We start from the raw sequence: 72,089 nt of genomic DNA on the forward strand, positions 1-72,089 counted from the left end.
CTTAAGGAAAAGGATTCCTTGTGGGTCAAGATTCTCACTTCCAAATATTTCCCTAAGCGGTCCATCTTTCACAAGGATACGCTAAAAAAGAAAGGATCCATGTCATGAAAGAGCTTTGTAAGTATTCTCCCAACTCTTCAAAAGTTGGTTTTCATTAAAATTGGAAATAGTAAGAATACTCTCTTTTGGACTAATACTTGGATACCTACCATAGCTAATTTATCTCGTAATGATTATCTTATTTAAAGACCAGCACCTCCTCCCTAACCTAAGTGAGTGATTTATCTTTAATTATACCTGAAATACTAGCTTATTATCTGTTGTGCTTCCACCTCATGTAAACACCCGCATTCAGAAAATTCCAATTTCCTTACAATAAGACGTTTGGTACTGTAAGCTCTCTAAAACAAGGATCTTTATAGCCAAGTTGGCTGCTAAATTCTTATTTTCTAATTAGCTACTAACAGATCTGAATTATCAAACAGGTGTGCTTGTTTATCTCTTTGCTCTCACTGGTGGCGATTTCTATGGAAACTCAAGCTTTGCCCAAAATTTAAGATTTTTCCTGGAGGTTGGCTCATGAAGGGGTTCCTACAAAGGATATTCTAGGGAAATGAAAGAAATTGATACAATTTGTGGGTTGTCTCATGACAAGTAGGAATCTATAGCTCTATTTTTTATTTTTTTTTTATTCTAATTTCACTAAAAGTATTTGGGCTACGTTCTCACTGTTCTGAGACCTGAAGCTTTCTTTGAAGCTTCATTTTCATTTGTTACCATGTACTTCCTACAATCTGTTCCTCATGACATTTTATCAGAGTTTTTTTTATATTTCATTATCATATATGGAACCATAGGAACAATGTGCTTTTCAAATAGGATAAGCCTAATCCCCTTGTTATTCTTCACTCGATGAAGCAATGGACTGCTCAAGCAATCAATGTCAATAAACCTCCCTAGGTGATCTCAATCCATGAGACTCCCTCCTCCCCCCCCCCCCCCCCCCCTCCTCTTAACTCTCGCTATGACCACATCGACCATCATATGTGTGTGTATCACCAACCAAAATAATACTACTTCTGCTTGGGCTTATTGTATAAGTAATGAAAATAATTTTCTTTTTTTTTAAAGTTGATTATTTCATGACAATAAGTATTGATGAAGCATGACTTCGAGGGCTTCTCATGGGAGTGAAACATGCGAAATAGAAGGGATGGCAACATGGGGATATTCAGCAAATTTTTTTGACTAACCATAGGATGTGTAAATAGCCTATGAGAGAAACACCTCTTTTTTTGGATATTCAGAAATTTTTACTAAACTTAACTTCCTTCCAAAACAACAGATGATGATGTAATTATTTTCTTAAAAGACTTGGCTTTTTGAGTTCTCACAAAGAGAACCTCCCTTCCCTCCCACTTTCTTATAGTGATGTACATTCTCTTCTATGGTATTAATGATATTTTTACTTTCATAAAAAATAAAAATAAAAAAAGAAGAAGAAGGATACTACTATAAACGGTGTGTATTTTTGTTCATAATTTCTTTCAAACTCAAACCCCTCCTTTTGAACTTTATTTTGTATGAAAATCAAGGACTACTCAAGTCAATAGAAAAAATCTCGAGTGTGGATCCCACTCAACTGAAATTGAATCTTCTCCCGATTAATGGGGCAAATGAAGTCATTTTCATAGAAAACTTGATTGTGAAAAATAACATATTGTTGGGGCATACCAACAAACTTCTAGGTCAAGTATCCACAATTCATCAAAACTTACCCTCCAAGGGTATGTTTGTCATTTTATCTTGAATGGCCATTAGACGTGTCCGAGAATGTGAGAAAATCCCTAAATCTTTAGATAAAACATCCCTCGGTACTTGAGAGATAGTCATCGTCATCAAAGCACCCTCCAAGTTGACAAATTTTCAAAAAAAGATCACACTTTTTTCTATTGTTGTGATGATGGCTCATAAATCAAAATCAAGTTGTTTTCCTCAATACCCCTCTTAACCCAACAGCAATTACATAATATTAGCTAGCAATGACTTTATTGTTGGTGTATGACGTCTTGTATTCCGTCACAGTTTAATCCAGAGAGTACTAGTGCAGCACCCAGACAGCCAGGACGGCGGTGCCGCTAGCCGGTTAGCGGGCCGTGGGGGTTGCAAGGGGGTGTAGGGGGGCGCAGCCCCCCGCTCGAATTTTTTATTTGAGGGCAATTGTAGTTTAATCCGGATTAGGGTTTTTTCGCTATATATTTGTAGCGATGGTTTCTTTCTTTGTAATGCAAGCAATACTGAGAGGTGTGAGGACGAGCGCTGTAACCCTATTCTCCATTGATAGTGAAGCAGGATCTCATCTCACCGGGGACGTAGGCAACCTTGCCGAACCTCGTAAAATCCGTGTGCATTGTTTGTTTTTTGTTTTTCCATTATCTTCTGCATCGTTTTAGGGTTGTGTTTCTACATTTATGTAGGGTCCATAGTGGCAAATTGTCAAGGGTAGCAATTTCCGATTTTGGATTTCAACTGGGAACATGTCACACTTTAGCTTCGAATGAAAATAGAATTGATAACTCAATACCGTTCTCAACATATTTTGCCATGGTTCCTTACTTAAACTAAATCTATTGATAATTTAAAGCAACAATGATACAAGGCTTTTAATGTATGAAACCGTTCTGATGCAACTCATTGGTGCGCTCCCTCCCTCCCTTGTGCAACTTCACAAGAGAACCCAGGTCCTTTTTCTTTGATGATGGGAAATGATATAATTATATCAAAGACTTTTTTTTTTTGGTAAGAATACAAAACACAAATTCATTATCTCCTTTCTTTAATGTAAAATTGGACTTTTATTTTCAGTTTAAGATGCATTTATTTGTAACCAAGAAGGTTAATAACAAAATTTGTAACCGTACGTTATTACCCATCATATGATGATGTGCCATTAAGGGACAAGGTCTAATGCAGTAATTTTGTACCCCGACCACCCATCGCCCCTGCCTTCCACCCCTCATCTCCGGCACCCATCTCTAGCCCTCAACCTTGCTTTCCTCCATATGGTTCTCTCGAAACAGAGTGGCGTGGCCGTCGTCTTGGGAAAGAGAGGTAATCTCCACCCATGAAACCTCCGTCTGTCTACAGAGTCCAGACCGAAGGAAAGAGCGGTAATATATAGATCCTAGCATCCAACGACCCTTTGCGAATGGATTCATATGGAACCAGGAACTCTAACTTGAGGTGTAGATATTGTTGGATAGTCTAAGAAACACAGACAAGAACAAGATGACCGAATTCAAGGTAAGGACTATGGCTGCGTAGAACCTGGGAATCAATAGAGAAAATGCAAATGTCCCACTTCGATCAGTAACTGGGCTCAACTTTGTGTTGGCGGGAACCCAATCTCGCAGTGGAATGAATCGAATTGAGATCTCTTGCATTAGAAATCATCGTACAAAAAATTAAATACTTGGGAATGAAATGGTTTATCTTAGAACTGCAAGTGAAGTTCTTCCTCGTGATAATAGCTTTTTAACAATCGAGCAATGCAAGGAATCGATCTTTCAACTCCTTGAATGAATTGGAACCTCCAATACTTAAACACACTTTCTCTCTCTGCTTAGGGTTAGAGTTTCATAAACCCTTTCTCGTGTGGTGTCTCCCGTTTTGCTTGCTTTCATAAAATAATCTGATCGGTTGCCTTGTTTGACTACGACTCAATTTTTCTTGTGTAAGCTAGTGCGGACAATTTGGTTAAAAAAAAAAAACTTGTATATGTATTTGATGTCCAATATTAAGCTTGCTACTAAATAGTGAAAGGTAGAATCATAAAGAGATTCCTATTATGGGTAACAATATAACCCAATTATATCTTATCCACTTTCATTGAAAAAATAATTTTAATTTGCATATAAGACCTTTCATTTTTCCACTAACATAATGAGCTACAGGCATGTAATTTAATATTGCCTAACTCCAACCCATTGTACATGTCTGTTTCAGAGATTCTACAATCGTTACCAGATATCAAAAATAAATAAATAAAAATTATTTTTCATATCAGAAAATAATCTCATAAACAATTTACCAAATAACACTGGTACCATATCTTTATCCGCTCAGTCATTGTTATTCTAAGGCAGTAGATCCAATGTTGACAATCTCTTTCATTAACAACATGGGACCACGTATCCAGTGCACCAATATATGGTCCGTTGGACATCAATTATTGATTTACCAAAACACATGATACAACAATGCAACGAATAGGATCTCTCAAGTCTAAGGTCAAGTGACTGTTACGAATCTCGCTCTTACACAACTAGCAGTAATACATATGAAATTCTTAACAGATTTTTTTTATACACACACAACATGTGTACTTACATTTATGTACCGGAATCACATCCCTGGTAATATTCAATGTAACGACCATATTAACAGGATGTCCGATCCTATCCCTAGCCGATGACGGTTTTGAATTAATAACTTGCAAGCCCAATAAATTTTTTCCATAGATAAAAAATAAATAATTTAATTAACGATCCGAGTTTGATGGACATATATATCCAACACTTTATCAACTTAAAGAGACGAAAAGCATCAAAATTTACCCGTCCCTTGTCCCAGGACGCCCTAAATATCGTGAAAACTAATAAAACTTCCAGTTTGTTTCATTTCAAGTGGAGAAACATTTAATCAAAGTGTGTTCAAACACAATTTTTTCATTTCTTAAACATGGAGGAAGGGTAAGACAGAACCGACGAAGGAGAAGGAGATGGAGACGACAGACGCTAGAGAGTGAGAAGGGAGGATGAAATTACCAACAAATCCCTCATTTAAAACGTTAATAAGTGCGATGGCGTGGGTAAAAATGTCTGGTTACTACACGTTGGTAACCGTCAAAGTGACAAACCCTTTAGCTAAAATGTAAAATTGGATTCAATGGCATATACCGGAATAGTAGCATGCCCACTTGGTTTTCATGGTGGCATTGTTGGGAGATACTGTTCATTCATCAAATCGATTCATGTTGTCGCAGAGGCCCCACGGTCAAGACGATGATCTCTTGTAATCACTTTCTATAGGGGATGGAGGTTGGTGATCCCAATTCCCAGTCTCCCACGGGCCACAGTGAAAGAAAAACAAGGAAAACGAAAAGCCAAAGAGGAAAGGAGGAAAGGAGGGAAAAAGAAGAAAAGAAAAGACAAAGCAAAGGATGGGAATGGTAGGCTCTCTCTCTCTCTCTCTCTCTCTCTCTCTCTCTGGCGGATGGTAAGAATGATACGTTACTTTGCTTCCAAACCCACCACCAAGCATTGGCCTTTTGCATTCTGTTCTACAGAAATTGTCTATGTCCTGCATCCCCTCATTAAATTGGAACTATTCTGTTAAAGGCTTTAATGTTTAATATTAAATTCAAAAAACAGTTGTTATACGAGCCAATACATTGATTTCTAAAGGAAGAAAAGTATTATATAGCAATCTACAACTGAGCATCTGTAAATTTTCTTACAAGCCATTGCAAGCATCTATGCTAACAAATTAAAGGACCTTGAAATCAAAAAGGAAATTAAAGAAAAAAAAAATGGTGTGATTCGTTTCCTTTGAAGTGCTTTACAAGTAAATGAAAAAGTCCAACGAAAAGAGCATCATCTCAGAAATAATCATCATCCATCCGCCGAGAAGCACTACCATCATCTCCTCTTTTGGTCATACTTGAGCGCTGAACTAACCTCACAAGTGCCTGAACCACCTCTGACATAGGTGGCCGAAATTCCGGCTCCGACTAGAAAAAGATTAAACAAATAAGCAAGAGAGAGAGCTGAGAAAACCGATACATCCACGTAACTGTTCAGGAAGTTTCTGAACCCCCCCCCCCCTCTCCACAAAGGGAGCAGGTCCTCAACTACCCAAGGACATTAAGAAGATGCACTCAAGGTGGTGGTAGCATGAGAAGGGTTTATCAAGGGTATCTAGGTAAATAAACTTGTACACGCATTGCCAAAATGTTCTAGAGATGCTTTTTGTCTCCCATTTAGAAGTGTGCTTCCAACCCGAGCCCAAAAACATACCAGGTTGGGTGGTGTGTAGGTTGTGAAAATCCTCATCATTCAACTCTTCACACAAATAGAGCATGTTCATGCGATGATTAAAACAATAGTATCTAAAGAAGCAATGATATCTACCCAGAAAAGCAGTTGGCAAATGGACATCATGAACATTAATTAAACAAGGTTTATACATAAAGAAAACAAGAAAATTAGATGGAAATGAATAAAAGCAGAACTTGCATAACAATTCCTACCTGAACGCACAGAGCAATGACATCAGCAAATCGAGATAGTGACTTAGGAGGGTAGAGCCCATGCAGACCTGGGTCCACCATCTTGGCCAATGCATCAATATCATGAAGTTGTGGTGAGGCCCATCTGACCAGAGACTGTTCCATTCTTGGTTTCGAACTGAAAAAATAGTTAATAAGTGTTAAAATTGATAAGTACAATGGTGGCTAGGACTTTAGGATCAGAACAATAACAAAAGAAGCTGTGTCTCATTGGACACATCATACCTGTCATATGGCATCCGACCTGTCAAAAGCTCTAACATGACCACTCCAAAGCTGTACACGTCACTTTTCAGTGTATATGCAGATGGCTTTGTGCACTCTGGAGCATTGTATCCAACTCCCAGGTTTATGCTCGTACGCTGATGAAAGGAGTCCTCGTAAGTTGCTTGTAAGTTCAATAATTATATACACTCATAGACACATTAGACTGCTACGATGCAGTGGGCATGCATCTGTATAGGGTGGATCCAACCATGTCTCTGCCCTCATGTGCTTGTGAGGAATAGTGCTCTTACCCTTGGCATTTTCTAGTGTACATATATACACATTATCCCCATTTAGATTGGGACAAGCTTAGTTGAGTTGAGTTGTATGCACATATGCATACACATTTACATAGGTAGAAATTACTTCATTATATTGTTTCTGAAAATCAATAGTAGGTCCAGATCCCTTTAGATTAAGATTCCATAATTTCAAAAGAAAAAGATGTCCAAATCACTACCATAGTGCCATAGCATGGGTTCAGACCCATATTTTTCACCCATGATCCAAAAACAAGACTTATTTCGGGAAATCAGAATAAGTCCTCAAAAATACTGTCAAAACATGTGGTACATATGCAATGTGTGTCTACGACTAATAGTCAATCTGTTCAACGTCCAGGACCCAATGTGTTAGTTGTAGCTAATTGGTTCTTACTAGTTGAAATCACTCATACAAGTTGATCCTCTTGCATGAGTTCCACAATTACGGGATAAAGTAGAACGGAGGACTTCCTGCAGCACCTGCAGTTATCCTTGCTCAAATCAAGTGAAGAAGCTAGGAATTATCATGCACATTTAAGGACCAGTAACCTGGAAGAAATTTGCCAAACCACAGTCCATGAGGCGGGGATTGAGTTCTGCATCAAGCAAAATGTTGGCTGACTTAATGTTCTTGTGGATGCAGGATGGGGAACAGATCTCATGTAGATACCTGAAAACAGAAAATCCAGTGATGAAGGGCAAAACTATCATTTGCAGGCCAAACAAAAGTAAATTCCAAACAAAAATAAATAAAAAATTATAGAATTCCTACTGTGATGGTATACTGCCAATATTAGATTGTGATGAGCTGATCCATCCATGCACCCACCGGAAATACAATATACATATGTATGTCCATATAGATGTGCATGCATACTTGCATACCAAAAGCATGCACAAATGAGAATTTTGCTTTTGGACATTCTAAATTCAATTGAGTTGGGTGCAACTGGAAAGACTTGTGTCCATGTTAGGAGGAAAACTAGCTACATATTGCTACAAGAGGATTTTGTCCAAGTTATATCAAATTAAATATAAATTTGAGAAAAATACACTTCCCTCCTTTGTACTTCACCCTAATACCACCACCCTCTCAAAAATTTGGGAAAATTACATATGTCCCCATGGAGGCTGACAGTGTTAGATCTTAAACACAAAAGTTTACCTGGATTATCCTGAACCAAAAATCAAACCAAACCAAATGAAAGGGAGGGAATCGTCTCCTTCAATCTCTCGCATATAAGACCTGAACCCATTAAAGGTTCCTGGTTCATGTTTCAACATTTGGTGGCGGCCAAAACAACAGCTGACGGCTTCCAAAACGCCACTATTGTCACTTGAACTATAATTCTCTCCGGTGCGTTGCAATGGGAGGAATTAGAAAACAGGATTCAAAAATTCCCTCTAAATGGGTTTGAGTTTACAGCACTATCCAGGCAATGTTTACTCCAAAGAATCATCTCTTTTTCCCAACTACCTAGGCAATGTTTACTCCATCGAATCTTCTCTTTTTCGCCTAAGTTATCTCTCAAATCAAATATGTTAATGCAAATTTTTGGTATATCTGAAAATCCAAATTACCCAAAGGAGGGCGTAAAAGGGGAGGAGATGATGATTTGCAGAAAATTTAGGGTGGAAGAGATGAGAGAAATAAGTTCTGCAAAAATTGGAGAGATGCTAACTTGGGATTCCTAATGTTGGTGAAATGGAGGGGAGCCAGCGACTACCATTAATAGGATGAACAGAGTTGATTCTCGATATCTCCCATAGTAATACTCTTTAAAAATCAGCATTAATCCAAGAGAAATTAGCCACAGGGTTACCAGGAAGTGTCTAAGGGTAACGATCTACTTGGATATGAATATCCTTGTTAATCTTCTCTCTTCTGCTTGTTCATATCCATAAATTCAAATCCAGGGTGAGTCTTGAGTGAACTTGAGGCAAGGATTGAAGTATCAGTATCGGTCGCCGTATCGGTCGGCCAAAATTAAGATACGTATCAGAGGGTATCGTATCGTTTCGGAGATACTCTAAGATACGCTAAAAATACACACATAAATGGATAAGAAACACTTTTTTATATACTTTTGCATAAAAAATTTGTTAAAAAAAGCTATTAATAACATGTATTATGCATAACACTAAATTGGGGGTATCGCACTAAGAATTCAAGCTTTGCAGTTGTCCCATAAATGTAAAATCCTTGTTCCCAACCTTGATTTCCACTTTAGTTAGAGAGAAATACGACTGGCAGCAACTTTGGAACAAAAACCCCTCAAAAAATCGTGTTTTTTCTGAAAAATGACCCAACTTGGCCATTATGTGACTGTAGCGCACTGTATCGGTACGTATCATACCGTATCGGTATGTATCAGTCGATACATACCGACACGCACCGATACATACCGAGACGTACATTTCACTTGATTTTTTTTCCATAGAGTATCGGTACGTATCAGTGCATATCAATGTGTATCATATTGTATCGGTGGGTATCAATGGTGTATCGGTGTGTATCGGTATGTATCGTAGGATACATATTGATACAAAAGGGTTTTAAAAATTCCATATATCTTATCGGTGTGTATCGTATCGGTAAGGGCCGATATAGATACATATCGGCCGATATGATACGATACGTACCGATACTTAAAACCATGACTTGAGGTTTGAGTTTGGGCTTTTCATTCTCTCAAGTCTTCCTCTTCGAAATCTCATATGAATGGAATATATTTAATTTATTAATGCAATAAGGAATGAAAGTGTTCATAGATAAATCGATTGAACTTATTTTGTTACCTAATTTTTTTTCTCTATTCTTTGAATGGGCTTATTCCCAATAGAACCCCTAGGTCTATGTACTCACCATGTATGCCACTTTTGCTGTAGTTGATTTAATGGCCTGCTAGCAACAAGGTTGAAGATTCTATGAACATTGTAAACTTTCCTACCGGTTGTAGTGATGAATCTTCCTTGAAATCCTCTGATAACCATCACAAGGGTGCTTCCATGGAACACTTTCTTCTTAGAGGTGTGGAAGCGCGCCAGAGTGAGATAAAGAGTACAATGTCACCCATGAATCGGTGATGGCCTAGTGTGTGCAATGGAGAAATGAGCGACCATGGTTGGGACTTGGGAGGAAGAAGATGTGATTAAGCAGAAGATTAGGGTTTAATCATAAACAGTTTCAGGAACCTCAATAAAGGGTAATAATATAAATTCACATCCTATAAGGGAATTCAGGCATTTAATAAAATTTAGACATGTGATGTCATCACTTAAAAATATTCTACTAACGGACTGGGCATGGTTGTTAGCATCTTTAAATGTAGGGGAGGGGAGTGCAAGTTTCTCAATCGTGGAATGGAGGGTGATATAAGGACTAAATAAAGGGGAGGGGAGTGTAATTTTCTCTATAAATTTTCCTCCACCATGGCATAGTAAGACTTGCCTAGGTGCTGCTTAATCATTCAAGCTCTGTTTCTGACTAAGAGATAGCAACCATAAATCATTAGTTGATAGATAATAAGTTAACCTATGCAGTCAATGACCTTAATCGTGAAGTAAAAGCAACAAATAGGATGCAGTCAATGACCTTAATTGGAAGTAAAAGCAACAAATAAGAATTGCGATTTCAAGAACACTTAAATTGCGCTACCTAGGGAATCTCCAATGCCAAAAACCCAATCATATAAACCAAGCTTATGCTCTTTCTTTCTTTTGGGCAAGATAACACTGCCGGTCTGGCGTAGGAAACACCAGATTGGGGAGCAATGGGAGGAGCAGTGTGAGCATCTTCAACACACAGCAGGGAGAGGCAGCACGGTATTTTCGCACCCACACCAGCTGGGTGTTTCCTAAGCCAGACTGGCAGGGTTCTTTTTCCCCTTTCTTTTATACAGGCAGAAAAATGTGGCAATTAATTACGAAGAATTTAGCAAATATATTCACTTACTCAACTGCACGGGCTGTGCCTAGAGCGATTCTGATTCTCGTGTTCCATGTAAGAGGTCTGCTATAGTCGTCTGAGAGGTGTAGGAACTCATGAAGTGATCCATTCCTGAAGTACTCATGGACAAGCAGATTATGACCCTGCTCTGAACAATAACCAACAAGTTCGGCAATGTTTGGGTGGTGCAGTTTTGAGATGTTTGAAACTATTCCTGAAAATTCATCAGGGCCAGCACTTTGAAGAAGTGCAGAGTCTATCTTCTTCACAGCCAGAACCTGATTTAAAAATTAAAATAAAATAAAATAAAAGAACGAAAAATGTGGTCATTAAACAGCATCTATGAGGCAAAAGACATAAACCAGTAAGAACTATTTGAATACACATCCATCCATCTGAATAGAGAAAGGGAAGTGGAGACCTCCAGAAGAAAAAAAAAAATTGATTAATTAATTAAACCAAGAGAAAGAACCAGCTGATAGTTAATAAAAACAATTACAGACAAATGCATAGATATCATTGAGAATAGAACTATATTTAAATTAGACAAAAGCATATCAAAGCTGAAATTAATCTGGTATGAGTTAATGCAAGCCGACGACATATATGAAATCCATCTAGTGTTTCAGTGGTGTATCAGACCATCAGACAAATGAAAATAGCTTGCAGCCCTCACAGAACTAGGTCTTGGTTATGTGTAGTTGCACTTTAAGGCTACCACCCAGTCCTGGAATGGCAATGTCCATCAGACTAGACTCCTGAGTGCTATAGAGTAACACGTTAGACCTAGACCTTACTTTATAAATGCATGGCAGTACAATTATCAACAATGTCATAGTTTAATTCATTTGGATGTTTCATCAAGGAGATGTCCAGCTTAAGAAAAATAGAGAATCAAAAGAAAATTAAGTAATACCCATAAAAAAATTAACTCCAAATTTTATTTTTTAGGAGAACCATTAGTGGGGGGAGGTGTTGAACATTGAAGGATGTTTCTCATTAAATAAAAACAGGTGGATAAAATGGATACTGCATCTAAAGTTTCATGACCATTGTATGTAAACAAAACTCAAGGGGATATTCTATCAGCCAGAACAAGTGTACTCATGACGCACGTATATCAGTATGTATATTATATCTGTTGATGACTAGCAAATGCTTCTTTGTTACGCAGTTTTAAGATAAAGCGCTCTGACAATGGTATAGAAACCATAATAAGAAGCTACTCCTTAAACTTCAGCAAAGCTCAAAACTGTAGCTTCTTATTAAGAGAGTGGGTCCTAAACCCTTCAACCTACGCCTCATTTTTTAATTCTCTCCACTCAGGTGTGCATTAATCTATATCAATAAAGAGTATTGAATGTTTCAAATGTTAAAAGAACCTCCATAGCCAAGCCGAACATTGATATGGATGAGTGTGTGTTACGTAATACCAAGCAAATACGCATTGCGATAATATAATAATTTAATTTCACAAATCCCAAGAAAATGCTTCTTAAAAAAAATCACGATCAAAGTTGTCTTAGATTTCACACAAGATGTTATATACGCTTTTCTTTACTTTTATATTTTTTTCCAATTATTTCTTCCTAAAAATTCTTAGAATTGATTACGCAATTAATAGAACCAGATTTCTATTTCAAACCTTTAACTGACCTTCTTGAACTGAAGGGGAGAAAAACCCACATAGTAATCAGCCATCAGTTCCACAAACCTTGCATGGCGTGCTTGATCTTTTGACTGCCAAACACCAGATCATGGAAACTTTTCACCTAAGACTGTGCTGGTTGCATTCCCAGCAACCTGTGTGGGAACGAAAAGTTGAGAGAAGGAAAAATGAAGGGGTTTTTCTCGCAACATTATTTGGTTGACTTGGACAGACAAGTGAAAAGTGATAAATGAGTTCCCTTCACAATGTTTCACACCTCTTTTTAGGGACAGCCTTCTGCAAGCACTGATGCGATCCCAGGGTTTAAAAAAACCAAAATTTGGTTGCTATGGGCCCACAAGAATGCAAAATAACTCGAGCTAAGAGCATAATGGCAATTTTGTATTTTCTAGAACAATTTAGGACCCCTTTTGAAAGCCCAACAGACCTTAGGGCTGAAACATAATTAAAACTGAAAAGAAACGCTAATCTGGAATTACGGATTAGGAGTTGGGACAAAACATATAGAATACAAAATTTGGAGGGGATTTGGTAAATAACAAAAGTTGGGTCATTAGTAACAAAATAAGAGAATGTCATCTTCTACAATGCGTTATAGCTACAGGTTACAATAACCAGCGCGCATATGAATTGAGAGAACTCTCTCATCCAAGTTCGGATTATCCTCAAATTCTTAGGTAAGATTGCCAAATTAAAGTTCCTCTTGAATGCAAAAAACCACCACTCCAAACAGTACACGAATAAAGAGGATTTAAAGTCAGAAACTGGACCTAGTGAAAGAGGGGTACCAGGTCTGAAACTGACCATGTATGATGTAAAGACTAGATCACATAGGACCTAATCCCAGGCAGGATCTGAAATTCTGGCTGAATAAGGAGAAATTCGAGAACTCACAAACCGGGGCTCTGATGAGCCTACTCTTTGGATTAAATGGAGCTCCTGTATGCTCCAACAAACCCACAAAGTTTGGTCAATTTCTGATGACCGAACTGGGAGATATGCTGGTTGCAAGAAAAAGTAAAGTTTTGGACAACCTTTAAGAACTGTAGGTAGGGACTTCTGATGAAGCTCAAAACTGGAGTGAATAACATTTGTATGAGTTTAATTATCCTTCAAAAGATGAGCCTGAACTGCTGGTTGGTTGAAGATATCTGACCTCACAAAGGTTAGGTCAAGTTTAGGGCTGAAACTGGAGATTTCACTGAACTCTCAGCCCAGGTGATCAGGCCTTGCTCTCACACACTCAAAGGCTTAATAGAAAATAAAGAAACAAAAGGGAAGAAAACAGAATTGCCAGAGGGTTGTGAAAGAGGAAGAAGAATAGTGATCTAGGGTGAGGCCTCTCACCTTCACCTGGGCATCTCACCCTCTCATGTTGGAGGCATCTCACCTCTCAAGTTTTAGCTCTCACAGCCATGGAGTTAAACTCATAATTTTATTAATCTTCAAAAATCTTTCTTTCATTATAATTGATGGGCTTTAAATAGTCTTACATTGCTTGGACACAAAGAAATAACAAAAGGAAACTCCCAAATTTACTAACTTCTTGAAAATAGAAACTAAACTAAAATTTCCTAAAAACAAACTACTTGTTTACTAAGAAACATAAAAATAGAAACTAAACGCCTAAAATTTGGAGGTTAAGAAACAAATAAACTGACTGCAAATAAAAGGAACCAAATAGGAAACTGAATTTCCTCACAAAAACCTAACAAAAGGGAACTAAAATAGGAGACATGGACCCAAATTACTGTTTGTGTGAACAGTAATTCGTGAACAGTATTTTCTGACTGTTATTTTTATGTCCTCTTCTTTAAGCTTTGATTTGCCTCAATGTAACCCACTACCCATATAAAGCTTTGGGAACCAAGCTGTACGGTTAGAGTCGCCCTCGGGTGAGAAATGAACCCACACATTTCAGGGAAGAAGGAACTGAGACGATAGAGATCAATCAAATATTCCTCAATCCTATAGGGAAAGGGTGTAGAACAGAAAATAATGGAAGAAATGGAGGAAGAAAAGTAACAGTGGGGTAGCATGAGGAAGTCATACCTGTTAGGAAGGATCCAACTCAAAAAGGAGAGAGAGAGAGAGAGAGAGAGGGAGGTAGGAACCATTCATGCAGTCTTTAACTCAAATAACTTCATTGAAGACTCCCTATTTGTCCAATGATGGACTACATGCACCTCTTTAAATATTTTTACACAAAAAACCAAACCTATTCAAACTCTAGAAATACAGTTTGAATCAACCTCCACCTTTATCCTATGACTCTATTAACATGAACAAAGGGGGGAAAATTACAAATCTGGTGTGTAACTATATCAACATGGTTCGAGAACTTGATCAAAACCTGCGAAATTCCATAGGTTTCGACCGTATCCCCAGGGGTCGAAACGATATATCCTGTGATTTTTAAAAGTCACAAGTCTCGACCATATTTTGATCAAATTCGACGAAATTTCCCATGTTTCAACCAAAACATGGGAAATTTTGACCAAACCAACTAGTTCAACTCTTTGAGTTGAACCAGGAATTCAACCCTCTTCTTAGTTTTTTCTCATAGGAGTGGAAAACTTAGGGAAATAGTGCAGATTTCCATTTTTTGCCAAACAAAGTTGAATCTAAGGGTGATTCTTGCTTCATCGACATAAGAAAGACAACTTGGACCAAAAAGGTAAGTCGTCTCAACTTCCTCAAAAACCATTTTGTTTTATAGAATATACCTGTAAATAGAGTAGAATTATGTAAATTTTTTATATGTTACTTAGGAGGATCCGATCTACACATTCACAGTGGCCGAATTTTTTTTTTGCATGTTAATGCTTTTTTTTTTTTTTAAATGCATTTACCTACAACATATTTCAGTCAACAACTCAGCATAATGATTACCGAACCTTTGGTTCATCACACAAGTATGACTTTTTTTTTTTCTTTTCTTTTTTTTTTCTTTTCTTTTTTTTTTCTTTTTTTTCTTTTTATGAAACTAATGATGTGAATGTGTTAGAAATGTCTAAAAATAGGATGTACACAAAAAATAGGCAAAAAGAACACTTTCTGGGGGTCGAAACCTAAGTTTCCACCAAACCGGAAAAAATTCCCTTGTTTCCTCGAAATTTCCCAGGTTTCGACCAAAATTTCAATCTCCCCAAGGGTCGAACCCGATAACTTGAACCTTGGTATCAAGAACCCTCCCGAATTGTCCCTAAGACGGCTTTTCCTTTCCTTGGGACAGAAACCCAAAGCAGCATAAGGTATTCAAACACCCTGAGCATGCCCAACATTAGCCAACTACCATATTAATGGTCTGTAAGACTAACCTAAAAATTGACTTAATATGGTAGTATCATAGAGACAAATACTCCTCTAACCTATTAAAGTCCTAAATACCACCATTCGTCCCTGGTCTGGGTCTAAGATCACACGTCATTGAATGACCTTGTGGTAATCAAGTCAATATCTAGTCCATTCTAATATATATATGCTCAGTTCTAAATAACTATACTACAATCCTCAGCACAGCTTTAATTCCCGCACCATATATTCATATTTTCAGAGAAACCCAATGTACGAGGCTCCTGCTATTGCAGGGTCTGGGGGGGCAAATGTAAGCAGCCTTACCCCCTGCTTCACAGAAGAGGCAGTTTTCAAGTTCCGAAACAATGACCAACATGTTGCAATACTGCAACTTAACCATTATGCCACAGGCTCGCCCACCTCTAGAAAAATAAACCCTAGAACTCAATCTTAGCTTCTTTTGAACCCAGACAATAAGAAAAAGGACATTTAGCTCTTAAGCTTCTGTCCTACATCATCATATTCATCTAGATGAAATCATAAGAAGTCATCTTCGAATGGGTACTCCCTAGCAGATTTTTCATGTCAATAATTAGATCCATATGTTCATAATCATATTGAGTTACAAATTCTATAGGAACACAGTTTGATCCAATTGGGCAGTTATAAAATAATGAGGGAGCAAGTGAAGAAAACAAAGTGCACCCCTGAAGATTTGTTGCTCTTCCCCCAGCCCACATCAACCGCAAGCAAGACATTAAAATAAATTAAATATATAAATTCTGGTGAACCAATATGGAAACCAATAGATAGTCAATAGGAAAAAAAACTATAAGAAATATCATCAACTCGATAAAATAACTAATCAGTAAAAAGCACGAGAGAGAACCAGAACCTTCCCATCTGCATATTTTGCCCTATAAACACGTCCTATGGTTCCTTCACCCAGAAAGCGGCCTGTAGCGAAGTTACCAGTTGCAGCCTGCAAATCTGCCAAGGTAAAAACTGTAGTGCGAATAGATGTGCTTCTTCTGCCAAGTCTGTTCGCAAATTCGGTTTCATTAAATGATTTCATTCGATCAGAAGGTGGTGGCTTAAGATGAATTGAAGGAGAAGTTTGCAAAGACTTCATGTCCATTGAAGATGTTGAATCCCAGGACCTGCGTTCTGTAGAAGATATAGCACTTGATTAGTTGAAACACATAGAGTTCACAGAACGTAGTAATCACCACAACATGGTTTAGGCAGAGAGGGGGGGAGATCAAAATTCTAGAGCACCTCAAAACACTTCTGCTAAAGTTAGTTTTGGTAATACAGAACTGAAACATACATAATAGACCCAACAAACTGAAACAGCCCACACCAGAACAATTGGTCAATTATAAAATAAATTGAAACATATGCCTGACCCAACTCCCGCACCTCATAAACAATCATATTCATAGCATCTGGATATTCGACCATTCGACAGCCATTATCAGAAATTCAAATTTTAGAAGGAACTCCCCAGATTGTGGATATTGTAGCTCATCTCTAAAGAAATCTGAGGTTTATGATATATCAGAGATGTCTACTTAAGTTTCAAATGTTTATTCCCCAGATGTCCTGTAAATTCTCTATTTATGGGCAGTTTCAAATGTTTGCATTAAGATTAAGGATCTACGTAAAAAATTGCATTGATTGCAAAGAAGTTTTGCACTTGAAGATGTATACCTTTGAAGCTCTTCGGATCAGGGGGATAAAGCCTTGAGTTAGATACTTCATGCAATACCAAGGGGGTAAACGTTCTGTGCTGGCTAAGATTCACATCATCAAGATAATGTGAAGATGAAGAAGATTTTCGTGAAAATAAAGCGATCATAATAACAAGTGCCACCAATACGCCCATCACTATCCCCCCTATAGCAACTCCACGCAAACTTGATTTATTGTCGCCACTTTCAGATGAATGCTTACGTTTGGGAATTGCAGGTGTACCTGGAGGAGGTGGAGGAGCAGACCCCGAAGACCACGAGTTCCCTCCCGTTCTTGAAAAAATACAATTGCAATTCAAAGCAAAGAAAAATTGAAACCTCACTCAATCTGAATGAATAAAGAAACACATAGAACTCACTCAATGTTGTTTATGTCCTTCAATTCAGTAGGGATCCAGCCACTAAACTTGTTATTTGCAACATTCCTGTGCAGCCAACAGGGAGAATTCTATGGTTAATGTTTCTCAGGATGTTAAACAACTCCAGCTGGTATAGCAAAAACTAATAAACAATGAGAAAATAGTGGCTGGAGAATAACGTATACAAGAATAGAATAAGAAAAAAATAACTGTCAATGTCAACATTAATAGATCTGCTCCATGTTTTTTTATTCAGACAAATTATTTAAAAAGAAAACCTCTGACAACGGGTGTTAAGATATTGAAAATCACCTCAATCTCATTGTTATTTAAGTACCACAAAAATAGTTAGGGAAAAGGGAAGCTAATTTGGTCTTTTTCACTCCCCCAAGACAAGAACAAGTGCCATATTTTTTGAAGTTCATATTTTTAGGTCTTAAAGCATGTTAAGCAATTAGTAATTGTGGAGCTACAATTGTACAGAAAACTTACAGGTCATCAAGGGGAGTTCTTGCAAGCACAGTTATTGGACCAGTAAATTGATTGTTCTGCAAATATCTGTACAAATATATAAACATTGTTAGCTATAAGGAGATCAGCAGATCTCACAGTTGAGCTTCGCTCCTTACAATGTACTGAGACTAGAGAGGGATCCAAAACTCTGAGGTAGCTTTCCAGACATGCTGTTGAATGAGAGATCCCTGAGTTTCAAAAGCAAATCAAGAAATATAATTTCCAAAATCAGAAAAGTTCTTCCAATCAAATTTAGGTCATTAAAAGAAAAGGAAAGAAGCCAATACAATACCACTACATGACAACCAAAATTGTCACAAGTCCTATTCTCATTATATCTCAATAAATAAATTTTTTCCACTGATACGGGCCTGGAAGAACTCAACCCTATAAACTGGCTTACAAGTTGAGGGGACCCAAGACCATACATATCAACCAACCCACATCAATTCCCTTTGGAAACCGATGTGGGATCAGCCCCCCATATGGCTGATATGGGACCATAAAATACCACCACACTTATACACCCGACATCCATGGCGGCCCACTCCAGATCAGGTAGCCCTTTCTAAACAGCTCTCACTCTATTCTAGGGTTTCTGCCTGGCGGCAGGTAGCCCTTTCCTAGCTTCTCTCACTTTGGCACAAGGTCGCCACTTCCGCGCGCGAGTTGGGTTGAGGATCGACTGCTCTGATACCACTTATAAGGTCTTAAAAGGACTTAACCCCATAAACCGGCTTACAAGGTGAGGGGACCCAAGATCATATCAACCCACATCAATTCCCTTTGGAAACCGATGAGGGATCAGCCTCCCATATGGCTGATATGGGACCATAACATACCACCACGCTTATGAACCCGACGCCCACAACAGCCCACTTCGGATCAGAGGCTCTCACTCTGCTTCAGGGTTTCTTCCTCCACCATATCAACCCACATCAATTCCCTTTGGAAACCGATGTGGGATCAGCCCTTCATTTGGCTGACATGGGACCGTAACATATAATATTTCCAGCTTTAAATTTCTCCAAGTTTCTTCAAAGACCTCTCTCTCTCTCTCTCTCTCTCTCTCTCTCTCTCTCTCTCTCTCTCTCTCTCTCTCTAATATAGGTAGGGCTGCCAAGAGGAGAGCTCGAGCTGACCAGATTATAGTCCATCTATGCCCTACATCTGGCCTTGGTTCTACCATCAAACCAAACAGGTGGCATGCTTTTCTGGCCTTCCTATGGCCTCATCGATCTCAGAAATTAGTGTGGGAAGACATCCATTAACAGCAAGCTTTGTTCTCCAGTTCTTGTCCTCAAAAGATGCTTCTAGAAAACCCTCCAGCTTAATGTTGAAGAATGAAGCTTCAAGGAGGAGTCCAGCAGCCATCTAATTGCACAAGTAGATTAGGATTAGTTTCATTTTTCATTGTTGTTTCCTTTTGTCTCTTGACAAGTTATTTTCTTAGTTAGTTTATTGGTTAGTTTCCTTTTAGGAGTCTCTTGTTAGACAAAATAGTTAGTTAATTTCCTATCTAATCTCTATTTGTTAGAAGTTTCCTTTTTTAACACTGAACTTTGTAATCAATTTCAAAAGCCTATAAAGAGGCCATCAATGGTAATGAAAGACAAGTTCAATTAAGTAAAATTGAGTGTTAACTCTTGGCTGAGAGAGCTGTTATTTGAGAGGGTGGGATGCCTAAAATATAGAGGTGAGATACCCAACCCAACCACTTCTTCTTCCCCACCTTCCAATCCTCCAACGATTCTCTTTTTGCTTTTGTTTTTTTTTTTTTAATGCTACTTTATTAGACCATTGTAAGGCTGTTAAGGTTTTTACAAGACACAACCAAAGCTGTAAGAGAAACAGTGAAAAGCTGCCCAAATCAGAATCGATTGAAGCAAGAAAGCTAGGGTTTTGAAGTTCCAATCAAAGTGGCCATATCTCACAAGTCTGAAACCTGATCAGCAAACCCTTTTGGGGTTTTGTTTGTGACATAAAATTGGTTGGTTATATATATATATATATATATATGTGGGATTTTCTTATGGACACCCCTTAAAGTGTCAAATAATTTGTAACCTTTTTTACCCTTTAGTATGACACTTTTTCTTTCAATGAGGATAAAATTTTCTACTGATGTAGATCGCAGGAGCAAGGCCAAAACCATTCCAGACTGGTCCAAATTTCTGTGTCTTCATCAATCCAGCTAAGAAGGCCATCAACCAGCAGTAATATGAGTCATAACTGACAGCCTTCCTGGCCCCACTGCCAGCTCGTATTGTGGAGAGATTGGTGAATAATCAGGGAAAATTATTGCCATTAAAGTGGGGAAGTTATTAGTCATGGACCAGCTTTATACAGAGGAGATATTTTGAAGATCTAATGGGGCCTATGGCCAGCTGTATGGATGCAAGATTGAAGGTCAGTTGCCATTGCATGGAGGACTTTTACAGCTGCCATAAATCAGCTTTCTTTAGATAGGTTTCTATCAGTTTGTTTCTATTTATGATTTCAGTAATGCAAGGCAATCTAGGATAGTTTCTTTTATCAGTTTTAATGGTTTTCGAAAGTAGGATTTCTTTATTTTAATAGAGATCTAGGAAATTCCTTTACTGTTTGGCAATCCCACGCGTGGGAGTTTCACTTTGTAATTGCTTTTTTTGGTAGAATTCACTTTGTAATTGCTATTTTATTATAAATATAAGAAAGGGGTCTAGTCCTCAACAGAACTTAGTTTGATTAAAAAAAAAAAAATGGCTTATGCTATTGTGCTGTGGGATGCAGTTGGGTGAGAGGCCCTAGGTAAGATGTCTATGAGTGGGTCTGACAGGAGAGAGTGGGAGGCTTGATCCAAGCCTATCTTTCTATCTTCTTCTTATTTTTTCCTTTGTTTCTTTTTATCATTCCTGCAAATCTTCAACATCCGAGAAGCATTCATGGTATTGTTCTTGCTGCAAGACATTGTTACTTGGCTTTATAACATTGACCTGTTACTACCCCATCAAGGTACTGCCTGAAACTAAAAGACTTACCCCGTGGCATCAATTGTTGGAGTTTTCCCTGTTGATATCTTCAGTTCCAAAAGTGCAAATCCATTTATTTCTTGTGGACCATCTTTCGAGGCTGTATCATTGTATCAAAGTTCTTGTTATAGCCTGCTGGTTAGACAGTATATCGATCCTAACGTAGGGTCGGTTCTTAGTTGAACTAGCTCCTACATTATGTACTTTCACGTGTGTACTTGAAAAGTGTGTGAGACAACGATAATGCTTAAGAATGGCACGATGGTAAGTCACTTTTAAATCATTTTGAAAACTCTTTTTTTTTTTTTTTTTTTACCCTAACTTAAAGAACATTTGGGAATAAGAAAGGGGCCAATCAAAAGAAGGTTACATGTTCTAAGTACATCTTTAAAGGTGTCATCCAGATAGTCCATAAATATATATGCACCTAATATGAGTATTACTTACAGCAGAGTGAGTTTAGAGAGTTTCCCGAACATATCACTCAACTGGCCATTGAGCTGATTGTGACCAAGATTTCTGCATGCACTCAAAAAGGTCACTGATGAAAAGAAACAACTAAAAGGAAAGACACATATGCCACAGAAACAAATGCCACTTACAGTTCTTTAAGATCCGCCATTTGAGAAATGGAATAAGGCACACTACCAGTAAAGCCATTTCCAGCAAGGTTTCTGCACATCAAGCTCATTTTATCACAGTTGAGTTCATAGAATTATTGAAATGGAATTTCTCTGAAACATAAACCCATTTGAATACATTTATTGAAGATCAATGTAGCATTGCGATAAGCTGACTGTAGGTTCACTTCGTAAAAACTGTTGTCAATATTTTCATATGTTTAACATATCTAATGAAGGACATGATTATAAAATTCCCCCCAAGAAAAAAGATGAAACAATATATCAATACATTTTTTTAAATTGTATATGAGATGCATTTATTATCCTAGCAAAAAAATATGATGCATTTATTTGGTGCTGACTTACATGCGAACGGCATTGGGTGGAAGCTGATATGGTATATCACCTTTGAGGTTGTTCTTGCTCATATCACTGTACTATGACAAATAAATGCACAGCCATCAGTTGAAATCCTTTCAGGAGAGGTTTTAAAAAAAAAAAAAAAAAAGGCATAAGTGCTTGTGTACAAAGCTGGGCCTCACAAGTCTGTTACAGATGTCAAGCTCGACAGCTGGTAGCCCATGGATCCAGTCAATCCAAGACCAGATAGCTGTCTGCACAGTTCAATGGAACGAGGGTTAATTGTTTACCATCAGTAATGCCTTTATTAGTACTAAATGCAACTGTCAGTGAGATTTATTTATTTAATCTTAAAAGGAGAAACATAGATGTAATACGTTATTGTTTTTGTCGAGTAAATCAAATTATATAAGTATTGTTGAGGTGGACAACTCTAAAAGTAAATGAATAAGGACCGTAGCACAAACATCTTGGTCACAGAAGAGCCTGAGCACTTGATTCCTTCCCAAGATAGGCTGCAAGGATCACCTCCATTTGATTTCCAACCAGTCAATTGTTGAGGAGAATTTAAGCTTTTATACATCACATTGAGAGCAGAGACTGCAGAGACAATTGCAAAATAAAAGCCTAAAACACATGAAGGTCTCAAAATACAATGTCAGGCACAAAGAAATGCAAGTGCTAACATCTTCCCTCGAAAGAACATCTATGAATTGGATCTCTTTGAAGTATTGAATAGAAATTTCTTTCCAAGAAAACTTTACCTTATCTGGTGAAATATTTCTTAGACTTTTTTTTTTTTTTTGGGTGATAGAAGTATTTCTTAAACATTAAGTTGAGACAAAAGGATAACCCTATGTAAACAATTACAAACATGACAAATAGAAATTTTGTTCAGGTGGGAGACCAGGGCACATTTAAAAAGAAGAAGATAGAACCTCCAATTACAGGGGGTAAAAAAACATCTCTCAGCCATTGCTACGTCTGTTATAAATGAAGCATGACAACATTCACACGTTTTAGCAATTTCTCCAGCTAAACTGAGGGTGTGTCCATTTCGCTGAAATATTGGACACATAGGACCCGTTTGATAACGTTTCAAGAAACGCATTTCTGCCGTTTCTAGACAAACGGAACAAAAAGCGTTTGATAAAACTGTTTCGTTTCACTTGTTTTCATAAATAAAAATTGAAATTTCTACCTATTTATGGTTCAAGAAACGACCCAGGCGAAACAAGTTCTGCCGTTTCTGGAAACGACTCGTGGTCATTCTTTCACTGGTTACTATCGACTTCCAGAAACATGACTTATCAAACACCTTCAATTCCGTTTCTGTTTCTAGAAATGGAAATTTATGTTTCTGCCGTTTCTTGAAACAGAAACGGCAGAAACGTTATCAAACCGGCCCATAAATTTCATCTAGCTGTTTGGATTGCTATATCAGTAGAATGAAATGGTTTACATTCTCAACAACTCATCGAAGACTTATCTAAACTTCTTGGTGTCAGCTGTATCCAGCCCACCCTTCAAATCTATTTAGAGGTCATATCTTCCAACTTCCATTTAATAATAGGATGTCCCTCTTCTCCCTGTCCAATGCACCACCTTGTTAGCCTTCCCCTAGTGCTTTTTAGTGTTTTCAAGTTGCATAAAATCACTCCACTGATATTATGGTCCTCTTTTGCTCATAGAAAACCAACTCAGTCAACTTAACCCCCCCCCTCCCATCTTGCCACCTTATGGTGGTGCATTATTTATTTTCATCTAGTTCTTTCTAGACTTGCTAGTAACCCATAGCATACAGTGTAATGCACATTTTGTTTCTTTCATCGCCAAGCATTAACTTCCATAAGGATTTTTGTTGTTAAAGCAGTCTATTAAAGATTACATTTCAGTTGTTATGCATCTATTATAGGACTCCATAAGAACTACTCGAAACCTATTGTCAAAATCTTCTTGGAATGGGTGAAAAAGAGGACAAAACTAGCATGGGAATTCATTTCAAATCATAATATGCATAGATCGTCAAAGCCCATTTTATGTCTTCAAACCCAGCCTATCAGTCCACCCTATAATGCAAATGGCTAATGCAGATAACTGAAAATGATATAAATCTACTTACAATTCCAGTACAAGATTACCCAGTAAAGAAAGAAAAAAAAAAATGCCAGCACATTTATCCCTTAAACATAACTTTTCCTAGAGGGAGCAAAAACACAAAATAAAAATAAAATAAATAAAAAAAGAAGATCAACTAATGCAATCGAGAGCAAAAAATGAAGCCTTTTATGATGATGTATGGATGCAGGCTTGTATTTTTTTGGGTGAAACGGGCTTTATAAGGCCCAAATATTAGGTGAAGGATAAGAAATCAAGAACTCTTATCCTTCCCCTTTGTCCTTTAAAACTAGTATTTGGGCCTACAATTTTAGAGGTTGAAGTGAAATAACTTTTTAACTCTCTTCTTATCCTTCCCATTGTCCCTACAAACACTGGAAACTACGCCTTATCTTAAAATATTCTTCAGTTTCTATCTTCACTCACATTCCACATAATTGCATAAGATATCCTTTTCTATGGTGTGCAACCTGATAACCAAAAGTCTTCGTATTCAACTAATAAAGTGCCAGAGAATTTAAAGGAATGGTCGACAAAACTCCAAATAGACTAAGATACTAGCTCCAGACTACCATAGATACCTCACAATGGGGAAAGAGGTCTGAAGATTCAGACATGCTACACACACTCATCAACCTAAAGCCCTGTACTTGGGTGAACTAATTAAAAGATCCTGTCAAGTGCAGCCACCTAGCCAAGTATCTCAAGTAGTGGGGACTAGACTGCCCTAAATCTTCACCACATGATAAACACAAGTATTAATTTTAGTAGGACTTCAGTAACCAAACCTTTTGAACCATCCTTCCATGATCTTATAAAAAAAAAATGTTGAATTCTTTTCATTGTCAGAAAGGGGGAAAAAATGCATGAATTGGAATGACATGTTCCTGTTTTTTGGATAAGATAAATGCAGCTCCAATCCTACTAATAATGTTCATATCCAGCACAAAATGACTGCATTTGATTCACTTTGGCATAGTAAAAGAAGTTCTTTAGGGGAAAATATCATATTGCCAAGTTCCAACAAAAATCAGTTGGACATTTAAAGAAAGACTAGTGAAATATACAGATAATGGGCATACCATCTGGCGCATCGGTTTTTCCATTGACAGGGATTAAGATCCCGAAAACAAAAGCCCATAACCCTAGAAAGATCGGCGGGTCCATCTTCCCACGCAAGAAGACCATGCATGCAAAATTAGCGTTTTCTCTTCATCAAATAACCGGATTCTGAAGGTCCAGTGATGACGATGATGGAGGAAAAGGATAAGAATGACTAGATTCTGTCATGAATGCCAAGAGGAAGAGAACCCCTCCAATGATCCAACCCCCTCGATTTCTCGGATACTCAGTTGCTTTCAATTTTAGCAAATCTCCGCTAAATCTGGAGGGAACACAGCTAAAGTTGGAGGAGCTTGGCAGCGCCATGAGAGTCGAGCGAGAAAATCGCCCCAAGTGATGGGGAGCCTCTGAAATTTTATTCGAACACTATGAAACTGGCAGCAGTTGGCAATGTCAAACTCTATCCATTTGTCTTTCCAGTTGACCGTCCGTCGTAGAGTATATGACTGCGGTTGTGACATGTGAAAGGGTGATGTGCCACAGAGGGCCAGATCACCTCACATTGACATAAGCAAGGAAGGAAACTCTCAGACCTTCTCCAAATTCACAAAAGAAAATAATAAGAAAAATACGGCTGCGTTTGGTATTCATTCGAAAAAATCTTTTTGACCTTTTTTTGTTTCATGGAAATAGAAAAAATGGAATCCCTACCCTTTAATGGGAAAGAAGCTTTGATTTTCTTTTGCAGAGTTGGTCTCTATCCTCACTCTATATATAATCAACATTAGCTCGTTAAGTGTATAACAATAAACCTTAAAATTGAGTGGAAAAGATGGTAGATAAGACCGACTACATCGTGTAGAATATACGACAAGAGAAATCATTGTAGATTTTCTCTAACCATGGATTCAGGTACATCGTCATCACCTAGTGGGTGTAACTATACATCATTGTGGATTTGCCCTAACAATGGATTCAGGTACGTCGTCATCACTCAATGGTTGTAATTGTATGCTCATTCTTTTCCATGAATGTATTTCGCATTAGTTTTATGTCAATAGTATAAGAGCATATCATGAAGATGATAGGTTGCAATACACACACACACGTGTGTGTGTGTGTGTGTGTGTGAGAGAGAGAGAGAGAGAGAGAGAGTGTGTAATGTAGGCTCATACTACTTGTATTTTATCTTTAAAAACTAACCCTACCTAGTGATATGAACAAAAAACTATTGGAAGACTAAGAATGAGGTAAAAAGTCAAAACTCAAGAGGATCTGCGTAGAACAAATCATAAGCTAATTCCCACATAATGGTGGCAGTAATGAAATCATTAACAGAACACCATTACTATCGCAAATGCAGTTCTATGGTGGATTATTTTTGGGCATCATTTTGAGTTATTTCATTCAAATAAATTCTGGCTTGATTGTTCCCACAATATATGACTGTGGAGAATTATATTGAGACCGATTTTCAACAATTGGCCTTGGGAGATTCCGAGGCACTTAAATATATAAGAACAATCAAAATCAACTTGGTGCATCATATAAGTATATTCATGTCTTTGTATTGGTCAGAAACTTAATAACAATGTAGGAGTTGAGTAATTAATAAGTTAAAATATATTTGAAAACAGAAAATGTGAACTCAATTTGACAAAGAAAGAGTTATGGACCAGATAAAGAAGAAACCAAGATTTTCAAAACTAAGGGACATATCTTAAAAAGAAACCAATATTACACCAAAACAATCATCTTCTAATTAATGAAAACACAAAAGTTTGTTAACACTAACAATTAATTGTCATCATAGTTACAATTGAGATCAATCATGTTCATAAAAATTTATAGAGTGGAACATTCATAACAACACTTGCTCCAAACCAGATCTTGCAGCCAATAAACCAGGGCTATGAGTCTCCAACCACTCAAATTCTTTCACCCTTCGAAAGTAGATACATAACCAAGTCATTGTAAATACATAACAAATTTTCAACAAGGGAGAAGAAAATGATTTTCTCGACGTCTAAGTTAGCAAGACAACCAACGTTGGAGGTCAAGATGTAGGATTAAGCCGATTATGACCAGTGATTCTCATTCAAAAAGATCTAACATTACTTACTCATTCCTTATTTAGTCAATTTGGTAACTATTTTATTGACGATATAACTCCCTACCAAGGGTTAGAAGTTAAGATGATACATCAATAGGTCAATCCAAATAAGTAATTAATGAACATATCAAAGCAAACACCGACTCCAATATGATAAATGGGAAAATTCAATCATTAAGAAATTACCATGAACATAAACACAAAGAATTTCTTTACCAGGACAAAAAACATAAAGAATTCAGAAGGAGTAAATAACTCTTTTTTTTGTTTTCCTGGCATTAATGGCACTTCCAAGTATATTGAAACCATTATATTTTGTGGTAACAAGAAGAATTTTTTCTTTCTCAATGGATCTCAAATGAGATAGACTCTGAAGCAATCAAAGCAATGAGTACGGATCTAATTTGAATGAAGTGCTTTACAAGTGGATAAAAAATCAAATTATGATCATATATAGAAGGTCTCCAACCTTAAAATTTGTGCTTGTGAGAATGTTGACATTGTTCACATACTGAAACTTTATCTCATGATCCTAGGGATGTAAATGGATAGTCAAAAATCCGTATTCGATATTGGTTCATATTCTTTTAGGGGTATCCGTATTCGGAAAATGCATATCCAGAAACTATCCGAACCGGTCCGAAAACTAATCGGATACGAATATAATAATCCTAGTTTACAACCTATTATTATTCAATTCATTTATCTATCCAATGGTAAAGGATATCCATATAATCCGTTGCTTTCATTATAATATTAAGTAAACATATTAATTTTTATTACATAATAATAGTGTAGAAATATCATAAGTGATTCCAAATACTAATATATGTTAATTTGTTTTTTTAAGAATGATATATACAAATCAAAGGCTTGATTTAAGGATTTATTGTGGACCATAGGATGAAAGTAAGCCTAAAAAGGAAAAAACCCTAAAAGAGACTCATTCTCTCCATCAGCCATCAGACATCAATCCTCTCCAAGACTCCAAAGCCGCCACGACTCAAAGCTTCAGCCTTCAGGTAAGCTTCAAGAGTACAAGACTGTCGACTCTCACTCTCATTCTTGTAGTTCAAAGTGGCAAAGCCGCTTCGGATCACCTACCTCGCGGTCTCAGCTCGCGGCTCCAGCGTCGGCTTCAATGCTTCAGGTACAAAAGTAAGCAAAGCCTTACTCTGTTCTTTCCAATTACTTTAGTGGAGAAATTTGTAAATGAAAGGCAGTCACCTCCATTTAATAATGAAAACAGGCCCCTATAATGGACCAAAATAAAACATTGAGTCATTGGAGTCACGAGAGATGGTATCTTTGAATTGTCTCTTTTTATAATTCAAAATGTCACATTTTATAATTCCAATACTCACACAAAAGCTTAGGTTGGCTCCTTTCAGAAAAGCTAGGAACAGGAGATCCACCAGCATTTACTTGGGAAATTAAAATTAGTAATATTAAACAAGAATTATGACAAAAGGAATCAATCGAAGTAAATCAATTTAATTTAATATTACTATTTAGAGAATAAGGGTTTTTTTTTTCTAATGAAGATGTAAAAAGTTGATCCGAACATCTCTAAAATAGGGCCTAGATAGAATATGAAATGAATTAAAAAAAATAAAGAATCGAATTGATCCGAATCAGGTCAGTTTTGATTTTGCTAATGCATGTGTGAAATGTTCTTATTCTTAGTTTGGTTCGAGTTGATTTTTACATTTTGTATCTTGAACCAAATCAAAATTGAACCGATTGACACCCTTAGAGTAGAGATATTGAACTACTATTCTAGTCATAAAGTGGGTGGTTTCAAAACTCGAATTGTATATACCATTTTCTTAGAGAAGATTCGCCATTGGAAAAGAAATTTTAACTTTTTTATTTACTTATTTGCATTGCTAAAATAAAACAAATAAAAAAAGAGTAGTCGTCATTATTCTGATTAGTTTGTCCATAGTTACAGATTATACCAAGGCAGCATATTTAGAACTTCATGCCCTTTTTTGCCACATGCTTGGGGTTTTTCCTTTTATTTATTTATTTTAGAGAACTTTAGTCAGTTCCAATTATGAGGTGGTATTATGTGAAAGAAACTTGATGCATGCTTATAGTATATTTGTTCTTTCATTTACTAATCATAGGCAATCTTTTGATGCTGGAATATTTGAAGAGGAATCCATTGTGCAACCAGACAACTGAATCAATATTTAATATTGTCATGCTTTATTGCTTTCGTTATTATATGCATTATTACATACACCTTACCTTAAGAACAAGCTAAAAATAAAATAAAAAAGATTCCATTTCTAACCATTCTTCTTTCTTTCCTCACTTTCGAAACCTTTTCTTATGTTTCATTAAATAATTCTTTTATTTATAATCTTTACCTTGTTTTTTTGCATTGGTCATATCTTTTTTTTTTTTTGAATGAATGATCACAATGTTGTGCTTGATTTATATTGTAGAGATGGAAGAAAATCTTCGTTGTAGTACTGCATCAGCTCCTACTCCTAGGACAACTGATTTTTTCACTCGAATCACTCCTACTAATGAGGATTACCCATGTATGCCAGCTAGTTTGTGGAAAAAGAGAAGGAAAAAGATAAGGAAGAGAAAAAGAAACAGAAAGAAATTGAGAAACGGGATAAAAAAGATGGTTGTGTGGATGTAGGACCTTCTCAACCTAAGTGTCGGAAAACTACATCCGTAGTTTGGAATGATTTTGAAAGGGTAGTTCATGCTGATAATAGGGTGACAGCCACATGCAAATATTGTAAAAGGGTTTTTAATAGTGCAAGTACCATAGGCACAACTCATTTGAATATCCATAGAAAAACTTATTATAGAAGGACTCTGAGAGACATTGGCCAGCAACTTTTATCACTAACAATGAGTCCTTTTGAGTCACCTAAGTTGGCAAACTACAAGTGTGATGCTGAGCTTACCAGAAAGAGTTTTGCTCAGATGATTGCCAAGCATGGCTATCCGTTCAACATGGCTGAGCATGAATATTTTTAGATGTATGCAAGTAGTTTGAATCACTTGGATAAATTCTATTCAAGAAATACAGTGAGGAAGGATGTAATAGATGTATTTTAAGAGGAGAAAGAGAAATTATATGCAACTTTGGATAAATTGTCTTCTAGTGTCAGTTTTACTACAGATTTGTGGACAGCAGATCATCAGAACCTTGGGTATTGTGTTCTTACATGCCATTACATAGATGGGGAATGGAACTTGAAGAAGAAGATTCTTTCTTATAAGATGCTTCCATCACCCCATACTGAAGAGGCTGTTAGTGAGCACATCAAAACCCAACTTTTGGAATGAAATGTAGATAAGAAAGTTTGTTCCATTGCAGTGGATAATGCATCCACCAATGATGTTATGACCAATCATCTAAAGCAATGGATAGGTCGTAAAGGAGCTTTGTTACATAGGGGTCAGTTTTTTCATGTACGTTGTATGGCACATATTTTAAATCTTATTATTCAAGATGGATTGGTGGAACTAAGAGATGCATTAGGAAAGATTCGGAAAATGGTTAAGTGGGTGAATTCATCACCGTCCAGATTTGAAAGATGGGGGAATGCATTGTCTTAGTGTAGATTGTCCATTAAAAAAAATCTCTTTAGATGTTCCAATAATGTGGAATTCTACTTATGAAATGCTCCAAAATGCTTTGGAGTTGAGAGAAGCATTTGAACGTTTGGCTGAACTGGATCAAAATTTCAATATATTGCTAACTGGAGAGGAATGAGAGAAGTGCAGAAAAATTATGCGGTGCTTAGCAATTTTTTATGATGCCACAAAGCACATTTCAGGAAGTAAGTATCCTACTGCAAACTTTTTCTTTAAGGATGTCAATGAGATTCATTATACTTTGTTTCTTTGGGAGATGAGCAGTGATAATTGTATCTGTTCTATGGCTGTTGCCATGAAATTAAAGTTTAAAGAGTATTGGAGGAACACAAGTTTGTTGATGGTGCTTGGGGTTATTCTTGATCCTCGTTACAAGATAGAGCTCATTATATTTGCAATGAATAAGATTTATAGGAATGATTCTGATCTATATGTTATTAAGATCCAATTTGATGTGGTTGACATTTATTCTGAATATGCCAGTAAATATGATGATCCATGTGTCCTTACATCTAGTGATTGCTCTGATCGTGTTAGTGGTGATGTGAAGGATTCTTGTGATCAAAGTTCTGACTCAAAAGTTGGTTCACTCCAGTGGGGTAGTGAGTTCAAGGTATTCGCAAGACATCGTATTGGAGGTTCTAAGAAAGGCAAAATGACTGAATTGGATTTGTATCTAGATGAGAGTTTATTTCTCATTGAAGAGAACGAGGATGAGAATGACTTTGATATTTTCCAATGATGGAAAAACTATGGTTGCAAGTTTTCAATTTTTTCTACAATGGCTCGAGATATCTTGGTAATTCCAGCTTCTATAATTGCTTCAGAATCTACCTTTAGTTTTGGAGTAGAATAATTACTGAGAATCGTGTGCAGTTACTTTCAGAGATTGTGGAAGCTCTAATTTGCTTGAAAGATTGGTTGCCATTATTTAAATCTGGTAAGTGCTTATAGAGTTATAAATTTTACCCAGTTGATGCTTGTAACATATATATTGTTTGTCTTCATACTAATATGTTTCTATTATTTTTATTGTATCAGTTTTCACTGTGGATGAATGAGCATGAATGTGAATTTTGGAGTAGTTTTGGATGTTGGTGGAAACAATCTTCTCACATTTTGAGGTAATTAGATAATAGTATTACATGTTAGGCCTGTTTAACTTGTAATACCCTGTTTTCTGCCTACATTCCAGCCAACTTCTAGTTTATCTCATCATGTATTGCTCATTTTATTCTGAAACTTCATGTTTGTTCATTGTTTCAATTAATCTCTAGTAATCTGATAATTTGAGTTATAGTTCTGAAATCTGAAGTTCCAGTTGGCCAGTTAAGAATCCTAATAGCACTAGGAATGCTTTGTAACTGTAAGTTGTTCCAATTTCTGCAGGTCTATTCATCCACTAGAATAGACCATTTAACATGGGTTTTAGCCTTATCTGATCAGTTTATTGCGAGTTATTACTTTTCTCCATTTTCTGGTCCTTACTACTATATTCTGTTATCAATAACAGAATGTAGCTTGCGGCTCTTGGTTGGACCAGTTTTCTCGTTCATTCTGGTCCTTTTTACCAGATCTGGTTCACATAGAGATTTTCTAAATCGTATGGTTTTTTTATTAGTTATTAGTAAGTTGTTTTTACAGGTTAGACTAGGTCTCTATAAGTCCAGATCTGTTTTGAGTTAGTTTCCAAATCATGTGGTTGTTTTATTTTATTTTATTTGTTTTTTCAGTCCATGATTGGTTCAGTCTTTCCTGAACTGATCATGACTGGGTCTTAGCAAACTTTACAAATAAGTGTGAAGAAGTACAGCCTCCCCATGGTTGCTATGAATAAAAAAGAAGATTTTTCTCTGCTGCTTTGTTGCTCTGTGGATTTCAGGCTTACATCTGTGGACTCAGGTGTGTGGACTCTTGGGAATTCAGCAGTGCTTCTACTGTGGACTCAGTAGCATGTTTTTGTTTTGGATTCTGCAGGTGAGTCAGGTGGATCCATGATTGTCATTTCTTTTCTTCTCTCTTTTCCTTTTTGCTAAGAAAAAAGGTCAGAAATTCTGAAGTTTCTTCATCCTGCGATTTCTTGTTTACTGGAAATTCTTTTCTTTATGTTCCAGATTTCAGTTCCAGTTAATGAATCAACCCATGCTTAAATACTATGGGTTCTTGTTAATCAATTGACCTTATCATTATTAGAATCAGATTCTGTTTCATTCTTATTTTTTCTCAATTGAATTATAGAATTCTGCTGCAACTTAAATTCTATTTTCTTGGTCTGGTTTCTTGTCTTTGATTTCTGATCTATTTGATTTCTGGGTTTCTATTTCTATGATAAAGTTCAGTTCATATTTTCAAAATCCTAAGTGCAAATCGATTCAGGTCTCCTACTTGCTCACAAAACTACTTCAAATGGTTTCAACACAGTACACTGATATTAAGCACTGAAACACATGGTCTAGATTATGATTTACAGTCAAATCAATTTTCTTCATGGAAAATCAGAATTGGGTAGTTTCACTGAGGTAGGTCAGTTCAAAATCTCAACCAAGAACCAATGCCATGGACTATCATTTTGGGGAGCGGATAGAGAGACAGAGGGCAAGGATATTATTTGGGGTGGAATCTATATCATCATCAGAAGGTGGGAGACCATCTGGGCTGGGCTGGGCTGGGAATTGGATGCATACTGCACGAGGCTCTATTGGCTGTATAATCAATTGCCTAACATAGCATAGGTCAATATTCTTTCGTTGTGCTCAATTACAATATAAGAATAGGCAGAGGTTTGGAATTTCATAGTTTATATTGGAAATGACATTACTTGATGTTTTCCATGCAGGTGAAGCCATCTCTGGTGGGAACATGCTGATGGATGTTTCGTATTTCGGCGTCCCCATCCACAAGGAGACCATGACCTTTGTGGAGAAACATCATGCCCTGTTTCACTTGGCATTGTCATCCTCTTTTGGGTCGGAAAGAAGATTAGTTGAGTTCAGTTGGTCAGGATGGATTTATGTAGTTATTGGAGTACCAAGTGTTTATTTTTTTAAGATAAATCTACACTCTATGTCTCATATCTTCTCAACATTTGAACCAAAAACAAATTTTGATTAGGCTCTTAAAGTTGGCTTTTGTTGTGATTCTAGGCTATGTGATTCTAAACTAAATTGCTTAAATTGATTTATGTATTTATTGCGAGTGAGTGAGCATATGTGATGGCTTTCATTTAAAATTACACACGGGCAAGCAAAGAAGTATAAATTACAATTGCATAATTAGATTATCGGATTTGGATATTCGGTATTCATTTGTTAAACGGATCGGATCGGACAATATCCGATTATTGTTAAGATAAGCGAATTCGAATATAATAGTGTCTTAGATATTCAGTCGGATAAACGGATCGAATTCGGATAAGCTCCTATTAAATGGATTTGAATTCGGATAGGCTCCTATTCGAGCTGAATTTTATCCGTTTACATCTTTAGATGATCCTCACCAATAGCCAAAAAACAATTTGAGTTGAAAGGTTTTGCAACTTTTTACCAACAAGATATATTTACTCCATTGATATTTTTTAAATTAAGTCTGATATTGGCCCGATATGACCTAATTACATCCAAAATCAAGATCTCTAAAGCCTAAATGAAGAACAAATCACATCCAAAAAAAAAAAAAAAAATTTGAAAAAAATTATATATTCGTTTGTGAGAATGATTTGAATTTGTGAAATATATACTTACTGTTAAAATGGAAAGTAAAAGGGTATTGGGGATTACCTCATTATAGCTTTCCTCAGCGAAATGGATCGGCTTGCACCACATGTCGATCTACACGAACAACGACGAACGAAAGGTTATAGCGAGTTCGCTAGGCAATATTCCACCCTCCAAATCCAAGGATTACAATGGAGATCCTTGGAGACACACTCTCAATTGGGAGAGACAGAAGAGAATAAGGAGAAAGAGATTAGGTCAAACCTTTATTGGCTTTGTGGCCAATACTCTATTATTTATAGAGAATTGGCTAGCTAGGGTTCCCAAACCTAGTGGGTCAATGATTACCCCAAGTGAGCAACCCATGAAGGAATCGGGTTGGAACCCAGTCCGACCCATATTAATTAACATCTTTCACTCGCCCATGCAGGGCGGACATACTCAATTGTCCATTCTAGAAGTCTTTCTACCATAGGTGTCTCATCATACAGGAAATGGAGTGTGCGACCTAACAAGATAATATGAATGTAAGAGTGCTATAACAAGCTTCCATCTAACCAACATAGCACATCACTCACAGATAATATGGGGTACCCTAAACAATCCAATTACACCAAGTCTAGCACTCTCAATCCCTCATGATGAATAGTGCTAACATTAAAACATGTAATGTGCTTATGACTACATCGAAACATAAATACGATAAGTCGCTTGGGCAATAAGCCGCATAACAAAGGTGTAATTTCGCATAGTTTTTCCTAAGCCCACATGTCAATCTGACTATTCACAACCGCTCTCCCAATCGTGTCCCACTGGACCACATCATCCATGATCCTAAGGAGCACGTCAAAGTAGCATCATTGGGCATCTTCTTTATGACATGGTCTCAGGTAGAGGGTATCCATAGGATCAACTCAGTTTGATCCAAGTGGCTCACACAGTGATGAAGAAGGGATCCATTAGTCACTCTCACAAACGGTCGTAATAAAGCACATACAGTATGAAATGTATGCTATGGTGCAACTCCCACTTGCATGTCATTCATAAAATAAAAGAACACCATATGAGTCTGGGTTCAGTCGCACTTTCAAGTGCCTAACCTGAGTAAATCATCCCAATCGCCCCCATGGCATCTACCTGAGTTCTCACACTTGGCTATATGTAGGCTACACTGAGACATGGGATCTCTGTGTTTGACCATAGAAAGGTCTCATCTTAGGTCTAACTAAGGCGTCACTGTTTCCAAGTACCAAGGTGAATCACCCGTGTGATTGAGTCGATTCAAGCCTGATGACATATTTACAAAATAAAATGTGTACTCATGTAAATCACTCTAAAGAATTATGTCTCATATATAAATCAAATAATGATAACAATAATGTCTAAAGAAAATTTCAAAACTTAAAAGACAAATCATCCGCATTTAAGTCACAGATTCCTAACATGAGTAAGGAAAATGTCCTGAGCAATAGACTTAGTCAATGGATCAGCCACCATGTTACTCGTGGAGATATGCTTTAAGACAACTTCCCCTTATGCAACCATTTCTCGAATGTAGTGATATCTGATATCTAATATCTATGTGTTTGGCTTTTCCATGGAACTTGGGGTCCTAGCGAATGCCAAAGCTACCGTACTATCACAGTTTACAAGCACCGCATCTCTTGAATGAGCAGTAATGCCAAGGCATTATAGGAACCTTCTCAACCAAAGGGCCTCCTGAATGGTCGTCGAGCACACGATGTACTTGGACTCCATCATGAATAGGGCGATGCATGTATGCTTCTTGCTACTCCAAGATACAACCCCACCTCCTAGGACAAATGCATATCCTGAAGTAGATTTACGCTCATCTCTGTCACTAGCCTATTCAGTATCACTGTAGCCTCTCAATCTCAAATTTGAACCACTGTAGGTGAGGGTGAGATTAGTGGTCCCATGAAAGTACCGAAAGATTCTTTTCACTGCCAATCAATGGCATGATCCTAGATTACTCTGGTAACAACTAACCATGCCAACTGCGAAACATATATCTGGACGCGTGCACATCATCGCGTACGTCAGACTGGCTATCGCTGCATCATCGGCTACTTTAGACATTTGATTCTTCTCTTCATCAGTCTTAGGGCACTGGTCAAGGCTCAAAACACCAGCCTTGTCCATAGGAGTGTCAATGGGTTTAGACTTATCCATGTGGAATCGTTTAAGGATCTTCTTTATGTAAGTCTCTTGAGACAAACTAAGAATATTCCTAGAGCAATTCCTAATAATCTTGATGCCTAACACAAAGTTGTCTTCACCCATGTTGTCATGCCCCGTTCACATAAAACTAGACCGGTGACCGCGTTCCCTCCAGGTAACCTAAAACCACTAGGATCATCTGGTACAATAACCATAGCACAGCCAGCCACAAGTGATCAATGGAATATAATAACATAATACAACAGAAGTCTTGTAATAAATGATTACCTGTAATTTCCCGTATAATCTTGATACCCAAATTGTTATACATAAGATATTTACATGTGAGCCCGTAGGCATGTTATTTACACAAGAAATAGCAATTTAAATATCGAGAGCACAAAAAGGGAATTTACCAAAAAAATCAAAAGAGTACAGTAAATAAAATCTGTCATTGTTGCCCTGCAACATAACCCTCACGTGGGAAGTTGTCATCGTGCTCGAATTCTTTAGGAACCCACCAATCCCCCACTAGGGTTTTGTCAATGGGACCCAGCATAGGTTCCTCTATAGAATATCCTATAAAATCATCTAAAAAGATATGTACATAAGCTCACTAGCTCAGTAAATGGAAAGAAAGACGCACACAAGCAAATGGAAAGCAAATGATAATATAGCATGGGATTTATTTTAATCTTATTCCACCTAAACAACATTATTAAGTCGTAGGTAACGTGCTACTCACAACCACAGTGTGCGTATGCCCCGGGTTTGAGATGCATTCTCCATCGCATAATATGCCCATAAGGTTGTCGGAGAAGGCCCACCGTGAGCACTCAAAAAAGTAAATTATGGTCGAACCATAGCAGAAATGTAAATTATGGTTGAACCACAGCAAAAAAGTAAATCGTGGCCAAACCATAGTAGAAATTAAAAGCAGTACGATTGTCCTTCTGAATATATCACCAAGGCTTCCAACTATCCTAATGATCAGCTAGGCGTACTTCTAACCACCACGACGGTCCGCGACCGATGCTTCCCCCCAGTGATAACCCAACACGTAAATCCCTATTGGGAAGGGTCGTAGCACGAGGGATTATGATATCCTAACCATATGCTCCTACATTGAGATAGTACAACTGCATAATACTTCCATGTTCCATTCCACAATGTACCAATACATTTGTTTTCAAGTCGACTACGACATCTAATCTAGAAATCCCACACATGTTAGGCAAGCCGGCATTATAACCATCACATGATAAATCCATTCTCAAGATTTCAAGCAAGTAATCATGCATATAGAATTTATGATACATCATGTTCAGTTCTAAATGCATTATTCATTCATCAATCATATGCATGGGAATAGCAATTGGAATGTCAATATAGTCCATGAATGCATAGGATGCCAACTACACTCCAAAATTAAGTTCAAAGTCCTCTACCCACTTACTTATTTTCGTAGAAGAATCAACACTCGCGGTACAGGTAAGATCCGGAGTGAGAAGATGACTTTCTCGAAACCTAGCACAGATAAAGGATTTAGAAATACGTACAAATTGGGACCATAAACGATGTAGGATATGGTCACTATGCATATAATAGTGTGAAGAATGTTGTCGGTGAGTTTGAGTTCAATCGGAGCTCATTTGAGCTACAGGTGGGTCATATAGGTGGATAGGAGGACCCATCTGTGAATTCTATCTGGACAGGTGGGTCACACTAGTAGGTGTGTCACCTACCGGTCCTACCCACTGGTAGACACAGAGAAGATAGGTGGGTCACACTAGTAAGTGTGACACCCGCCGGTCCTACCCGTCAGTGTTCCTTGGGTTTTGTTGTTTTTCATCTTTCTTCCATTCCAACTCATGGAAATCCCATAGGGTGCTTCCCACTTCATTCCCCACACATTCTAAGCCTCTTTTACTTGACTGTTCCATAGATCTAAGCCATAACAAGATATGGGTAAAGAAATCGTACCTTAGCTTGAAAACCCCAAACTTGGGATCGTCTTCCACAAACTCAAATGCCTCTACAAATACTCCCAGATCCTTGTTTCCCTTCTCAAATCCTTCAAGGTAATCACGCAAGGGTTCCATTACCTTCTAGATTCAAAATACACAAAGAGGGTTTCATCATATATCTCAAGGCTTTATAGCGTTACTTACCTTAGAATGTAGATTTCAAGACACCGGACACTATTCTGGCAACGGAAAGGTAAGGTGCGGCTCTGGAATCCAAGGAAGTAGCCTTCTTCCTGGCCTTCTTCTTCTTCTTCCTCTTTTCTTCCTCCTCCTAACTCCACTCACCAAACTTTTCTGAAAACCATAAATGAGGGAGAGAGAGATATAAAGGCTATTTATACCCTAGCCAATAAATATCTTCTAAGGTCCGTACGGTTTTGCCTATTTATGGACCCAAACATATTAAATTGCATTCTCGGGCGATGTAGCCAGCATCATCTGGCATGTAAGACCTCATTACGACGAAGAGGTCGAAATACACGTGCTCATCCATGCTGGGCATGCTGGGGTCCATAGTACCCCAACAGGTGGGTCACACTGGTGGGTCTTGCACCTACTAGTGACACCCACCAGTTACCAAACAAGCCAACCTTATTGTATTTTGGAGGAAAACGGAGTCTTAACATGTATTTCACTCTTGTCACGTGTTGTGGACCAAGTTTCTATCATTCAAATAGGATAACGTACATTTCCTATTCATACATGACCTTGTGATATGTGTAACGGCACGGCTTAGGCGTGCAGATCATCTCGGGTACCGGCTCCATCTTATCTGACCACCCCACATTTAACGTCACCCTTGCCGTCATATATCACAAGGCACTGGCATCAATCCGTTTCGATTCAGACCCTGCAAGACCAAACCATATCGACCGGTCAATAAATCGAGTTCAAAGAGCCGGGCTCTACACATGTCCTTCATCTCAAAAGTAGAGGACAACCACTCTTTAGTGGCGACAATCATCTCCATATCATTCCCAAATAATATAATGTTATCAACATATAAGGATAGAATAAGAAAACTTCCCTTGGACCTTTTCACATACGCACAATGGTCCTCTTCAATCATTTCAAAACCAATAGAGGTAATGGCATGATGAAATCCAAAATACCACTGCCTAGACGATTGTTTAAGGCCAAATATAGAATGTTTGAGATGGCATACTTTGTGCTCTTGTCCTTTGGCCTCAAAACCCACTGGTTGATCCATAAAGATCTCCTTGTCAGTTCTTCATTGAGAAATACAGTTTTAACATCCATCTGAAAGAGTTCCAAGTTCAATTTTACGATAATGGCTAGAATAAGGTGAATTGAGGCAATTCTCACCACTGGGGAGAAAGTCTCATCATAGTCTACACCCTCCTTTTAAGTATAGCCCTTCACCACAAGGCATGCCTTATACTTATCAATTGAACCATCTGTCTTGCGTTTGACCGTTAAAACTCATTTGTTTCCAATGGTCTTACACCCAGGAGATAGGTCAAGTAACTCACATACCTGGTTCTTACTTATAGAACTTAGTTCATCCTCCATAGCAGCTTGCCACTTATCCTTAGCAGGTGAGAAGAGCGTCTCTCACAAAGAAGCATGCTCATCCTCATCCTTTGAAACATAAATGAGAGCTTCCCCTTGAATCTCAAAACGACGACAGAGAATATTCCCACGAGTGCTCCTACGCGTGAGGAAATCTTGATGATCGTTTAGTGGTACACTCCCACTGGTTGGTACACTCCCACTAGGTTGATGATCAATCTCACTTTCTCTGGCGATTACAGGATGAGTTAATTCCCAACCCTCTCTAAGAATAAGTGAGATGCTTTCCTCGTCCTCTATCTCAAAGAGGCCGAGATCCCTGCTTGCGTCACCAATGCTAGAAAAATCTGTCTCAATAAAGTCAATATCCTGTTACTCTGTCTCGATCATTCCTCCATCAAGGTGTTCACTGTACATAACGTAAACCTTCAAACTGTTGGAATATCTTATAAAAATGTGTTTTCTAGCTCTATGGCCAAGATTCCTAAACTTATGGGAGGTGCTGTGAACATAACCTGCTGATCCCCATGGTCGCATATGCCCTAAATTTGGCTTTGCGCCCTTCCATAACTCATTGGGGGTCGAAGGAACTGATTGTGAAGGCACTGGGTTAAGGATGTAGGCAGCAATCAGAATAGCATCCCTCCAGAGAGATATCGGGAGGTTGGCTTGCACCATCATCGACCTAACCATATCTAAGAGTGTCCTATTTCCCCTCTCCACTATGCTATTTTGCTGCAGAGTGCGAGAAATGGTTAACTACATGCGAATCCCCTTTTCTTCACACAGTTCTTTAAACTAGTCAAATATATACTCGCGTCCTCGGTCAATACACAGAGTTTTTAAGCTCTTACTTGATAAATTCTCAACCTCTGCCACAAAGCGTTTGAAGCAATCTAATGCCTCGTAGCGGTGAGCGATCAGATATACATAACCGTATCGTGAATAATCATCAATAAATGTGAGAAAATAAGAAGTGCTATGACATGCCTTTACATTCATAGGTCCGTAAATATCTGAGTGGACAGATTCTAGAGGCTTAGTAACTCGGACTACCTTTTCAAAAGGCTTTCGATGAGCTTTACCAGTTTGACAGGGCTCGCACACAGGGAGGTTGACTTTAACGGGTGGGCCTAAAAGGCCTTCTCTAGCTAACCTAGTCATCCTGTCTAGCCCTATGTCTCCCAATCTAGCATGCTATGTATTAGATTTAGAATTATCATATGTATTGACTACAAAATAAATAAATGAAATAGAATCAATTAAATTTAATTTAAAAAATCCATCATGTAAGGATCCACGTCCAACAAAAGTACCACTTAAATAAAACTCTAAAGAGCAATCGTTAATCTGAAAAGAATATCCTAAAGGAAATAATGTAGAAACTGAAAGTAGATTATGCTGAATATCCGATGTGTAAATCATATCGTGAAGAAGCAAGGTGTGTCCAGTATGCAGCTTGAGTTGATAAGTACCAACTCCTCGGACTGCTTCACTAGTACCGTTTCCCATGAACACATTCTCGGATCCAGCTGGAATTCTACAGTAATCTACAAAACCCCCTCGATCTCGCGCTACATGTTTTATTGCTCCTATATCCATAATCCAATCAGACTGTGTATGGGCAACCAAAACATGGGTGCAAATAAAGTACAGAGAGAGAGGGATAGAAATGGTACCTGCTTCGGCTCAGTGCAATCACAAGCGAAGTGCCCCATCTTCTGGCAGTTGTAGCATTTGACCTTAGATAAATCTTTCTTTCTGCCACGCTTTCCTCTTTTGCTCTTGGTGGGCTTGCCTTCTTTTGGCGCCTGGTTCTGAGCCATACCCTGATTTCTTTGGTTGCCCTGTCTTTTGCGCTTGAACTTACGCTTGCTCCCTGGGCGACAAGGGCAGTTACACGGTTTGTCTCTTGGCACTCCGCCTCAAGTTCCACATGTTGTGCTATATCAATAAAATTTCTAATGCTGTCATTGTGTGTGAGAACGAGCTTTATGGGGTTCCAAGAATCGAGTAATGTCCTAATAATAGTTTGAACCTACTGCTTATCAGCGAGAGTGGTCCCAGCATTTTTCAACTTTCGAATCATGTCCTTGACCACCTTAAGGTGTTTAGGCATAGTGTGCTTATGATCCATCTTATGCATCACAAACTTCAAGGTCATACCCCTTAACCTCATAGTAGATGTACCTCCGAAGTCAATGTTCAGTTGGTCCCACATGGACTTAGCTGTGGTGTGTTTCTCATAATCACCAATCAACTCATCATGCATAACACTTAACATAATAAAGCATATACTGCGATCTTTATTCATCCATTGATTATAGGCATCCAAATCACGATAGTGCTGAGTGGTAGTTCAGCAGGTTTGTCCAAAACATTGGTCAAATACTCAAAATAGTTTTTCTCATTGAGCAAATATTGAATCTTTCGATGCTATATGTCATAGTTGGGTCTAGTCAATTTGTCACCCTTGGTGAGGTCCGCAACAATATGATTAGTGGCCATATCACTACACACAAAAATGTGCAAGGTAAACATGAGGTACACATTAAGAATTTGTTCCAAAAACCCTAATTAAAATTAATGGTTCCTTATTACACATGGTGAGACCAAAATTTTCGCTAAGCTCATAATAAAATCTCACATGTGTGGGTCAGGGACATATAATTTTAATCGATTTTAATCAAATATAAGGAGAATTATATATCTCCAATCCACAAAACTGTGCCATACAAACGGATGCGCATGGGTCCCATATAGGAACCCGATTGGTACTTGAAGTGGCATGTCAACGTAATGTAAGTGTATGATATGCAGTGCATGGCACTTTTCCTTTTCAAGGTTTCTCAAAAAATTAATTACATTGTCCCAAAAATAATTTCACCATTTAAAAGTCTTACTACATCAATCTACTGAGTAGGGAGCGCCGCAATGTACATCATGCACGAAGATTACCTCTAACATACACATATGAACATACCCACTTAAATTAAATACCAATTATGATCTCTAACCCAGAAAAAAAATATCCATGAGTCTGTGGGTGGAGATCAACCATGAATCCCAACAAGTGGAGCGAGTATCAAGTCAAAAACCGCCATGGAAGGGTATGATGATTTGTCAATATATACACATGCTAAAACATATTTCAAAACAATAATATGTCTGGCCTAATAATGCAAAAGTCGCATGTTCGAGTCATGCCAATAGAACCAATAATATAAAGCAAACAACATAAATATGCATCATCATATCAATAAACAATTTCAAGTAAATCATCTGAGAAATTTTCCTCCCTTTAACCTAAGTCATTAAGGGCACAAGGTAATTTTAGGTAGGGTTACACAAACCCAAACCCTAAATTAATACTTTCCAACACTTGTTGATCCAAATACCTTAAAGCAAGTAACATAAAAATATGGTTCATATGATGATCACTATCACAAAAAAAAAATTATTACTTTAGCCATGATAAAACCCATCACATAAAGTCCATCAAATATGTTCTAAGGCATCAAGGGAAACAAAGAATATAATTTTAGAATAGGGTTTTACAGGCAAAAAAAAAAAATTTTAATTATAACATGAAAACCCTTATTTTAAAAAAACACGGGAAGCCGAGTGATCCCACCCTTCGCTTTCATAATGTATCATTACAACTATTATTACAATCAATGATAAGTTGTAATCATTACATATAATAATTACAATTATCATTCTTTAAATCTTTTTATTTTTTATTTTTTTATAAACAAATATGGAATCATCTGAGCATTAAAGTCGTTTCCCATGAATGATCATTAGGTTTTACCTTTTATTTAAAACAATCTTTTAAATAAATAAAAAAAACTTTGAATGATCATTATGTTTGAGTAGGAACCTTTTCACTATTTTCTTTTCAAATGCTATGATGGAAAATTGCGTCACCCATTCTCACCCACCATCCCTAATGTTAAGGGAACTGTGTCACGTAACGAGCGGCAGCAGCTGCTGCAGCTGCGGTGTGCTCACAAGCAAGGGAGACAACCCCGGCCGAGCCGAGCCATGCCACTCATTCTTTCCAAGAGCAGGCCGCAAAGACACAAAGTCGTGGTGAAGCACAACGATGATGCGTAGTGACTACGCGCTGACATGCAAAGTAACTATAAATCTCGCTTTGATACTGATGAGACCAAATATGTCCTCGTCTTTAGCACGGTTGAAGAGTGTTTGCACACCAGTATAGATGGCCGACCTGCCACCTCGGTCTCCCGTCAGGCCGACTAACCACCTCAGTCTTCCCTTGGCCCGACCCGTCACCTCGGCTCGGCCCAATCAAGTAAGGCATCCAGAAATGTACACACGCCCACTCCTACATTCAAGGGACATGACCCCTGATTATAGGGGCAGGACTCAATCCACTCACATCGCCAGAAGTGTCCACCCTTCTCATGGCTTGTGCCTTCAGGATAAGAGGGGAGTATTCCCGGAACATACCTTGGAATATAGAATATTCCTGAAATCATAGAGCCATTCTCCTCAAGGACTCCATGCCTAACATAACTCTCCACACACGTCTCTCCTTCTCCCTCCATCAGCAGCCTATAAATACCAAGGTAAGCCTCCATCACGGTGGATCGAACACTTTTTTCACTAAAGCTCTCTTGAGCAAACTGTTGTGGAAAGATCTGACTTAGGCATCGGAGAGTCCCCCATTGGGTCAACCTGGCTCTCCCTTGTCTTCTCTACTATGTAGATCGACTGGAGCAGCAGAAGCTATAAGGAAGATCGACTGGTCAATTTTTACCACATCAGATTGGCCCCATCTATGGAAAACTGATACGAAAAACTATTTGAACTAATGCAACTAAAAAGTGAGAAGGTCGCCTCCTCTACTATGACACGAGTAAGATCATCTCGTGGTTTACTACCTGAACAAGTAGAGGAACCTCGCCCACCTCCAATGGCAAATCGAGAGAATGCCCCAACAGTAGAGGGGCCCGTACCAAGACCTTCACAGGTTCAGGCCGATTTAGGAGTTACTCCAAGAGAGGGAGGGCAGCGTGATTGAAACCCTCAACAATCTCGCCAAAGACCTTCATCTTGGATGACCCACCCGATTCTGGAAGAAAAAAATCCAGAGTCTACAGTTGCAGGTGTTGGCACCTAACACCTTGGTGCGGGACTTTATATGCTTGGTGCTTAACTACCAAGGCCAGCTCCAAACAGGTGAGCTCGAGATGAAACACCTGATAATAATGTCGCCCCTCAATCAACAGCAATGAGAGGGTCTGTTAGGACATCACAAACAATTCACTCGGTGCCACCTCGATCTCACACCGAAAGATGATAACAAGGGCCTTCACCTGCCTAGAACAGGAGGGCACGTCATTCAACATGAGATCGGAGCCCCGAAAGATGAGATGCCCATAGATCTCCACCCAGGGCAGGATGCCAGAACTCACCACCTAGGCCAACTAGGGGCATACATCGGCAAGGAGAGGACTGACCTGACAGACACCAGGATCGTGGAAGAAACCCCCAAGCGAGCTGAGCTCGAATGCCTCTCTTGGAGCTGCCAAGCCAAGGAGAGAAGGGATGACCTGGTATAGCGCATCCAGCATCTCACTAAGAAAATAAAAGGAATGTAGAGGTAGAGGCACCCAACCAACATAACGGTGACCCCAACCTATAATGCACTATTCGATGAGTTGATGATGCTGAGCTGCCCGTCTTTAACACCTACGATGGCACAACGGACCCCTACGATCATCTCCTGTACTATAGTTCAGCCATGACAGCCCATGGGAGATTGGACGCAACTCTCTACCAGGCCTTTATGGCTTCACTGAATGGTGCCACACTGGTGTGGATGTCGAACTTATGGCCCCGGTCCATCCACAACTATGAAGAACTAACGAGGGCATTCCTCACCGGTTTCTAAGCTAGTATGAAGCAGAAGCATACCTCATAGAACTTGATGAACTTGAGACAAAGGTTCGGGGAGACTATACGGGATTTCCTTGTCCGATTTACCAAGGCAACACTAGAAGTGAAAAATCTGCCAGAAGGAGTATTATATAGCACATTGTGTAATGGGATTATATATCTTTATCTGGTCCGATCTCTGGTCCTCAACTTGCCAAACACAATACCCGAGCTGCTAAGAAGGTACAACCAGTATGCCAACATGGAAGAGGTCCTAGCCGCTAGGGGGATAGCTGACAGGAATGAGCTGCCAAAGAAAGAAAGGAAGAGACCCACAAGGCCTAGGGATGACTCCCACCAGCCAAAGAAGAATAAGACGGATCGGCCGCTTGACACAACTGAGCCTGAACTATATGAGCTCGATCACTCTGGATAAATTTACTTTTGAAGATCCAAGACCAGAAATACTTCTGCTGGCCCAGACCAATGATAGCTAAGCCAGAGGAGAGGAACCCCAACCAGTACTGCAGATGCCACCGAGACCATGGACACGACACTGATTATAAGTCCCTGAAAAGTGAGATTGATAAGCTTATTAAGGCAGGGTACCTTAATAAGTACTTGAAGCAGAAATATGGTAGGAACTGGCTTGAGCCGAGGAGATATGAGGTCGAACCGAGCCAAGACAGGGCTGAGCCACCCAAGGATCCAAGTGCAGATCGAGCTAACACATACGATAACTAGCCTATAGGTCCAACCATCCTGACCATCATAGGGGACCCATCGCATAATTGGTAAGAAAGGCCAAAGCTCACGCACGGTTCGTGTGCATCACAGAACAGCCTGTCAAGACCCTCAAGACAGATCCTCCCATCACATTGTCAGTCAAGGACCTGGAAGAACTGAACATGCCTCATAATGATGCCATCGTAATCCAGTTGGTGGTGGCCAACCACTCCTTCCATAGGGTGCTAGTAGACACGGACACATCCGTTGCCCTTATGTCCTCCTATGAAGCCTTCATGAAATTAGGGCTTGGCATCGGATCCTTAAAGCCCTGCCCTGGGCCTCTGTATGGATTTTCAAGCACACCTGTAGAGCTACAAGGAGTAGTCGACTTGCCAGTAACCATCGGTCAGGGAGCTCAAACGGCCTCCACCATGGTCACATTTATGATCGCCGAGATAGCCTCACCCTACAATGTGATCCTTGGCCAATTCGGTCTTAATGGCCTTGGAGCAGTTGTGTCCACTAAGCATATAAAGGTCAAGTTTCCCACTAGCAACGGAATCGGGGAATGCAGGTCTAACCAAAAGAAGTCCTGAGAGTGTTATGCTAACTTCATAAAGTGTGTCAAAAAACCATGCTCTGGCCTAGCATGCATGGTAGAAATCGTCGATTGTCGCGACGAAAGCCTTCTACACTGAGCCAAGCCTGTGGAATAGCAACTGCTCACTGTCCCACTAACCAAGGCCGAGCCAACAAAGATTGTCCAGCTTGGGCCATTGTTGAGCTCCCAACGTCACGAAGAAATCCTGAACTTCCTCGGTGAAAACTCTGATATCTTCACGTGGAAGGCTTCTGATATGCCAGGCATCCCAAGGGACATGGCTAAGCATAGTCTGGACATTAATCCTAGCTTTGAGCCTTTTTAACAGAAGCGTAGGAACTTTGCAGCCGAGTAAAACACAAGCATCAACGAAGAAGTTGACAAGCTCATGGCCGCAAGGTTCGTGAGAAGTAAAATACCCAACCTGGCTAGCCAATATTGTCATGGTCCCAAAGTCCAACGGGAGGTAGAGGATTTACGTAGACTACACCGATCTGAACAAAGCCTATCCCAAGGACTGCTAACGCTTACTCAGGATCGACTTCCTCATAGACTCAACATCAGGCTATGAGATGCTGACCTTCATGGTGCATACTCCGGCTACAACCAGATAAAGATGAAAGTTGAAGATGAGGAAAAGACAATATTTCTCACCACTCAGGGCAACTATTGCTACATTGCAATGCCCTTTGGCCTCAAGAATCTAGGAGCTACGTACCAGAGAATGGTCAACACTATGTTTCGAAGCCAAATCGGAAGAAATATGGAAGTCTACATCGATGACAGGCTAGTCAAGAGTGCAAAAGGCACCAATCATGTGCTGGACCTGAGGGAAGCCTTTAATGTTTTTCAATAAAACCAGATGAGGTTAAATCCTACCAAGTGTGCATTCAGAGTGACCTTTGAAAACTTCCTGAGCTTCTTGGTATCGCAAAAGGGAATAGAGGCAAACCCTTTCAAAATTGAAGCCATTCAAGAGATGTGCCTGCCAAGAAACATCCGCGAAGTCAAGAAGTTGACGGAATGTCTGACTGCACTGAACAGGTTTCTTTCCCGAGCTAGAGACAAGTGTCTTCCCTTTTTCAAGTTGCTAAAAGGAGGAAAGGACACCAGTAATTCTATTGGACGGATGAATACGAAGCAGCATTTGTGGAAGTCAAAGCCTGGCTAACCAGGCCCCCTCTACTGAGCCAACTCAAGCCAGGAGAGGTGCTCCAATTATATCTCGCGACATCCCCAGCAGCCGTTAGTGCAGTCCTCATAAGAGAGGAAGGAAAATTCCAAAAGCCTGTCTACTACGTAAGTCATATGCTCCTCGACGCAGAAATATGGTACCCAAGGATTGAAAAGTTTGCATTGGCATTGGTCATGGCAGCTAGAAAACTGAGGCCTTACTTCCAAGCACACACCATAGCCGTGAAGCTTTACTTCCAAGCACACACTATAGCCGTATTAACGGATCAGCCACTGAGGAAGTCACTCCACAACCCTAGTATAGCAGGGCGGATGGTGAGCTGGGCTGTCGAGTTAAGCGAGCATGACATAGAATTTTGACCCAGGAGTGCAATCAAAGGCCAGGCACTGGCAGATTTCCTGGTAGAGTGCACACAAACAAATGTGGAATTAGGGGCAGAGGCCAAGCCGAACAGGAAGTGGAAGCTCTTTGTTGATGGATCCAACACCTAAACAAGGAGCAGTGCGGGACTTATGCTGCAAAGTCTAGAGGCATTCGCAATACAGTATGTCCTCAAACTTGCATTTCTCGTCATAAATAATGAAGCGGAGTATGAGGCCCTAATAGCAGGAATCAAGTTGGCAAAGGCCGTAATGGCAGATGACCTAATCGCGCATAATGACTCCCTGCTGATTGTGAGCCAGGTCAATGGGCACTACGCGGCCAAGGAAGAGAGAATGATAGTGCCTAAAGGAAGCCCGTCCCCTGATCACCAGCTTCAATACATTTGAAATGGTGTAAGTTCCGTAAGAAGAAAATGCTTTGGCAGATGCCCTCTCCAAACTGGCCACAACAGAACTCAATGAATGTTGAGCTCGGTATACTTCGAAGTGCTAGAAAAGCCAACTTATGAGCAAGAAATGATTTGCAGCAATGATACACAGCCAGTCGATTTGAGCTAGATTAATCCTATTACAACTTACTTGCGAGATGGGCACTTCCTGGGAGATCAGACATAGGCAAGAGAAGTTAAAAGGAGAGTAGCCAACTACACCCTCCAAAGAGGAGTACTATACAAAAGGGCAATATCCTGGCCCCAGCTGAAGTGCCTCACACCTTGTCGAGCTGAAGAGACACTCCGCGAGGTCCATGAAGGAATTTGCGGAGGCCACATGGGAGGAAGGGCACTGGCCTACAAGGTATTGCACCAGGGATTCTATTGGCCAAAGATGCAATAAGATGCAATGAAGTTCGTCCGGCAATGCTTTAAATGTCAAGCACACGCCCCTATACCGCATGTCCCAGCCACAAAACTTAGCTCCATAATCTGCCTGATTCCATTTGCAATGTGGGGAATGGATATCCTAGGACAGTTCAAGAAAGGTAAGGGTGGTATTTAGTTCTTGCTTGTCGCCATAGACTACTTTACGAAGTGGGTGGAAGCACATCCCCTAGCAAGGATCACTAAGCAGGCGGTGGAAAAGTTAATAAGAGACGACATCATATGCTACTACGGTGTCCCAAAAGTACTAGTAACTGATAATAGACAACAATTCGACAATTAAAAATTCAAGCTCTTCTGTAGTAACTTCAACATTGATTTTTGAAACACTGCAGTGGCACACCCACAGTCAAACGGCCGGTAGAAAATGCCAACCACACACTTCTGGATGGAACCAAGAAAAGGCTAGATCGGGAGAAGAAAAACTGGGCCGACCAACTACTCAGTGTGCTCTGGGCCTATCGTGTCTCAGTTCGAACCCCCACAAAGGAAACACTTCTCTAACTAGCATACGGGACTGAAGCCTTAGCCCCTGTGGAGATGACCCAGGCTTTGTTCTAATCGGTGGTATTTGATGCATCACAAAACGAGGCAGGGCTTCAAGCAAACATCGACTTCATAGATGATGTCCGAGAAGAGGCACTAATACGAAATGAAGCCTACAAGCAAAAGGTCCTACAGTATCACAGCCGAAAGGTTTGGTCACGAGGATTTCTTGTAGGCGACCTAGTACTCAGGAAAGCAGCGGCAGCAGACCCAAGAAATGAAGGCAAGCTAAGTGTGAACTGGGAGGGCCCTTACATAGTCTCCAAAGTGGTTCACCCCGGTACTTACCACTTGCAAACTCAAGGGGTACAGCTAAACATACAAATGGCATGGAATGTCAAAAATCTCAAAAAAAATTATCAATAGATCACATTGAAGTCCCACACATCCGGGTATTAGTCTTATAGATTTCATGCTTTCAGTACCTTAGTTTTCATATTACATTATTCAATTGCACTCATGGAGCGGATTCGACTCCATTTTGAAGTAATGTATCTATCATAAGTGCATGCCACCTAATAATAGACAACAAGTTCTCTCTCAAATACTAACTCACTGTTCAAAAGATAGAGCCCCAGCTTGACACTACCAAGACCAAACCTAGGTTTGGCACCTCAAGACCTTAGCACCTAAGGCACTAAGACCGAACCCCAGCTCGGCATCCACCAAGACCAAACCCCAGCTTGGAAATCTCTAAGACCGAGCCCTAGCTCTGCACTACCAAGACCAAACTCAGGTTTGGCACCTCAAGATCTTAGCACCTAAGGCACCAAGATCGAGCCCCAGCTCGACAATCTCTAAGACCGAGCCCAAGCTCAGCACTACCAAGACCAAACCTAGGTTTGGTACCTCAAGACCTTAGCACCTAAGGCACCAAGATCGAGCCCTAGCTCGGCATCCACCAGACTGGGCCCCAGCTTGGCGCTACGAAGACCAAACCCAGGTTTGGCACTTCAAAAACACCTAAGGCGTAGATCAAGCCCCAGCTCGGCACTACCATAGCCAAACCTATGCATGACACCTCAAGAGCCCATAAGCTAGACGTATGAGGCCAATTCCGAGCTCAACCAGATAATGGAGCCACACTCCGATGACTAGACAAATCCGTATTCCTCAAAAAGAAAAAAAAATAATCATTTTGAACCGCGCTTGAAGTACAAGAAAACAAGGAAGCACAGACATAAGAGGAAAAGGTTTTTCCATTAATAAAGAGGGGGAAAAACCCCAAAGTACATCACTCCCGAAGGAGACATTTACAAAAGAGAGAGGAAGGGGAAGGAAGTAAAAAAAAAAAAAATACAAGGATTGGGGGGCTAGTCTAGGGGAGGCTGGATAGTTCGCAGGCTTGGCTCTTCACTTGGCTGAGGAGTCCTTGGGGTCGGCTTGGGTCACCTCCTCACCAACCTCGGTATGGCTACCGAGCTACACCGAGGGAGCTGGGGGCGGAAGCACGCTGCTCGTAGTCTGACAAATCATAGTCTGGAATCTTGCCCTGGACGAACTGGATGGCATTGTCTGAGCCAGTATTAAACAAAGCAGCATTAATGTCAATCAACCACTTCTAACCATCTGGGGAGTTCAGCCACGTCTCAGCAGCAGCCTCATTATTCACTGCCAGCTCATCCTGGTGTTGCTTTTTCAGCTTACCAATCCGAGTCACATGCTCTGCCTCTTTCCTTTTACCGGCATCCTGAGCCTCAGCCAGCTCGCTCTAGGGGGCGTCCGTCCCCTGGACTAGATCACTGTTAACTCGGAGCTGCTTAGCAACCGCTTGCTAGTTCATCAGCCCTTAGTTTGGCATCCTTTACACATTACTCCTTAGCACGGGCCTTCTTCTTCTTAGCCTCCAGCTGGCCCACAGTTATATGCAACTCCCCCCGAAGGCACTTCACCTCGACCTCCGCCCTCAAACAGGCAACGGCCATGTCCTTAAAATGGTTAGCCGTATTGACAGAGAAGTTGAAGCCCTACAAAGACCCAATAGAGTGGTTAGAAATATCCAAAGGAGTGAAGATACAAGACAGGGGCTATGGAAACTCACGTCATCGATTTGAGTGTACATCAGGTCAGCGAAGTCGACGTTTGACATCTTCTTCGCGCGGGTGACATCGCTTTTGGGACGACTCTGATGACACCACACCTGGGCGTTTTTGGGATCTAGCACATTGCCATTCTCAATCAACTCCTCCAATGTGGCCGGAGGTCTCTTCCATGTCGAGCAACCTTAGATGGATTGCCGAGCTACGCCCCTTCATAAGGAGAGCCTCCTCTTCTATCCCTCCTGGCCAACGACGGTTCGGCCCGACATGCCAGTCTGAACTTGGGCTTGGGGGGCTTCTGAAGGATCCTCTGGCCCCCTAGACTAGCCCAGAGCTCTGTGCCGAGGTGTATACTTGGGGGGCTCCACTGCGGGTTTGCCCCCAATAATGATCGGTGAGGCCTTTAGGCCTGCACCGGTGGGTGGACCAATCTTCCCACCAAGAACTGGGCTCAACACAGCCTTACCCTTGTCCGCATTCTTCTTGGCCGCCTACTCGGCCGCCTCCTTTTTCCTGTGTCGCCACCACGGCAAGTACCTTGTTGTCTACCCTCACGTTCACCACTGCAAAACAAATAAGAACCGAGATGAATTAGTACAAAGACTGTGCCGAATAGATAAGGTGACTGGACTCGATTAGACCCTCGACAGGGACCTCACTTAGCTCCCACTTCAGAGGAAGTCGTTGTCTTACAGCATCCGGACACCCACGGCCTCCCCACCCAAACACATTTGATAAGTTTGGAGGTCGGCAGTGGATAACTTTGGTGCTTGATTCAGCTTCAACAAAAAGGGATTTGTCCAGCTGCCCTTGAAAGGGTTCCCCTCCATCACCACGTAGAAGTACCTTTCCTTCCATTTCTTTACAGAGGAAGGCGCGTTGGAAAATATCTTCAGCTTGCTAGAGGGACCATCCCTCTCCCTCTTGGTAAAGTAGTAGCACCCCGAGGTGTGACTCTTCACCAAGAACAGCTTACGGAAGACCTCCAATGTTGCAGTTCGGCCCAACTTCAAGAAGAACACCTCAAAGCTAAGAAGAATGCGCCAGGAGTTTTGGGTAATTTGGCTCGGGGTGAGGCCCCAATACTCCAGAGCTGAGCTAACCAGCTCAGGCACTGAAATCCTGAGGCTACTCTAGAAGGCAACATCGTAGAGGGAACCTCATCCCTAGAAGCGTCTACGTGCTCATCATCATCGAGGACATGTATCACCACATACTAGGGGATATCGTACCGACCTCGGATCAGGTCTAGGACTTTGGGCGTGAGTATACTCCGCGTGTTGACAACGGTATTTTTTCCATCAGAGGAAGTAGCTGAACCTTCCTCCTCAAACTCTGCTGGGCCTCCCTTTAAACCTCCAGCACCAGATGGCCCAACCACCGAAGTGCCCGTTGTTGCGACACTAGGGGGCTGAGTTGGGGCCCCCGAGCCAGGGTCAGGTCGGTTACTAGCGAGACCACCTCAACAGACTCAGAACCTGAGCTACTACCCTAACCTGAGCTGCTATTAGAGCCATACCACTTGAAGTATCGCCGCTAAAGGATGAATCATCGGGGATGGGACACTCCGGGTGGTTCTCCCCGGGTCTTACGACCTTCAAAGGGATCTCTTGGATAGGGTCTGAATCATGGACATATGCCATGTTGGGATCACCAGGTTCGACGCTAGGAAGAATAGAGGGGTGAGCAGAAGAAGAACGATGGGTGAGGACCATAGTGTGGGAGCTACTTATTGGTCGAAGAACAGGTTGAAGTCACGAAGCCGAGCTGATCTGCGACTCTAAAGATGACCGTGCCGAAGCTATGAGCAAGCTGAACTTACTTGATCTCTTAAACAAACACGAAGTCCTTTGGGCAAAAGAGCGCCTTATTTATTGCAAACTTCAGTGGAGAATGAACGACTGGATCTGGTTGAAATCAACGGTTACCTAGAGTAGCCTCTTCCCCTACCCCAGGAGAAGTAACGGTGGGGCACGACAGACGCAATGCATTTCGTGCTAAACGAGCGGTGCACACTTACGAAAGTTAAGGTCGAATTAAATACACTAGCAGCCCAATTTGAACTACTAGAGAGGGGGGCTGGTGATGAGGCCAAATATGTCCTCATCCTTAGCAAGGTTGAAGAGTGTTTGCACACCAGTACAGATGGCTGACCTACACCTCGGTCTCCCCTCAACCTGACCTGCCACCTCGGTCTCCCCTCGGGCCGACCTGTCACCTCGGCTCGACACAATCAAGTAAGGCAGCCAGAAACGTAAAGGCGCCCATTCAAGGGACGTGGCCCCTGATTATAGGGGTAGGACTCAATCCACTCACATCGCCAAAAGTGTCCACCCTTCTCATGGCTTGTGCCTTCAGGATAAGAGGGGAGTATTCATGGAACATACCCTGGAATCCAGAATATTCTTGAAATCAAAGAGCCATTCTCCTCAAGGACTCCACACCTAACAGAACTCTGCACACACGTCTCTCCTTCTCCCTCCATCAGTAGCCTATAAATACTAAGGTAAGCCTCCATCACTGGGGTCGAACACTTTTTTCACTAAAGCTCCTTAAGGAAACTATTGTGGAAAGATTTGACTCAAGCATCGGAGAGTCCCCCGTTGGGTCAGCCCGGCTCTTCCTTATCTTCTCTTCTGTGCAGATCAACTGGAGCATCAGGAGCTACAAGGAAGATCGATTGGTCAGTTTTTACCACATCAGATACCAATGTTAAAAAAAAAAAGTAAAAGGGTATCGGGGATTACCTCATTATAGCTTTCCTCATAGCGGAATGGATCATGTTGCACCACGCGCCGATCCGCACAAACAACGACGAATAAAAGGTTGCGACGATCTCGCTAGGCCATATTCCACCTTCCAAATCCAAGGATTGCAATGGAGATCCTTGGAGACACACTCTCAATTAGGAGAGATAAAAGAGAATAGGGAGAAATAGATTAGGTCAAAACCCTTATTGGCTTTGTGGCTAAAACCCTATTACTTATAGAGAATTGGCTAGCTAGGGTTCCCAATCCTTGTGGGCCTATGATTACCCCAAGTGAGCGACCCATGAAGGAACCAGGTTGGAACCCAGTTTGACCATATTAATTAACACTTACCTTGGGAAGACGAAGTCCATGCGAAAAACCAATATACATTGTCTCATCACAAGGAATTATACCACAGCTAGAGCCATTTTTAAAGAACCGATAGAAGTTGCGTTCAAGGCCACGGCCACCCAAGTATTCTGCAATACCCTATTTCTGATCTCTCATAAAAGACTGGCATTTCAAGACCCAACCATTGTGCAACAATTGAATTCAGCCCATCGCACCCAATTAATAACTGAAATTGGAAAACAATGTTGGTATTTTTTTTTTTTTTTGGTAAGTGTAAACAATGTTGGTATGTTGGTAGATTATATACCAATGAGATTTTGGCTCTGAGATACATTGTAAAGAGAAGGAGTTTCGGATCCATCAACCAAATATGGCACTTTTAAGTTGCCTGCTTCCTTAATAGAAGCAAGCATGGAAGAGAACATAAAGGTGCCTGGTGGTAGATCCTTGCAAAGGCCTTCTTGCAAAAGTGTCCTTTTCACAACACGAACTTCACTGCATTTCCAAATCCCACTATACAATTATAAAAGCATACAATTGTGGCTACATCTCCAAGGAAGGGAAATCTGAATGCACATATCAAGGAATGAAGGCTTGCATTTTCTTCGCAAAGGATACACACAAAAGAGAGAGAGAGAGTAGCGCTAGAGATTTTATGAATAAACAAACTATTTTTTTAATAAATATTTAACTGTACAAAATATAAAGGGTTCCCAAAAATAGGAAAAGTATAATGAAAAGTGAGGTATTTAAATAAATAATAAGGGTAAAGTAGTCCATGAAAAGATTAGATACGAAGCATGAGTACATGCACTTATATAATAGTATGATATATGTATATATATGTATATATGTGTGTTTGTGTGTGTGTGTGTGTATTTTTTTTTAATTCTGGTATGACCCAAAACTGTTACACCCGTGCCCTAACCCGATCTAATTTGAAATTTTGTGATAGATCTTGGACCGGATATATAGAGTACCAACGGGTTTTGACTCGCGGTAACCCATTGCAAAAAGGGAAGGGATGATTCCACTTGCTTGTGCATTTCATGCCAGTCCAACTGGAGGGGATTCAAACCTTCCGACCCTAAGCGATAAATGACCTACACCTCCCTACCCGAGCCCCGGCACGTACCAAAATTGCCGAAAGATCATGCCCATAACATAAGGCAATACCCTAAGGAATGACCAAGTGGGGACAGAAAGCATTCAAGGTAGAACACCACCTTAACCACCAAAAACAAGGCCACCGGAAACACCTGGGCTGAATCCGGTGACCCATTATGCTGTCAAATGGGTCTGATGCTTGTGGACCCCACCACTCGCATCATGTCCAGTCCTGAATGACCCCACACACTCCCCGACACTCTTCCTCATGACCTGTGCACCCTATGAGTCTAAGGAGGTGGGCACATGTGTCCCGAATGACGGAATAACCCACTTGGATTAGACAAGTGCCTAGCCAAATGGACCTTAGGTCCATAACTTACTACAAAAGGGGAAGTGAGTTCATTTCTCACTTCCCACCTTGTCCAAAATGTGGGAGGGAGAGAAAAGAGGAGAGAAAGGAAAAGAGGGAAGGAGAAGAAGAAGAAGAGGGAAGAGGCCCACCTTAGCTCTCGGCTTCACACCCTGTTGCTGGAATCCTTACTGGAGGTAGGTACTACTTACCCTACCACTCTCTTTCTTCATTTTGAGTTAGTGTCATTGAGCATGGGAGTGAATCACCGAGTTCAAGTGGTAAGCCTTGACCCCGACACCTCTAGGAGCTCGGGTAAATTTACATTTCACTCTCCCGTGTGATTGTCTAGCTCAAACAAAATCGGGTGAGCTCCGACAACACTTTTGGCCAAATGTGTAGTTAGGGTTTCCACCATTCGGTCGCCATATCTCCCAAATGGCTCGGTGAAATAGAAACTTCTTTAGCTTAAAATGGAGGTAGGAAGACCCTCTACAAACTCCATGGAACAAATCTCGGTAATCGATGCAAACCAAAAAACCCCAAATGGAGTGGACACTTCCTGTGTTTCCACCAGAAACACCTAGGCTGGATCCGGTGGCATATTTTTAGTGAAGCCCAGGCTCTTAGGAGCTCTCTATTTGGTCCATCGAAAATAGGACTAATATTTTTGGTGGAAATTGCCAGTTTTCGGTGACTTCCTTGTGTTGTCCGAAATTGACAGTACTTATACCCTTTGGGGGTAACCCCTATGGGCCCCCTTTGATGTTTTCGACACGTGTTGACATTTTATTACCCTTATACGTAGGACAGAGATAGATCGAAAGTGAGTGAACAGTAGTTGGTACACTTGGAACTCGATCCAACCAAGTACAAGCAAGGTGAGGGATGGTTGACTTTTTACTGTGGAATGTTTAATATTTTAGAATTGCTCACATGTGTTAGAAATTTTAACATGATTATTTAATTGTTTAAATGATTATGTTGATCTCATGACATGTTATATATATATATATATATATTAGATTATTGTGATTGTGGAATTGGGAAATGTGATATGTGATGTATGTTGAGATGTGTGATGGGATCTGGTGTGGCCGAGGTGGTTCCGGTACCGTGATCACGTGTGGATGTTGCATTCATGCATTGTGTTTGTGCACTAGAGTTAGATATAGTCACGGATTGGCCGATGGTGATTCCGGCATCATGCACCTCGAGACTATACTTGGAAATGGATACTTTGTGGCTGATGGTAATTCTGGTATCGCGTAGTCCATACTCAACTACTTGTATGCTAGTTAGGCTTGGAAATGAATGCGATGTGGCCGATGGGTGATTCCGGGATCGCAATCCATACTAACTGTATCATTATGCAAGGCATGTAGTATGTTGTGGTTAGGTTGCACCCTGTATGCTACATCCCCTTACCAACAGGGGTAAGGTGTTGGATAACCCAATTGTAGTATGTTCGATGAACCTTTCTGGAATGCCACTTCCACGGTACGATGTGATTGTTATTGGAGACAGGAAATAGTCCGACGTGGCCGATGGTGATTTCGATGCCGTGACTGCCAGGAGGGGGTTATCAGGGTATGTTGGTGACCGCTGGTTGCATTCTAGGACCAAAAGGCTCCTAATCATGACTAGGGTTTGTATCATTGGGTGATCGATGTGCTAGTTCCGGAACCAGGGATATAGCCTAATGTGTCATAGTAACATGTACCGGACTTAGTTATATATTAGGTGGTTTAATAATCAAATGGATTGCATCATTCGCATCATGGACTATGTGTTTATTTCTGTACTTATGGTTATATATGTGGATGTGTGTGCATGAACCCCACCCCTCACTGAGTTAGTTGGAGCTCACCCCAGAATATGTTGGTTTTTAGATGAAGATGCAGGTACCATAGTACCATTGGGCTGTGACTCTACTTCCTCCGGACCCAAGGATGGAGTAAGTGACTGGTGGATGCCAGAGGCTGAGGGGCACAACACGGATTGTGCTTGCAACACCTGTGCCTACTCAGCACCGTGAGAGGCTTGGTTGTCTTTTTGATATTTTGATACCAAATTGTTTATTGGCATTCTTTTGGGATTATTATAAGTAAGTCATGGATAATTGTAAATGGCATAACATGCGTAACGATATATAAGACATCACCCCATTTAATTTAGATTCCACTATGTTATACTCTGATTCCACTGCAATTATTCTTGTGGTTTGGTGTTGTGAAATTGTGAATGTTAAGGCACTACTACTAGAGATCTTGGTAGAGGTGTAAAACGAGTAAGCGTCTTACTCACGCCACTAGTATTCCTAGTACAGGGAGCAAGGTGTGACAAAAACCAAGGCCGCTTGTTTGTTAACACCCAAACCAAATGATCTTTTCCCTTAATGGGCTCCCTTGCAATCATTTTTTTATTATAATTTCTTGTTGCATTTTTGGAGATTTAACACAAGGGTTTTGTTCAATGTATTGTTATAGCGCTTCACTAGAGTTTTGGACAGGTGGTCTCTCCGTCTCGCTGCGATTTATAGTAGTGAAATTTCAAAAAACAAATAACAAAATCTTAAAACCCGCAAAAATCAGTGCCAGTGTTAGATGTTTTCATTTGTCAATTTTTGGCCATCATAGCCATATGGTCAGTGAGATCTATTTATCCTTCGTCGGGTGTTTATGGCCTAGCAAATCTGCTAACGGCCAAACTAAACTTGAGTGACAAGTTGAAAGCTTCACTTGAGTTGGTGTTCACAAAGAGGATCCAGCCTGAAGACCTAGTCTAGAGGACAATCAAATAGATTGCCACAAGGGCGCCATATTCTAGGAGCCCAAACTATGTGATTGAATAAATCTTCCTCTATCTGTTGGGGGTCGAGGGCTCTTTCCCCTTCTTTAAACTCCGATACGTATTTTTCATATAGACATCTCTGATCACTCAGTCCACAGAGACAAAATGTAGGACTGGTGCCAACAGTTCATCATGGAAGAAAGGACTCATCGAGCCGGGATCACTAACTAATACTAAAATAATAGAAAAGAACTGTCTTTTCTGTATACTTTATACTTTCCCTTCCTCACTCGAGTTCCGCATCTTGTTCCGCAGCTGTAGAATAGGCTAACCGTGGTCCTACCGAAGAAGGACGACCCATCTTTCTCAGGTCGCTTTGAAGAGCGATCAAAATCCCATTATGAGGAGAGATCCTATTCCCGAAGTTGCGATTAAGGTAGGGCACGAATCTATTCTAACTGGGATAAAAGTAGCGATGCAAGACACGTAACAACTAGATGCAATCCAACATCAGGGGCCCAACCATCCTGATGTTGGAATGACAAGTCTACATTTTGGTCCACCCACACGTGACGGAATTATGCATAGTCTGTATGTCATCCCGCTTCCAAACCCCAATCTTACTTTGTCTGGGGAGCTTCCCAGCACAGCACTACTCGGCACAAGGATGAAACTCCTGCAATCCGCTTTGTTATGAACCCCTTAAAACTATAAGGGATTTATTTTCAAGTTATTTGGACGATGTCATGTTCTTGGACAACCATAATATGGATTTTTTTATCGCTGTCATTTATTCATAGTTCTTCTGTGGTAAGGGTCAACGGCAGCTGTGTATTGGCTGCCACGAGCGGCGATTGATTTCTCAAACCTATAAGCTCAACCCAAAATATGGTCAGTGTTTTTTCCTATTTTTTGTTTTCTCATAATTTGTCCCTGATCTTTTTGGTCGCCATCAGCATGGCGTTGTTCGCAAGGGAGTTGTTGTGCCATTGGGTGTTGGGATCGACCACTACTTACAATGAAGAATCAAGTTACAGGAAAGCCATTATGATTCTATTGTGTTTTTTGGGGAAGATGGAGAGGGAATATTCCCCTTCTGGTTCTATTTATATTTTTGTTAAAAAAATGTGTTTTCATTGGCTTGAAGGTTTCAAATTGTAGATAACATGAGTGGCCCTCCATATGGGTATATATCTTAAGAACTTATCCTTCTTGTAAAAACCTTGATTCAACTTTGACAATTACTTAAACAGTGTCTATAGATCCTACTCCATTTGGTCGTTTAAAAACATTACTTATAGTTTTAGATTTTATATAAGATAATCTAGTCTACTTGTTACCAAGGCCCGACCACCTACCAATTCTTAGTTTATGTTGGTTGCGATCTCCATCATCATAATTTCGGCTCCCATGCTTTTATATTGCATCTCCTATCCATAGAATGCAAAGTCTTGATATATTGGTTTCAATTCATGAGAATTCATTTCCTCAACCTGGTCTAGATGGTGGGTGATTAATTCAGTTTTCCCCTATTTCACCAGCTAATTTATTCTTTTATATTATAAAGCAACTAGTGAAATTTAAGTTTATATGTAGGATGTATATTTATGATAGAATGCTATAACATGTATTAAAAATGTTGATGATATGGGTTTTCCTTCGAAACATTTATACAATTCTATCATAAATTAATTAAAGAAAGGAAAGCACATCAGAAGAAGACGATGAACAGTGGACAGGGTGCTAGCCCTAATGGGTTGTAGTTCCCTTAAGCCTAATTTTTTGCTATTACAACCTTGGGCTTTTAATACCATTTTGTTTTTTGTTTGTTGGTCTAATTTATGTTAGTAACTTGGTTGTTCCACTGACAAGTTTGGTGAGGTCTTTTGCATGCCATATTTAGGCTGCTCAGTGTTGGCAAGAACCCAATCACACAGTGGAAGGGATCGAATTGAGATCTCTTGAGTTCGGAATCATTGTACAAAAATTAACTACAAGAGAACGAAATGGTTTACCTTAGAACCGCAATCGAAATTCCTCCTCTAGATAATAGTTCTTCCATACTTGAGCAACCGTATAGATCGATCTCAACACTTTAAAACTACGATCCACGTTCAATTGGAGAAGAGCAATCCACCATTAAAGTTTTCTCCTTCACACACACTCACTCACAAAGGAGAGAAGATAGGAGGTTCTAATAAAAACTATATATCTCTCTCTCCCTTATCCCTTATATAATAAAATCCCTTTTGGGGTTTTCTCTTTTGGTTGAATCTTTGTTTCCTAAACAGAGAAGGCCAAAACTTGGTGGTAGAGAACATTTTCCAAAATTGAGCAACTAATCGCTTCTAAAGTGGGAAGAGGCAGAATCTAAAAGAGATTGTTATCTTTCTAATTATAGATAACAATATAATCTAATTATATTTTATTCACTGCCATAAATGAAAAGATAATTAACAATTTAATATTCCCAAATATTGTCATGCAATATTAACTCTTTAATTTGTTTTTTCCAATATCCTATAATGAGCTATAGGGCATGTAATTTAATATTGCCTAACCCCAACTCATTGTACATGTATGTTTTAGAGATTTTGTGAACATGATCAGACACCGAAAAATATTTTAAATAAAATTTAATAAATATTTTCATATTTAAAAATATATTTATAAACAATTTACAAAACCGACATTGGTATTAGATTTTTGTCCAATCAAGCACCAACATTCTCTCCCCTTGATATTCCCCAACTAAGGGCATTGAATCCTATGTTGACGATCTCTTTCATTAACAGTGTGGGATCATGTGTCCAGCATACCGATATATATATATATATATTTTTTTTTTGTTGGATGTCAACCATTGATTTACCATAATGTGTGATACAACAGTGCAACAAATAGGATCTCTCAGGTCAAAGGCCAAGCGACGAGTACGAATCTCATCCTTACACAATTGGAAGTAATACAAGCAAGATTCTTTTCTATACACAAATAGTATGTGTACTTATATTTATGTACCGGAATCACCTCAGGTGATATACAATGTAACAACCATGTGAACAAGATGCCAGTCCTCTCCCCAACTGAGAATAATTTTGGAACCCATGGAACAACTTACAAACCTATAAATAAATGTCATGCAGAAATTAAAATATATATTCTCATTAATAAACCGGGTTTTATGGACATACAAATCCAACACTTAGTTCCTTGATTATACATGCCTCATTTGTTATAGTCATGGATCTAGTTGAGCATAGGCTTGGCAAACTAAGAAGAATTATTTTGCAATATTCTAGCATAAAGACTCCCCATATCACATTTCAATCTTCAGGAATGGCCATATCTTATCCACAAGGGCTTCGTGGCTATCAATTTCAAGATTTCTATGATGCAAATAAATACTTTATTTATTTATTTTTTATTTTTATATAAAATAGCGAAACTTAGGGAACCAGGTGGGAGTCATTTATGATGCCATGAGTTTCATATAATTGAAATATTTCTAGCCTTAATATGATGCATTTACATATTTTAGGAAGGAACTTTATCGCAAGAGTTATAAAGAGGGATACTGAATCCTTCCTTGGATTTATCAAATTAATCATGTTGTTTGATATAAGCTCATCTATTAAACCAACTTGTGATGGATCACATAAGTATTAATGGCATTTAGTTTACCTAGTTTATCTTAATGGGTTTTCTTTTAGATAAAGTAAACGATTTCATTATTGAAAACCATTGTTGTGGGCCCGTTCTTGTATTTTATTAAATCACTTGAAATGGTCTTATTTGGTAAGGGTCAATCGTCATCTAATAGGATCTCTCAGGTCAAAGGTCAAGTGACGGGTACGAATCTCGTCTTTACACAATTGACAGTAATACATGTGGGATTTTTACCAGATTCTTTTCTATATACACTCAGTATGTGTACTTACATTTATGTATTGGAATCACATCCCTGGTGATATAAAACGTAACAACCATATGGACATGATGTTCGATCCTATCCCCTAGCCGAGAATAATTTTAGGTGAAAACCCATAGAACAACTTACAAGCCCAATATATAAATGCCATGTATAATGAAAATAAAGTCTTATTAATAAATTAGGTTTGATTGATATACATTTCCAACAATCTCCCACTTGTACATCAATGCCAGTCTCCCACATGCTTTACACCCATAGATTCCACATGTTTTAAAAACACATTAGGTGCCAAGCCTTTAGTCATAGGATCCGACACATTGTCTTTTGATTCAACCTTCATGACAGTTACATCACCTTGACCAATGATCTCCCTTATCAGGTGATATTTTCGTTACACATGCTTATTCCTCTGATCAGTCCTAGGCTCCTTTGGTAGAGCTATTGCCCCCTTGTTGTCACAATACAAGGAAATGTGATCCTTAACAAGCTGGGCACAACTTCGAGATCACTCAAGAATTTCTGCAGCAAAATTGCTTCTTTGTCTACTTCACCACTATGTATTCGGCCTCAGTAGTATAATTAATTGTACAGTTTTGTTTTTCACTCCTCTAAATAACACCTCCACTACTTATCATGAAATTCATTCTTAATGTGGATTATCTATTAGCTTTCTCGGTCTAAAAATCAAAATCCGTGTACCTTATAACTGACAACTGATTTGACCCATAAACTAAAAGTGACCCTTAGTATTTCTTAAATACTTGAGGATATTCTTGACAATAGTCCAATCCTCATGTCCAAGGTTGGACTGATATCGGCTCACAATCCCTACAGAATAACAAATGTCTGGCCTAGTGCACAACATAGCATACATGAGACTCCCACTGCCAAAGCATAGGAAATTCTCTTTATCTCATCAATACCTCTTTGAGATTGAGGGCATCAGGATTTGAGGAGTCCAACTCCATGCCAAAAAGGAACATTTCATCTCTTGGAGTTCTCCATATTAAATCTAGCCAATACTTTGTATATGTATGTGGATTGTGACAAGCCTAACATCATTCTCTTGTGATCCCTCAAAAGCTTAATCTCAAGGATGTAATTGGCTTCGCCTAAGTCTTTCGTGAAAAATGTTGTGGATAACCACTTCTTCACTGTTGAAAGCATACCCATATCAATTCCTATAAGTAGCATGTCATCCACATATAACAATAAGAAACAAACTGCACTCCCACTGAATTTCTTGTAAACACATGTTCATCCATGTTTTGTTCAAAGCCAAATGTTTTGACTGTTTGATCAAAATAGATGTTCCAACTTCTAGAAGCCTGTTTGAGACCATAAATAGATCTATGCAATTTGCACACTTTGTTCTCATCAACATTTGATGTGAACCCTTCTGGCTGATGCATGAAGATCTCTTCATCAAGAAATCCATTAAGAACGCACTTTGCACATCCATTTGCCATATTTCATAATCAAAGTGTGCTGTGATTGCTAACAAAATCCTAACTGGTTTCATCATCTCTACTGGAGAAAAAGTTTCTTCATAATCTATATCCTCTTGCTGGGTATAACCTTTAGCTATCAGTCTTACTTTGAATCTTTCAACACTCCCTCCCATCCATGCCTCTCTTATTTTTGAAGATCCACTAACATCTAATGACCTTGACATGGATCTACAACAGTTCAGACTTGGTTTGAGTGCATTAAATCGATTTCAGAGCTTATAGTTTCAAGCCACTTATTCACATCAACATCTTTGAGTGCCTCTGAATAAGTGTGCGGATCACCATTCTTTTCAGTGGAGACCATGTGGAATTCTTCCACAATTTTATCTTCCTCAGTAAGGAGAGGGAAGCATGGATGGCTTGATAGACCTACCCTACATCGAGGCTCTTAAGTGTCAGCATGTATAGGTTGGTTCGACTGTAGGTGCACAAGGCATAAGCCACAAACACAAAAGACTATTCTTCTATAACCATAGGTTTTGTTCTTTTGGAGCTAAGGTCTTCCTCAATAAAAGTAACATGATTACTTATGATGACCTTTTGGTCAGTGGGGTCATAGAAGTAGCAACCACTCGTGCCCTTAGAGTATCGCATGAAATAATATCTAGAAGTGTGGTGAGGTTCTAACTTATCTGTCTATTCCTTGTGTACATGTGCAGGACAACCCCAAACCCTAGAGGAAAAGCCTGCCATTAGAGGAAAGGCTTTACAACTCTCTCTTAAGAGGGCTTCCCTTAAGCCTAAATGTTTTAGGCTAGGCTGACAGCCATTCCACAACTCAAATGGGGTATAGACTTAGATGGGACCCTATTCAAAATATAAATGGCAGTTTCTAGAACAAAACCCCAAAAGGATAAAGACAACTTATTAAAAGTAAGTATAATCATGATCATGTCTAGAAAGGTTTTGTTGTGTCTCTTAGATACACCATTTGTTGTGGTGTACCGGGATTTGTCAATTGTGAGACAATCCTTTCGGAAGTGAGATATCCTTCGAACTCATCTGACAAATATTCTCGCCTTGATCTGATTGAAGATACTTTATTCGTTTATCTAATTGTCTTTCGATTTCTGCCTGAAATTCCTTGAACTTTTAAAGGTTTCAGACTTTTTGCACATTAAGTAGATATAGCCATACCTAGAATAATCGCTAGTGAACGTAACAAAGTATTCAAAATCATATCTCACCTGAATATTCATGGGTCCATGCACATCAGTATGTATAAGTTCTAACAAACCATTGTCTCTCTTGCCTTTATTGCTAAAGGGTTTTTTGGTCATCTTACCTTGTAGGCATGATATACAAGTTGGGTAAGGTTCAACCTTTATACTTTCTAGTGGTCCATTCTTAGCCACCCTCTTAATCCTTTTCAAGTTAACATGACCTAACCTGAGATGCTACATGTATGTAAAACTCACCAAAGCTCTTTTACATTTCAAATCAATATTTGAAACCTCATTCATTTTCACAAGAGAATCATACAAACTACTTTACATATATCTAGAAACTATAAATTTATTATTCAAATGAATCGTGAGACAATATTAAAGAAAAAAAGCATAATCGTCTTTAACTGATTTAGAGACAGAAATAATGTTCCTTTTAAAAAAAGGAACACGATAACAATCCTTTAATAAAATAGCATTAGAATCAAATTCTAAACTAAAGTCTCCAATAGCCATCGCCATAGCTTTAGCTCCATTGCCCATCCTTGGCCGCACTTCATTCCTTTCAAGTCTTCTTATCGTCTTAAACCACCTGAACATATTGCAGATGTGGACAGTGGATCCAGCATCCACTAACCATGAGTTGGATTGTTTAATAGACAAGCTTGACTTATAAACGTTAAGAGTGGTTGTTTAATAGACAAGCTTGACTTATAACGTTAAGAGTGGTAAAATTATCTTCTTTGGAAGTTTTATCTGACTTCTTCTTCAAAGTAGCCAGGTTATGCACGACAGTTCCTTTTGTATTTAATTATAAAGGAAGTATCTAGGGATTCCAGTTTTTTGAACAGATGTCGTATCTTCATCACATGGTCGATGAATGGAGACCCTGCTATCATCTTGGTATTATGGATAAGAACACCGAGCTCATGATACTCGTGTACATTAGTTTGACTTGTGATATCCAAGAATATGACAAGTACCAAACCTTCCTAGGAGATCGATGAGGTGTTCCCACTAAGTTTATGGCAAGTACTATAGGGTTTGGGAGATCGGTGAGGGTGTACAAACTTTAGTCCCACATCGCCTAGGGAGAGATTACTGGGCTAGTTAATAACCTCTAGCCTCCTTAACATGGCACAACGTGTTATAAAGCCTTGAGGCCCATGGGCCAAAGAGGATAATATTGTGCAAGGTTAATGGGGCCGGGGTATTACAAATGGTATTAGAGCAGACCTCGATAGCTTGTGGGGCTACAGCGGGGAGACTGTGCCAGAAGGGGGAAAGTTGTGACACCCAAGAATACGACAAGTACCAAGCCCTCTTGGAAGATCAGTTAGGTATCTCCACTAAGAATACAACAAGTATTAGGGGATTTGGGAGATCAGTGAGGGTGTACAAACTTTAGTCCCATATCGCCTAGGGAGAGATTATTGAGCTAGTTAATAACATCTAGCCTCCTTAACATGGCACAACACTTTTTAAAGCCTTGAGGCCCATGGGCCAAAGAGGACAATATTATGCAAGGTTAGTGGGGCTGGGGAGTTACATAAAAGCTCCTTAAGCTTATCCATCATACCCTTGGTAGAGGTTATGCCTTTCATAGAGTCAATGATCGATTTGTTAACCGATCCAAGAATGTACAACATGACCTTAGAATCCCTTGAATGAAAGTACTCATAGGCCTCTTATTGATCATAAACATCACTCGTGGGTTTTTCAAGAGCCTCCTCCTCAAGAACTATAGACAGACATTCTGCCATTAGAAGTAACATGATACTCCAATGCCAGTCAACATAATTAGGTCATTTCAGTTTGTAGTCATTGATAAGGGTCAATAGGGTAGAGTTGATAGAGGTCGATATCACACAAAGATCTACACAAGTACAAAATATAATCAAACGCATGAACATTAAACAAAACCATTGTATTTCAGTGATAGAAACATAGACAATGGTTTTCTCACAATCAATATTCTCTCATATCTTAAAAGTGAATTAGAACAAACCAATCCTTGCATATACAACTTACCCTATTGGGAATCATTGCAAATACTGTGACTGGGTGGACTATGTTGTCGGCCTCCAAGGCTTCCAATATTATTGGCCACCGGAGTATTATATCCATATCCTATTAGCTTACACAGACTCAAGCCATGTGCATTCCTATTAAATCATAATGAATCATAGTATCATGAGAGACGACCCACTATCACAGACTCACAATGCCCCTTCACTATTTGTGTCCGTATCCTATCCATTATGAAGTAGTGTAGATCGTCACCAATAAAAACCTTGACAATGTCCAATGGGCTCTATTGCAGGGCCATATTATTAACCACTACATCCATCATTGATAGGGGCCATGAATATGATCTGTTGATTAAGATTCATCCATATCAACATGTTTTTAACATTGAGGGTAATGTTATGACAAAATATATAAATATCATATGCATAAACAAGACATACATAATATGTATAAAAATATGGCAACAATATAAAGTAATTAAATGTAGCTATGGGATGGCAAGAGTCATGGGAGTAACAAACCTCAATTACTCCCATTGAATTAATTATTTAATTAATTTGTATAATTAAGTGATGATGTAATTGTTAGTTTATATAGTGAAAGACTATTATATCCTCACCTAAAACATTCAACTTACACTCGTAAATACAAGATGGAAGACCTGGTTTCACACCTTTAGTAGGGGCTATTACAGACACAACCGGCTCCCAACGAGAAAGGTTTCCATGATGTCTTCTTCGATTCAGACTTCCCAAGGTTGCAGGGAGGGCAGGCAATCAGGGGGTGGGGTGGGAGGTTAGGGGTAAATAGAGGGGGTGTGTGTGGTCTTCTGCAATCTCCCATTCTACAAAGGGTTCAACAACTCTCTCTCTCTCTCTCTCGCTTAATTTCCACCACCAAAGCAACAAATAAGTGAGACCCCCTACCTATTGCTCCGTTAAATACCCATTGGTTTGAGATCCATATATCACCGGATTTGAACCCCCAATCCCTAGCCGCTACTATCTTCATCGCCCAACCTGAGATCCAGATCATTATAGAGCAACACTATTTCCTGCAATCGTACAACACAACAACTTACAACCGACTCCATATGGGCACAAAATTGCCACTATCCCACCCTCATATTTCCCTGCCATCGATCAATATCATCAATGCTTCCATAGCATCACCTAAAACCCATTCTCACCTTACTGTCGGGATAAAAATACTCTCCCTAGCTTTCTTACTTTTTTTTTCTTCTTGCCCAAACCGTTCTCTATGATTTTGCCTAAATCTACAGCCCTTCTCAGGAGCAACCACTCCTTCCCAACCACATATAATCCAAAATCATCAATTAAATCCTAAACCCCAATCTAACATATGATCACCACAATTGCATGCAAGTATATGGGGTGAGGGAGGGAGGGAGGGAGATGAGGAGCAAAGGGCAAGGGGTGGGCATTGAATCGAGTAAGGGAAGAGAAGCCATGGCATGGAGGCTTGCAGTAGAGTCATGGCAGCTTGGATAGAGAGTGTAGAAGAGATGTACTCGAATCAGATTTAGTTTTCAAATCTCAATTCAAATAACTATCACATATGCTATTCATAGAATGACGGGTTGGGAGGAAAATGACGGTGGGGCAAGTTGCAAGTTGCAGAGAGGGCGGTGGCGTTTTGTGAAGGCCAGGAAAAAGTCAAAGGATTAAATATTGAAAAAAAAACATGACAAACCATGGAAGATTGTGAAAGAAAGGAGGAGAGAGATACTAAGGGAGGAGGAAGAGGGAGAGTATCTGTGTCCTCCGATAGAGAAGATGAGAGTCGAAGGGGGTTCTTGGTCTTCCATGGTTTGTTTGAGAACATAAAAGGGTATGGAAATAGACAAATAAAGAATGTGAGAGAGGAATGGGAGTAATAGGAGCTAAGTCATTTGATTGGTTGTCATCTCTGCAACTATCTGGCGAAGACTCACCTTCGTCGGAGGATTGGATTAGAAATTTCGCCAGATAGTTGCAGATCGCTAGAGCCCTATCTTCTTCCTTTCACCAAAACCCAACAATTTGAGGATGAATTATGTTGAAGATGTCTAAAGGGTAAAATAGACATTGTACTTATGGGTGTAGGTTAGGTGAGGGTATAATAGTTTTTTACTATATGAACTAACAATTACATCATCAATTACACAGGTAAGACTAATGGCATGGGTGTTATTATCATTTTCCAAAGCTAGAGGGGTGTTTGTGTCATTTTTAAAAGTACAGGGGAGGGCGTTGATTTGAGAGCAAAGTTTAGGGGTGCAGTGTAATTTTCTCTTTAAAGAAAAAGAATGGCAAATAAAAGAAAGAACTTTATGAAATTGCCCTTATTTAATGTTCAAAATTACTTCTCATGACATATGTTGAGTAGACCTATTTTGGAAGATATTTTGCATATTTCCTCATACTTTATTGCTTATAATTTTGTGTATGTTTCAACGGAGAATAACAATATCACAGGCTCCCTGGCTAAGAGGACCCTGTACGACGATCTAACCAAATTTCGATCCATGGATATTGGAGATGTACTGAGCACCACACGTAATCTATGAATAAATTCCCCCTCCCCTCCCATGGAATAGGGTTCTTCTACCAAAAAAACAGACATGATTAGCGGGCCGAATTGGACAGGTTGGACCAGGTTCGAAAGATTTGACCGGCGGTCAGTAGGTGAAGGAATGGTCCGGCATATAAATGCAGGGAGGATGAGACAGAATTGGGGTTTTACGGAGGCAGAAAGTGGAGACGATCTTCTGCAATGGCGGGGAGGATTAGTGGTGGCGTTGCCTTGTTATCGATTTTTGTGGCTTCTTTCTGTACATCATCTGCCTCAGCCTCTACGCCTGTGTCAGCATTTGTGAAGAAAACCATTTCTTCCAATAACATTGTCATCTTCTCCAAGTCTTACTGCCCGTATTCTCTCTTTCTCTTACTTCTTAGCTGTTTTTGTACGTGGTTCTTCTGTATATTCTGAATGTCCACCTTGAAATCTAGAGTTTTGG

The 72,089-nt window shown here is 39.6% G+C and overlaps 1 protein-coding gene and 1 long non-coding RNA gene across 7 annotated transcripts; one reads left to right on the top strand and one right to left on the bottom strand.

Annotated features, from left to right (window-relative positions):
- Window positions 1–5,432: 5,432 nt before the first annotated feature.
- LOC122059474 (protein STRUBBELIG-RECEPTOR FAMILY 5) lies at window positions 5,433–26,213 on the bottom strand. Of its 5 annotated transcripts, none has more exons than XM_042622263.1 (16): window positions 25,615–26,210; window positions 22,882–23,014; window positions 22,597–22,668; window positions 22,421–22,486; window positions 22,034–22,105; window positions 21,879–21,950; window positions 18,537–18,608; window positions 18,400–18,465; window positions 17,908–17,973; window positions 17,508–17,821; window positions 16,690–16,961; window positions 10,835–11,106; window positions 7,429–7,549; window positions 6,575–6,711; window positions 6,311–6,467; window positions 5,433–5,791 (listed from the first exon to the last, which is right to left on the bottom strand). In XM_042622263.1, the coding sequence occupies exons 1-16, from the start codon at window positions 25,718–25,720 to the stop codon at window positions 5,660–5,662; spliced, it is 2,130 nt and encodes a 709-aa protein (XP_042478197.1). In that variant the 5' UTR covers window positions 25,721–26,210; the 3' UTR covers window positions 5,433–5,659. The 5 variants fall into 5 exon arrangements, 4 of the variants coding, with proteins under 4 accessions (XP_042478197.1, XP_042478200.1, XP_042478199.1 ...); XM_042622266.1 differs by having other exon boundaries at window positions 22,421–22,491; window positions 25,615–26,209; XM_042622265.1 differs by lacking the exon at window positions 22,882–23,014 and having other exon boundaries at window positions 25,615–26,209.
- A 2,381-nt stretch (window positions 26,214–28,594) lies between these two features.
- On the top strand, window positions 28,595–34,535 carry LOC122058754. Of its 2 annotated transcripts, none has more exons than XR_006133908.1 (5): window positions 28,595–28,865; window positions 30,164–32,139; window positions 32,217–32,280; window positions 32,382–32,464; window positions 34,177–34,535. It is a non-coding gene; the product is annotated as an uncharacterized LOC122058754 (long non-coding RNA). The 2 variants fall into 2 exon arrangements; XR_006133909.1 differs by having other exon boundaries at window positions 28,595–28,857.
- Window positions 34,536–72,089: the final 37,554 nt, after the last annotated feature.

This window comes from Macadamia integrifolia, chromosome 13, assembly GCF_013358625.1.
Source record: "Macadamia integrifolia cultivar HAES 741 chromosome 13, SCU_Mint_v3, whole genome shotgun sequence".
NCBI lineage: Eukaryota > Viridiplantae > Streptophyta > Magnoliopsida > Proteales > Proteaceae > Macadamia > Macadamia integrifolia.

What these genes read in the sequence shown, in the direction of transcription:
- LOC122059474 (XM_042622263.1), bottom strand. Translation starts at nt 25,720, where the DNA reads ATGGTCTTCTTGCGTGGGAAGATGGACCCGCCGATCTTTCTAGGGTTA. An exon ending in AAAAACCGATGCGCCAGATG is followed by an intron (nt 23,015 to 25,614) that starts GTATGCCCATTA and finishes TTGTCTCTGCAG; the next exon opens with TCTCTGCTCTCAATGTGATG. An exon ending in CTCTCTAGTCTCAGTACATT is followed by an intron (nt 18,466 to 18,536) that starts GTAAGGAGCGAA and finishes ATATTTGTACAG; the next exon opens with ATATTTGCAGAACAATCAAT.